This window comes from Hesperophylax consimilis, chromosome 28 (genome assembly GCF_061612785.1).
Source record: "Hesperophylax consimilis isolate HC1 chromosome 28, BYU_Hcon_1.0, whole genome shotgun sequence".
In the NCBI taxonomy this organism is placed as follows: Eukaryota; Metazoa; Arthropoda; class Insecta; order Trichoptera; family Limnephilidae; genus Hesperophylax; species Hesperophylax consimilis.
The window spans coordinates 25,318,661-25,390,749 of NC_142863.1; the positions used below are offsets into that span (position 1 = coordinate 25,318,661).

The following is a 72,089-nucleotide window of genomic DNA, read 5'->3' on the forward strand; positions in this document are numbered from 1 at the left end:
ACGGGCGGCGCATCCTGCTTATCGACTGGTTCTAGTAATGCAATGTCAACCACACACACAAAGACAATGAACGAACACACTACAAATAGTCCAGTGCAGCCGGGAATGAACTTTGCACATGCTTTAAAACAAAATAATAAACAGGTATCGCGTAACCACGGCCCGCGGCCTCGGCCTCCTGCGGAAGATGAGAGAGGATTTACATTAGTAACTAGAAAACCCAAGCGTAACTTGAGAGGAAAAGCAACCTCAACAACACTGAAATCGGCAGATTTAATTACGTCAATTTATATTTCAAGGTTTACCTTGGAAACTACCGAGGACGACGTAAAGACCTACCTTGTAGAGAATGGTCTCGAAAATACTATGATCGAAAAAATTAAGCCTTACCGTCCCACGCCATTTAACACCTTCAAACTTTCTGTAAAAGCAACTGAAGGGCCGAAATACCTGGTGGAAGAACTATGGCCGGAAGGAATTGTATTCCGTAAATATATAGAATCGCGTGCATCAACCAAATATCAAAATGACAATCGATAAATTAAAAATTATTTCGATTAATTGCAGATCGGTCCGTAGCTCCGAAAAATTTATTCACGATCTCTGCGAATTATATGACATTATACTAGTCCAAGAAACGTGGCTACTGCCAACCGAGATTGAATTTTTGTCCAATATTCACCCGCATTTCAATAGCTTGGGCACCTCTGCCGTCAATATAGCTAACGGTCCCCTACTAGGTAGGCCGTACGGCGGAGTTGGGATAATTTACAAGCAAAATTTAAGGGTTACCACAATCCCGATGGACAATTGTCGTATGGCCGGAATCGAGGTGAGTCTGAATACTGAAAACTTAACCATCTTCACTATCTATATGCCGACTTGCTTAACTGACAACTTTGAGGAGTTTACCAACTGCCTGGCCTCCTTACAAACGCTCATTGACGACAAAGATTATATCAATTCAATCATTATCGGAGACTTCAACGCTAATCCCGACTCACTCTTTGGAATAGAGCTAAAATCTTTTTGTCAAGAATTCGAATACATTTGTGCCGACACACAAATTTTACCTGAGAATTCTTACACATACGTCAGTGACGCGCATAGTACTACCAGGTGGTTAGACCACTGTCTAGTTACAAAAAATATTTATAAACAAATTATCGAGATGAAAATACATTACGATGTTGATTGGACTGACCACCGACCCCTCGAACTAACTTTAAATACGAATGGAATAGTAACATCGGAAGTATTTTCATCTATTTTAAGAGATCCAGCATTATGGAATCCGAAAAATATACGTGATATCGGAATTTATAACTCATGTTCGCAAACTTATCTAGCTAAAATCAAGCCAAAAAATACATTTCGTGAGGACGGTGGCAACCCTGAACGTGCCAAAATAAAACACCTCTACGGATGTATAGTACAAGCATTACGATACAGTGCCACTCGTATATTTAGAAATACTACTACACCAAAATATAAGCAAATTTGCGGATGGAATGAATTTGTTGCAGACAAATACGAAAAATCAAGACAAGCGATGCTCACCTGGATTGATAATGGGAGACCGCACAATGGTCCCATCGCGGAGGATAGAAGGACAAAGCGTGCCGCCTTCAAAACAGCTCTAAAACAATGCCAAAAGAATTCGACACAACTCCAGATGGATAAAATAGCAGCGGACTTAGATAATCGGGACTTCAAATCATTTTGGAATAAGTCTAATAAAATGTTGAACATGCGTTCCAAAGTCTCGTGTAACATAAACGGAGAAACAAATCCTGAAGTAATTGCCAATATTTTCAAAAAACATTTCGCGACTACCACGCCGACCATCTCCTCAAACGTAACGCATTTGAACGCCTATGATGACATTGACCCTATAGTTACTGCAAACATGGTGAAAATCGCCATCAAAAACATGAAATCCGGAACATCAGCAGGACATGACGGCTTAAGTACCGAACACGTCAAACATGCAGGGGTAGCGATTCTAAAACTACTGGCAACATTATTCACCGACATCATAAAGAGTGGTTATCTACCCAAAGACATGACAAAGACAATCATAATACCGATAGTAAAATCTAAACTGACAGACATAACTTTACAGGAAAATTACAGACCGATATCCATCGCCACCGTCACCGCCAGAATATTTGAACGAGTTCTCTTAGATCAAGTCGGACCCCAATTGAAAACGAAAGATAATCAGATGGGTTTCAAAACTGAATGCTCCACAGACTCAGCCATATTCTGCGTAAAACGGACGCTGGAATACTACAGGAAGAGAAAAACAACAACTAACGCATGCTTTCTGGACCTTAGTAAGGCCTTCGACAGAGTCTACCATCCATTATTATGGACCAAACTAAAAGAAAGAGGCCTACCATGGAAAGTAGTACGAATTCTCGACACATGGCACCGTCAACAAGAAAACCTAGTTAAATGGAAAGATGGTTTCTCAGAACCCTTTTTCTTAAAGAGTGGGGTCAGACAAGGAGGTTGTTTGTCCCCAGTACTGTTCAACATATATATGGATGAATTAACTCACAGATTAAATAACGCTGGGGTAGGCTGCCATATTGGAGGACAATTCATCAACAACGTGAGCTACGCAGACGATATGGTGCTGATGGCACCGTCAATAAGGGGACTCAGAATTCTCTTGCAGATCTGCGAAGAATATGCACTCGAAACAAACATGTTATATAACGCGAAAAAAACAGCACTGCTGGTCGTCAAATACAGAGAAGGGCCAAAAAATATTCCCCCAGCATTTTTGAATGGAGAACCTCTCATAATAGTAGAAACAACGAAATATTTAGGGCATATCATCACCAACAACTTAACGGATGACGACGACATCGACAGGCAGAGGCGAGCACTGAGCATAAAAAGTAACATGCTTAGTAGAAGATTTAGACTCTGCAGCCCGAAGGTGAAAAGGACGCTATTCTTAGCTTTCTGCACTACCTTGTATACGTGCGAGCTGTGGGCCAATTTCACAAAGCGTACCATGGAAAGGCTTCGGATTCAATATAATAATGCCTACCGCATAATGTTCGGACTTCCAAGGTACGGCAGTGCCTCCTCGATGTTCATGGAGGGGAGAGTTCCCGGCTTTGCAGCCCTAATGAGAACCAGGGTAGCAGAAACGAGAGGAAGGATCAACAACTCCAGAAACGTCCTCATCATCGAAACCCGCCAGACCTCAGGATCGAGCATCGAAAAACATTGGAGAAAAATATTGGCCCCCATAATTATCGCTCCGATATACCAATAAGCTTACAAGAAATGTAAATGTCTTATGTTATCACTCTCCACTCTATTTATTTCCTTTTACTTTTTCTTATGTTTTATTTGTTTTATCATACTTACATTTCATATTTTATTTTATTTGTACCTACTTATCTCTGTATATAACATTGTAGTTATATTTTATGGAATGTGTGGGATTGCACTCACCTCCCCACATTCTGGAATAAACAATTATTATTATTATTATTATTATTAGGCTGGTAATACACGAACTGCTTCAAGCAGTCGATACTGACAGCTTCAAGCACTGACTACATAGTTTTCAAATTAGTAAAAGTTCATCTATATTGAACATAGAATTCTAAAAACATTCCGCGAATTCCCAGCCATATTGAGCCCTGGATTAAATACATCGTCATGGCACGGCGCGGCGCTACTTCCTGGGATGGGATATGGCTTCCTCCATAAAAATATAGTCCACTGGCTGCGGTCCCTCACCATTCACCGGTAGTCCTCAACTCTTCAGTCGTTTCCTTTCTGCGCCTATCCTCTTCCACACAGTCTATCCACCTCTTCCTCGGTCTATCTATAAGTCGTTTTCACCGGGACATCCACTTGGTCATAATTTTCAGCGTCTAGTTATCTAGAAATTACTTATTTTCACATTAACTCCACACAGAAGGCCTTAAAAAATAATTTTCCAAAGGGCCTATGCCATCTTTTCGGATACTTTGTGAAAGGTCTTCTGGGGGTTAGTGTGTCCAGGCGTGACGGCCATACAGTTTAAGGTGCGTCTCCAGTGCAGTGCAAGGTGCATCTCCTGTGCAGTACAAGACGATGGGTCAAGAGATTCCGGCAGGAGAGGTCAAGGGTCTCCCTCAATAGGCCTCTCCTAATCCGGCGCTACGCAGTTGGTGGAGAGAATCCTCCGCGGCCCAGATCTGGACAAACCTCACCCAGTGAACCCGGGTACCCCGCGTAAGTCACCAGACTTAGCGAACCACTTAGACAGAAGCCTTCGCCGCCAAGACCTGGACAAACCTCATCTCATGAAACTTAGCCAACCACCTGGGGTGACCTTTTTATAGAGGTGTTGGTAATCGAATGAAGGATCCCGGGGCAGCGGTACCCATACCCGCCTCCCAATTCATTAGAATTTAATTACAACATTCATCTTGATGATGTGATTTGGGTCGCGTCAAATAGAAGCTAATGTTTGCACTGTCACATACTATCTTGTTATGTCTGTATCCACCAAAACGTCGGATCCGTGATTGCCCAAATGAAAGCACGAGCTAAGATAAGGTTTTTCTCAGTCTTGTCTTAGATATCTTTTTCTTCTTTAATAGGCAAACAAAATAAATTATTACATATCTTAAACAATATTTCTGTATTTGATTAAGATAGTGTTTTGGGTTTGTTAGATACCTAGCCAAATTCATTCCGGTTAATAGGTATGATCATCGTAGTTGATTATATCGTACATACGGCAGTGAGCCATGGAAATTGGCAGGGGAGGGATGAAAGTAGACTGATTGCTGTCGAAATAAGATCCCTGAGAAGTATTTGTGCTAATTCCACGTATTACCGTGTGAAAAATATGGAAATTCCCAAAGAAAGTAAGGCTGAGGTAAGCGTAATGAATGAGATTAAGTCAGACTTGATTAAGCTTTGATGGTTTGGGTGTGAAGCGAATGACCGAAAAAAGGAAGAAAAAAAGAAGAATATATTATGACGCGAATTTGAATGGTAGAAGTCAGAATAACAGAAAATTATACCTGAGACGTTTGCATGTGAATGAATCAAGGAGAGTGTGTCAAGACCGAGTTGTTCGGCCGTCCGTCCTACCCATTCCCCCGCAGGGAAACGGCGCGGCGTGATGGTTTACAAGAACCAATTACATTTCTTAAAATATGGATCGTGTAAGCTACACTTGGATGATCTGTGATCACAAGTTAATCTATAACACTAATGTATACAATAACATCGTCGCAAGAACACCGTCCTGCACTCTAGGACACCTCTACGGTCTCGGAGTGATTCTGCTCGCTGTTCAACCCTTTGTGTCGCTAGTGGTCACCGTGGACATCGCGCGCGCCGCTAGTCGCGGGTTACTAGCCGGCAATTATAAATAAGGCAAGTACCTACTTGAAAGACTACAGTTAATTATTATTAAAAGTGATGCACAGTTTTCATACATGCGCAGTTTTCCATGAAGTGATGAATCATTTAAATTTACTGAATTTAAAGATAAACGGCGTCATATGCGCCTCACAATTTTTACCTCATATGGGTGTTCTAAATTTTTACCTGGCTACAATAGTCTGAGAGGCCTTGCATTTTTTTCCAATACTTTTTTTTATTTTATTTTTTATTAACCAATATACATATAATACATAATTAACCAAAATATATAATATATAATATTAGTGGTAACAATACCTCCCTAATTGAGAAATTCTCGTGTTTAGGGAGGGAGCACTATACATACTTATCAGTTGTTACAATTTGGATGCATAAAGGACTACTTTTTTTATACATAATGAAAATATAAGTTGCAATATATATATATATTTTTTTGTACATAGGTAATGAAATTCTTTTTTTATACATAATGAAAAATATAAGATGGCATTTGTTTTGTACATAATGAAATATAGGTAGGCACATCGTAACACATACAAAAAAAAAATAATAGTAAAATGTTTTTTGAGTTTTTGTTTAAAAATTTCATAATTCCTCTCGGATTGTATTTCTATAGGGAGTTCGTTAAAGCATTTTATTGCTGAGTATGTGTAATGATGTTACAACATACACACATTAAAAAATATATACATTTAACAAAAAAAGGTAACTAATGGGAACCCACTAAGCCGCTGCCTGTGTTATGCGAGAAATACAAAAAAAAATGATAAAATAAAAATAAAAATACACTTGTCAAATAAAGTAAAATACAACATCCAGCAATAAATATTGCAAAATTTTGAAATTTTTTAATATCACAAATTCATTCATATATATGGTAATCAAATCAAATTTGAAAACATGTATAAATATATTTCTAGTAAATATAATCCCGCAAATAAATTTAATTTAATTAATTATTTCACAAATTTTAATTCATCTTTAATATATGGTATAAGTACGACTATATGTATTTTTTTGTTAATACCGCACAAGAATCACAACTGCTCATAGCTCCGTCTGGAGCCAGTGAGACTATGGCACCCTTGGTGTGTGTTGTGGGGCTGGAGGTAGTGGACAGTTGAAGGAGATGGCGAACAGGAAGGTAAGTACCTATTATTGTTAAAATCTCATCGGGAGTTCTCCTTCTTATTTCAAATTACTGGAATAGTAGTATTAAATTTAAATAGGATAAACAAAATTGTACGAGTACCATAATAAATTATTATTTAATAATGTTGCTAACAAAGCCGGATGAATTATTTTATATAACTTTGTTGTGAAGATTAAACCATTTAATGTCCTATCTAATACTCTAATATTAAAGATATATGATTATACATATTTTATTTTTAATATTAATTCAAATTACGTAAATGCTGAGTTTACATCACTGTAATGCAGCTCTTTCAACGTTTCCACGTTGTCACGCCGTATTTACTGTATTTTAAAAACGAGATAACGTATTCCAGTAGCAGTTAGACCAAGCACCGAACAGCAGCCGGCCTCACAAAGTTCTCGGAAAATAACATTCAGTGAATAACGATAACTATTTACGATAACTGTTGGAAAAATGATGAAGACTGAAAAAGTAAGAGAAAAAAAACAGTTTCCGATCAACCAGGTTATTGCTGCCGTAATATGTGAGTATGTATTCTATAATTAAGTCAATTTTAATATTTTGAATACAAAAACATTTCTTAATATCAATAATGGTTGAGATCCACTCTGGTTGCGATGCCTTAAATATATATATAGTATATATATACACACAGTTGCATTAAAATAAGCAAAAAGAAAAATGATAAATGAATACACAATTAAAATTAGAGGTAGCATCACTGATCCCTGTGGAATCCTCTCAGTAGTCCGCGCTGCACAGTTTTGAAGCCGGGAGTCACATGCATGCCCAAGAATGATGTATTTTAAAATGTTTCATTCTGGTATTAATCTCTGTTTCATCTCTTTAACCTTTTGTAGTAGAGGTTTTCAAGCCACGTGCACAAACACAAATATATCTGGACCTATTTCCACATTATAAATTTTTCTCCGTGTCAATACATGTTTTAGTGGCTTACAGGCTTCCGTGCCATACAGAAGAAGAGAAAAAACCCATCAACGAAACATTGCGATTGTTAATATTAGGTTTAGGTCTCGGTTACAAAAGAGTTTTGTTGTAAGACTATAAAGAAATCAAAAATTGACAATAATAATATAAATATAAACTTTTATCATCTTATATCAGAAAATACCAAAATACCATATATTTAGTAATATGCAGTCTATTGCGGTTTTACTAAAAAACGTGGCGAAAATTTTATTCAATTGATTAACAACCGTGTATGTGAAAACCTTATTAATTGAAACGTAAAATAGAAACGGGCATAAAATAGCTAATGGAAAGATACATAAGACATAATATACACTGTACTTATCCAGTCACATGGCGTAGTTTATCTGTTGTGCAAACTTCAAATAATAATAATTTCTCACCGAATTTCCATCGAGTTAAATGTTCTATAATTTGGAAGATGTCGTAAAAACGAATACCATTTTAGAAACAAGATAAAATTACCTTTTAGATTTTGTATTCTAAATATACATGAACACTTAAAAAGCGCATTTATTAATTTCAAACATGAAAATTTCAGTGAGATCGAAATTCAAAGTACACAGAAGTTTTATTTATCAAGTTTGCAAGAAAACTGTCACACCACTTTACAACTAGTTGGTACAAAAAAATTTAAAGTTTTTTTGGACTTGTTCTTTATTTCATGAAAACAACATTAAATATTAGAAATGTTTAACGCATTGCTTGCACATTTTAAAACGTGTATTTCTTCGATACATGGTTAGCAACACGTGCCTTAGGTATTAATGTTATAAAAAAAACATACCTGTAAAGAATTTATAGTAAAATATAGACCCTAAAATTCAATTTGAATAAAGGGATAACTTTTTAAACCTAACTTTATGGCATAACATGAGAGTTGGTTTTTGCAAATGCTAAAATTGACGAAAAATAACACAAATAAGTTGTAAATATGTTGAATACCACAAATGTAATAGTAAATTGAAAATTTTATGAACAAAACATAATCTGTGAAGATATTTCGATAGACTTATAAACAGCTGTCAACCGTTGTTTTGGCGCTTGAAGAATATTTTATATCCCTCAAAAAACAATTTTGAGTTAATGTTATTTATTGTTCTTACCAACCCAAATTCTAACTTTTAAATACTTTATATACTGTGTAACAAAATCACCGTTTAACGAATGTGGAGTGGTTTTTTTTGTTAAGGCTCTAAATTTTGTGATCTAAGTACTTAAATTTGTTTAATAAAAAATTCTCAGGTAACATTGGAGCCTTGAACTCCGGCATGGGCGTGGGATGGTTATCTCCCGCCCTGCCGCAAATGCGAGCCGAGGGTGGTCTGCTTGCCCCGTTGGATCCTGACCTAGCCACCAACCTGGCCTCTTGGATGGCGGGCATCTTCGCGCTGTCAGGCCTATTCTGCACGCCGCTAGTGGCCTTGTACACGGAGACCCTGGGCCGCAAGGTCTGCGCCATGACCGCTGGGATACCTTATGGGGTAAATATCTGTACTCGCTTTTTTAATTGAAGATGTGGCGAGGGAGTGACGGAGAATGCAATCCAATCCAAACCAATCGTGACCTTAAAGAGATTTACCCTAAATGTTTGTTTGTTCAAAATCTTAAATCTCCGAAAGTTCTGAACCGATTGCTGCGAATTTTTGTCACAATGTTGCATTCTAAAACGTGTGTGTTTTTTTATATGATTATATAGAAGACACCTATGACAGGTTAGAACATGTTTTTAAAAACAGCGCCATCTGTTGGACGTAAAAGCAACAAGCGCCATTGTTTCTCTATCTGCTCAAAATGGCTGAGCCACAGCAACATGGTCACTTCACAGGGTGAAGTGACTAATAATAAAATTATAATATTTTTTAAAATGCAAATGTAAAATGTAACTCATATTATTTTATCACAATAAAAATAATTACGACTCTGTTTCCCTTAGATCAAAAAAAAATCTGCATTAGTTCAATAACCTTTTGTCGACACGTTGACAAGCTTAATGTAGGGTGTAAACGGGTTTGAAAACCCTTCAATATTATTTTATGATAAATTTTTGGTTAATTATGTTGTAATGCGTTTCCTCCTTCTTTAGCCAACATGGTCCCGATGACACTAGCAGGACCTCATTTTCATGATTGTTGATTTCCTTATCAATAAAATATTTCTTATAATTTTAAATAGTTAATATATTAGAAAAACTTTTTTTCAGATTAATGCCATCATAATCCTCACATCCGACAACGTATACCATCTGTTGTTCGGCCGCTTCATGATGGGAATCGGCATTGCTCTAGCACTGGGAAACATCCCCTCCTACGTTGGAGAGATCTCGGAAGACCGCAACCGCGGGGTACTGGGCGCCATGCTCACCCTGGGCTATACCATCGGGATCACGGCCTCCTATGTCGTGGGCGGGTTCATCTCTTACAAAGCCGGCGCGGTGATGCTGTTAATCTTTGCGGTTCTGAGCTCCGTCTTATTCCTGTTTGTACCAGAGTCACCCTTTTGGCTTGTGCGGAAAGGAAAACTAGAAGTGAGTGAGAAAAAATAATTTTATAAACACGTGGTAGATAAGAAAAATAACTGGTGACCAGAAATCAAAACCAATACGTTGAGTTACTGCAAATGGCTATATAGTCGTGTTTTATGACTAGATATTAAGAGCCTGGCGTTCTCCCATCGTCATCTGGGTCAGATAGCCGTAAGACTCGTCAGCACCACGCGTGTCAAGTTTTAACTCGGCTGTATCCTCGCAGAATTGTGCACATAACTCTGTTTCGGCACATGCTTCTTGCTACATCATCCCGTCAGACTTCTTCTTTAGTATTTTCTTCATAGTCCCGTCAGACTTCTTCTTTAGTATTTTCTTCATTGCTGAGAATCGTGACCACCATTCCAATTTCCAATGTGACTAAGCCACCTCCACTCCCCGTGATCTGTTATTCTGACTCTTAACATTACCTAGCTCAATATTTGATTCACTTGGTAGTGCCATGTATTCCTTTGTGAAAATTGAAATTCCAAAGTGTCGAATAATTTGTCTGATCTGAACTGGAAAATTAGAAGTGAGACAGCCTTTTTACTAGATTAATCATTATATATGTCGTCATTTGGAGTGTAAACATTATTATCACTACCATTATTGATAAATGTTATTTGTATAGTTCATTTTTGCCTCTTTAACAAACATATGTTTTTATTTTTGAAGAATAAATTGACCTTGGACGGTGGACTTTAATAAAAATTATTTTATTGTCTTCTTGAGAATTGCGTATCTTTCTATTTATATACATTGTTACATTTTATTAGGTGTTTGAACTAGCATCGTTAAATTATTTTTATCCTCGGCTAAGTAATTAATATGATGTGTGAATAGATAGAGTCCTACAACAATAGAATTTTGATAGTTTTAACAACTACCAAATTTGAATAAATTATTTTTATTTACAGTGATATTTCTGTTTCTCGTGCTTACCACTTTGCCAATAACGATGAATTACACAATATATATATATATGTATTGTAGGCAGACAGTTGTTAGCCTATTTCAGATACCATGTAATTATTATGGATATTTTTGTAAATCAAACCGAATGGAGATACAAATATTATAGTAGATGAAGAAGAATATCCAAACGAAACATGAAACAGAACAAAACACAGAATATATAAAAAGGTGACGGTCGCAACTGGGAATCAAACCCAGGATCTCTGTCTTAGGACTGTTAACGTCTCCATAGCCGAGTGATTAAACATATTTTTATCTCCTTCTTCGATGATAAAATATAACATTGATGGGTATTATAACCATCAGAAGTTATTCCCATAAATAAAATATTATAATTACGAAAAATCTGTAAATTCCAGAAAGCTGCCGAATCTGTCGCCTGGCTATGGAGAGCAGATCCAAACGACCTGGCTGTAAGAAAAGAGCTGATGAGACTTCAGGAGGCCACCAAGGTGGAGAACCCTTCCAGGATACAAGCCGCCAAACAACTCGGTGAGATATCATTCACATTTTCTTTTTTTTTTATAATTGAAGACAATATTAGTGATTCTTAAACAAAAATTTGAAACGGAAAAATCAGAAAAAAGATACTGTCACATCTAGGACTTGAATCCAGATCCACTGCCTTTCCGGTAGCTTAGTAGAACGTGCCCCGGAAAGACAAGGGTCCTGGGTTCAAAAGGTAGGGCACGCTCTACAAATGCAAGGGTTCAAGTCCTAGATATGATCTATTTTTTCTGATTTTTCTGTTTGAATTTTTCTAAATAAAGAAATTATATATATACATATTATATATTAAATATACTAATTATTATATTGAAATTCCGGCCCTAAGAGAAATATAGCGTGCAATACGGCTATTACTTCAGCATACATAAACACAAACTTCACCACAATCTATATTTCTGCCCTGACGATAGACACCGTGATGCTGTCTGAAACGAGAAAGGGAAGGAGCAACACGTCATAATAACCCAAAAATATAGTATAATATGGATAATAATGATTCCACTTCTGATGAAATTTATGATCAATTCCAGTCCTTTCGAAGCCCCTTCGTCGTGGCTTCCTGCTCTGTGTCATGTCCATGGCAATCCAAGGTTGGATGGGTATGATCGCCGTGCACAGCTACTCCGTCTCCATCTTCCTGGAGAGCGGCGCGGGCAACCTGTCTGCGGAGGGGGCGGCTGCGATCTACGGCTGCATCCAGATCATGGGAGCGCTCAGCGTTACTTCACTGATCGAGCGATCGGGAAGAAAGGTACGTGACATTGTTTGTTTTATTTTTACCATACTGGCAGTTTTATCTGCGAACAAACTAATTATTGTCTTTTCTAAGACTCTAACGTTTCATGATATGACTCACGGACAACTGACGCGCTGGTGTGCTTATACGTAATGCCAAACCCTGCATGTCAGAAATAACATATGGAGTCACAAAACTTGTCTGCAAATCAATTTGTGTTTTTATTGTGGACCGTAATCAATATTTGACAACTGTTGGGTAGCTGTGATTAACAGTTAGAATTGGAAAGGGTTCTGACTTACACTTGGTCTTTGATACATACGTCTTGTTGAAAATCGATATTACGTCCTTGAAGGTTACTGCGATGATCCCTGTGTAGCTTCCGTAATAGACTCGAATTAAATGCACTGAGAGAAAACCTAACATCTAAACTGTACTGGTTTTCTTAATAGATAGTAAATTATTGCAATGTCACTAATGTAGGTTTGTAGGTACTCCGCACTGTCAGACAGGGACAGGTAAATGGGTAATTGGAAATTGGGTGGAGTAATGCATCAACATACGTTAAAGGGAGATGAATATATTTGCGTCAACAACCACACCCACAAAAAGAAACTTAAAAATCTGTCTCACTGGCAAAAGCACGAAAATGGCAGTTTTATCAGCTGTATTAATTGACTCCCATCGCAACAAATCATTTCCATGGATGTGACGTAATTTGCGAAAAATGGGACAATTATTCAAAATTTCTGTAACGACGAAATTCCCACGGGTTTCATACCGGCAGACACATTTTAAGGCATTCAAAAAGTCCATTCGGTTCGATTAGATGAAGTAATTTGGTATCCCAAGTGTTTTTTTAAAGCTCGTTCACTCCCAAACGAGGTACTGGAAGTGGAAGCTGGTGCTCATGATCATATTTCACTTTGCTGGTCATAACACTCGTACGTTTTCGTTACATGCAAACTTAATTGAAATATTTTCTTGATAATTGATTTCTTGAACTTTTCTTTTGCAGGTTTTAATGGCGAGTTCAAGTTTTCTCGTAGCATTCTTCATGTTTATCATGGGAACCTACTTTCTCTTGCAATCTCAAGGAGTGGACCTAATCTCATATCAGTGGGTACCAGTTGTTGCACTCTCCCTCTGCGTGTTTTCCTACACCGTCGGCGCTGGTTCTGTACCATTCATTCTGATATCTGATCTATTAACTAATGAGGTAAGTGGATGAACTGAGGCGCCATATTAAATAAATAAAACTTTTCTGTTTTATGGACCCCACGTCGATAAGAATAAATGAACATATTGAAACAATTAATAAATTTATTCTTTTTTAATAACTGTGGTTTCTGTACATGAGAATGCACAGCGAACACATGGTTTCATGCAGCATAAAGATTTGTTCTCATAAATTCTTCGGTAAAGGCGTACAGAATTATTTAAAGATAGTCCTCTTGGAATATGTACCATAATTTTTTTGGTCGTCACCGCGATCTAATGAGGCGAATTGGAATAGTTGAATGAATTTTTAATATTTCAGATTTTAAATATTTTCGGAGTTTCTTATAGTCGGTATATATAGCAATGTGTACATTCCGATTTTATAGGATATTGTTTGTTAATCTCCGTTAGATACGATCTTGTGAATATAGAAATATATTGGACTCTAATATACAGAACCGAGCTGGAGAATGTGTATAAGAATTTGAGTGATATTGGGTTGTTTAATGGTTTAGTGACTCGATACAGAATTCCAAAAAGATGATATTTATTTATTTAAATGCAGGTAACTCCATTAATGGAGGACTGAACGCAGTTGGCGCTAACAAAAAATTGTCCAAAGAAGCGAAGTTAGCAGTCCACAATGGAGTGCTGGTACCTACCCTGATGTATGGAAGTGAGGCATGGAACTGGCAAAGAAAGGATGAAAGTAGATTGAATGCTGTTGAAATGAGATCCCTGAGGCGTATGTGTGGTAAAACCATGTATGATCGTGTGAGGAATGTGGATATCCGCAAAGAGTGTAAGGCTGATGTAAGCGTAATGAGTAAGATCAAGAAAGGGACGCTTAGATGGTTTGGGCATGTAGAGCGAATGAGCGAAGAAAGGAGTGTAAGGAGAATATACGATGCAAATGTGAATGGTAGCAGAAGTCGGGGACGCCCGAGGAAGACATGGCACGACCAAGTGAATCAGATACCCCTGCGGGGAAACGGCGTGATGGTTAGTTAGTTAGTTACTCAGTGGTTTTACGTGAAATTATTATGATACAGTTGAGTTAACTATTTGTTGTTGTAACAATAGTAGAGCAAGTACCTACACGGTGTTGATTTAAAAATAAGTTATAAGCATAACACATGAGTTAAAAATGTATGAAATAACACAGAAATCACAATTCTTCTCAATATTTTAAAAAATAAGCAACCAGCGTAAAATGAAAGATAAATTGTAAAACGAAATACAAAAAATTAAATTAAAATAAAAAAACATCAATGACCAATCTAGGTCTGTGAAGTGGTAAACTCTTTCGTTTAATTAAAGTATTTCTGAAGGGTTCGTTTCATTAGTAATACGAAATCATTAAGCATGTCCAAATGTCTAAAACAAATTCCAAACCTATTACTAAAAGTAAGCTTTTGAAATATACGTGCGAGAGATTTGCGCTATTTTGTCCTGAGGAGAGATTCCGGTTCAACTTAACTCAACTCAATAGGAAAAGGAAAATTTTTCTTTTAACTTAAAATTAACGAATTTTTTGCTGTCATCCGAAAAACTGGAATTGCATCTAAAAAATCGTTAATTGTAAGGTTAAATACAATTCTGCTGTCATTCAAGAGGACCGGAATTTTAACGTCAAGGAATATCCCTTATCCTCAAGTAAACTGTAATCGCCCCTCGGGACCGTTAATTCTTAATAATACATACTTAATTATCTTAAATAATTAGTACCTAAGTACACTCATGTTTCTGTTTGATTTTTCACGTGCAGGTGCGCAGCGTGGTCGGTATGGTGGTGGTGCAGGTGATGTTTATCAACAGTTTCCTGTCCCTCCGTTTCTTCGCCCCGGCCGTGCTGGCCTTCGGAAACCACGTCATCTTCTACTTCTTCGGGGCAGCCGCGACCATCGGCGGTCTTTCCACCATCTTCCTCATACCCGAGACTAAGGGCAAATCCATGCAACAAATCCAAGAACTCTTGAGTCGATGAGCTTGAGTTGTCGAATAAATCATTGTGATCTTTGTCGGTGATGTAAATAAATTATAATGGAAAAGCTGGTGCGGCTATTAAATAAATAACTGAAAATCAGATTATATTTTTTAATAAAGTAATAATAATAAAACATTTATTTGCAATATATCATTAGTTTGTTACACATATCCACATCATATTTAGCAATATGAAGTTAGATTGAAGGAACTAAGATTAACTAAAAGAAATGGGCGACTTGATTCAGACTTTCAAAATTTTATCTGTTGCCCTGGCATCCAAGAAATCTTCTCCACCAACAAAAAAAATTACAAAAAAAAACTCTCATAAAAATTTACAAAACATCTTTTGCATCCAATCCTAGGAAACACAAATTGCAAATAAAGTAGTGGAAACATGGAACAAACTTTCACAACATGTCATTGATTTTACTGATATGGATTCTTATTTAGAGGGTGGAAAAGATTAACTTTTTTTAAATTTAAAACAACTCATTTTAAACTTATCCACAAAAATGACTTATTGAAAAAAAAGGTAACTGCTCAGCTGTACGTTTAGGACCCGGAATGGAGCTGCTTTTCCGCAGTAACCGGAAAATATATATATAAACAATATTTATATATTTTATAAATACACAAATAAAATAAAATAAAAATTCAGGGGAAATCAAAATAATTTACATTAAAATTAAATCAAATAAAATTGATTTTAAAACATACCCACTTGAACGATTATATTTACCATATTTTTTAATTGACACCATTCCTCAAAATATTAATATATATAAAACTACTTAATACGGTTGAAATTCAATGAATTCATCTAGATTTTACCGTTTTTCCTATATTTTTACGTAAAATTGGCATAGTATGCCAATACTATCTCGATTGTGTATGTTTTTGAAATTAATTTTATTTGATGTAATTTGAATGTAAATTATTTGTATAATTATTAAAACACAAAATCACTAATACTAATAGGTAGATGGTATTGTCTCAATTGTGCTGCTGACTGCAATTAACAACCATTCCCTTCAGAACTTCTTGAACTACTACTTGCTGTTTCAGTAAAGATGAGCGATGAAGTATTCTTATAGCACGATAAAGGCCAGCACCTTTTGTCGTTTCTATGATTGCTCATTTACTTAAACGTCATATTTTGGGTAGAAATTTAAATTCAGTTCAGCTGGTTTCTATTTCAATATTTTATAAAAGTGTTATTTAATTCAAGATTTAATAATATACAGATTCCAGAAGTCCTTATTTTTGGAAAAACCTTTGTCTTACAGCAAGTACTTACAACATTTCGACAATACGAGGACAAATTACAACAGGTAAAAGAATGGTTACGCGAAGAATATTATTAACACCTCGTTATATTATTAAGTTACCTCAAAGTTACGTATTCGGCAACTATAAAAAAAAAACTAACTAACTCACTTCCATACATCAGGGTAAGTACTAACACTGCTTTGTGGACTGTTAACTTCGCTTCTTTATAAAAATATCTGTTGGATTATATTAATATTATATTATATTTTATAAAATGAACATTTTGATTGAATATAAAATGCAACAATAAGTAGACAGTAAAAGAAACAATCTAAATACTTTATGTAAATCATAAATTAAAGACAGCATTTAATTGCCCGGCAACTCATCGGCAATCAGTTAGAACAGTAACATTTTTGTACCATTTAGTTACGTCAAATATACACATCTTTGTAACAGCTTATAACACGCCCAACATAATTACAATATAATACTTCGTTAAGTAATTCACTGCATTAAGTTTTTGTATTTTTTTGACTTCACCAGAATTTCATTACGTCTACCTCACTGGCAATGCAACTAAATATAAATAATGTAGACCAAAGACCAATAAATAATATCATAAAGACATATTATAAATAAACAAAAAAAAATCATGGAAATTTGACTTTATCACACGTTTTATCCAAACTGAGGTAGTGGTAATACCTAATAAATAAGTAAGATTATAGAAAGACTTCATATTATTATACACTGGTCAAGGAGACATCATCTATTTAAGATCTCCTGAATTTCCTCTGTGGATTTTCCTTTGGTCTCAGGCAAGAGAAGGATGGTGCCGAGACCGCCGAGGGTAGCAGACACGCTGAAGAAATAGAAGATGGAGTGACTGCCAAAGGCTGCTGCGGCTGGACCATAGAATCGGAGAAGGATGAAGGTATTGATGAACAGAACTTGCACAACGACCATGCCAGCAACACTACGAACCTGGTGGACGACAAAATAAAACATGTATTAATAGACAGGCTAAACTATTGTAGATAGCTGGCAGTGTCGGACGTCAATCGTGTAAAGTCTAGGTCAGAGGTTCCCAAACTTTTTTGCCCCGTAGACCACTTGCCAAATATTTTTTTTTTCCGCAGACCCCCTGCCTGCTGAATATTGAATTTTCCTAGAACTATTAACGTCCCATGTGATAATCATTTATTTTTTTCGTAAAAAGATTCCCTTCCCTTGCCTGCCCTACAACTGGGTGGCGATATAGTTCCTCTGTTTTTGCATTGTGCTGACAGGGGCTCCTTTGTGATGTATTACACCAAATGAAAACGAATTTCTTTCTGTAGCTGGCCCTACAGAATTGCCCCTTAAGTTCTTTGTTAGCGCTTAATCCGATCAGTTCTTCTTGCCATATGATATCCGATTCTTCAACATTCCATGTCTACAGTCAAAATGTCTTCAAACTTAGTTTTGAAGTCTATGTGAAGTACATCTAAATATTGAAAATCATCATTATCCTGGACGTTTTTCAAAAACAAGTTGGGGAACTAGGAAAATTCGCGGCTTCCAATGTGCAATGTTTTGGATCAATATATTAATTCTGACGACAAAAGGAACGTAGACATAAACAACTTTACGATATGTAAACATACAAATATCAAATAAGTAATTTCTCAGTCTATTATAAGTATTACGTAAACTGTGTTATTTGTGTTGTGGTGTATTGTGTCATTTACGGAACTCCTAAATATTGAGTTGAGGTAAATGGGGGTCCACTCGTATGTACCCCCATTTGAATCTCGTGGACCCCCAAATTTTTTTCTTTCTGACATAGACCCCCAGCAAGCCGATATCGACCCCTGGGGGTCCATATAGACCACTTTGGGAACCTCTGGTCTAGGTCAATGCATAAAACTTCTCCTTTTGTATTGAATTGTTTTATTCATTTTGCAACTTAAATTTATTGAATTCAGGAATGTGGTATGAAAAGTGGGACACATAATTTTATGTTTACATAAACGACCTCCTACAAATGCTCAACGATTCAAGAATTGGTTGCCATATCTACGGACAATGCTTCAATAATATTAAAGCGAATAGAAAACTTGTGCAAATATGCAAAGAGTACACAAACTAACATCACTTGCTGTACAATTTCAAAAAATCAGTCATCGTCGTGTTCACACATAACAAGGAACCACTAAATGTTCCACATCGTGTCATCATCGTGGCTGCTTCCGAGTGGCTCAGCTCTCCACTTAATGAGCGATGGATGGAGACCTTCCTAATGGGCGATCATTTAATTTAACTTTATTTTTTCTTATTCACTTTGAATGCTTTTTAATGTTATCCTTAGGTAACTACCTTTTAAATATATTTTTATTTGTCATTGTTCTTATTTCTGATCATGCAATATGTCAGACTGGGATCGCACTATCCTCCTAGTCCTAAAATAATAATAAAATTTAAAAAAATATATATATGGCTTTGAAATTATTATTTGCGCACCTCCTGTAAAAGCCATATCTATGCAAGTTTTTGGTTTGTCTTAAGAATTTATGAAGGTATCCACATACGTATTGGTTTTGGGCTCGGGCCCGACATTTTCGGTGTCATTATTTTTGAAATTTCGCGTTTTAAACTTTTGTCCCATTTTTGTAATAAATATAGTTGTATTTTTCCAACACGTATACGTCATTTAGGCAATTGCAGGAAAATTCAAAGCCTCATTACTTTTAGTTTTAAGATACACATTTAACGTAAAGTGAATAGTAAAGTATTATTTATACACTCTTCTTCAAAACGAAACTTGGTTTACGCGGTTCGGATAATTAGTCTCCGAGATAATATGATCCTGCATATGGATACGAGTCGAATCCGGAATGTCGAAAATCGTGAGCGTACTGGGTATCGATTCTATAATCCAGACCTACATACATTGCTCGACATTCTTATTCCTGAGCCTCGTCGAAGGTAAATACTTACATACACCAAATTTCAAAAGTCATTCCACTCGAACAAAAAGTGGGTCGAACCACTCGTTATTCGAGTGGAATAACTTCGTCGAGAATCGAGTCCCTTTACACTAGTATCACAGGTCATCGCTTACCTCATTAGTGAGGAGATCCGAGATGAGGATGAAAGGAACCGACCCAGCGCCGATGGTGTAAGTGAACACGCAGAGGGACAGCGCGAGCACCGGGAGCCACTGCACCGCGCTGAGGTCCACTCCCTGTGACTGCAGCTGGAGGTACAGACCCATGATAACCATGCAAACCGCTACTCCGAAACTCGAGCAGGCCATAAGAACCTGTACGTAGATAAAGATAAATAAAATTAATTTTTCAAATAAGCAAACACATTGTGACTTGACATTTTAAATAATAAAAACACTTTGTTTAAAGTCACTTTATTGAAATTTTTAAAGTCTGCCGGTTTCGGTACCTCCGTACCATCATCAGGACTGTTATAAAAATACTAACAAATACAGAATAATACACATATATATAAACAAATAGTTGAGAGAGAAAGAGATAGAGAGAGAGAGAAAAACAGAGAGAGACAGTATCAGTTGCGGGAGGGAAGTGGGGGTGGGGAGTTAGGGATAACAGGAAACATATTTATTATAGGGCTGAATGTTAAATTTAATTGATTATTGATGATTTCAGCCTTTGAATTGACTGATTTTTTTATTTCCAACGCTTCCAAATTGTTAAGTCGTAAACCTATCTCATTTTTGTGTGTACCCGTGTCACGGTTAAAAGTGTGATCTTTATTAATTAGATGTTCTGCAAATTCTGAAAATCCCGAACTGGTTAGAAATGTTAGGTGTTCTTTTATTCTAGTTTCTATATTGTGTGATGTTTGCCCTATGTAGAATGCTGGGCATTGGCTGGGCTGGGAAACCGGTAGACTTTAAAAATTTCAATAAAGTGACTTTAAACAAATTGTTTTCCTTTTTTATTATTTATAAATAAAATTATTCTCATTGTTTGTCCATTTATCATAAACCCTGGAAACAAAAGTGCAATGGTTGAATTCTCCAACTCTTCAAAACCAGATAAATCAGCAAAGTTCTAATTTCATTATTGTTTTAGAAAAATATGGTTTCAATTAAGAAAAGGACCAACTTTCAAATGTTAAGAGCGACTTAGTTCTATTTGCCATAGATAAAATTATGTTTAGAGTAACATGGTTCCATTTGCGTTGTACCTATTTCGAGCTCAAACGCTTAAGACAACAAAGTTTCATCTGCAAGTACGTGAAACTGAGAAAATAAAAGAAAGATGAGATTTACGAAAAAGTAGGCTTAGGTTTTAGAATATTCTATGAAAGAAACATGGCATTTATCCAAAAATAAACTAATAAATAATAAAATAAAATATTCAGGTAGAACCCCGTTGCCCAGAGTTAGGCCGATTTTCAAAATAAAAAGGTTCTATCTCTATTTTACATAGTAGTTAAGCTAAATTAAATTTTCTTTATGCATATGATTTTCAAACCTAAAGAAAATTCAAGAATAGGCCACTTTCATAACATTTTCTTATTTTTTTAATTTAGGCAAAAGTTCTAATACATTATGTATCATTTTAATTGTATTTTTGAAACCTCGAAAATTTCTCGCAAAGAAACGCTTACTCGTTAAACGCTTCCACCTTAAATGCATATCCGCCCATACGCAATACTCTGCCCATAAACCAATGTAACGAAACACTTTCTCACTAAATGGTTATCCGCCCGTCCTCTATTGACCGCCCGTAAACCATTCAAAGAAAAGCTTCCATCTGCCCCGATTGGCCGCTCGTAAATCGATGAAAAGAAACGCTTATTTCCTAAACGCTTTCTCATTAAACGGTTACCCATTACCCACCCGTACACGATTGGCCGCCGGTGAACCGTTCCGAAAAAGGTTTCCACCGTCACGCGATTGGCCGACCGTAAACCGATGCAAAGAAACGCTTATTTATTAAACGCCTTCTCGATCGCGTCTGCCATTGGCGCCCCAAAAACAGGGCATAAAGTCATCTTTGGGGATGCTGTGTGGGGGGGGGGGTATTTTTAGGGAAAGGAAGCAGAGGAAGTTCTGGAAGGAAAAAAGTATGAGGGGTAGGTGGGAATCTGGGGGTCAATGGGTCGAGTATTCATCCCCATTTTTTTCCCCACACAGGAGGTCCTTAGGAGAGGGGTGGGTAGGAATCTGGGGGTCAGTGTTTCCAGGAGTGACGGACGTATGAATCCATCCCTCCCACTGCGATGTAAGGCGTTGGATGGTTAAGTCCATTTATGCAGATTTTTTTGTAGTGCATAACGTTATGTTTAAACGGTTTCTAGGAACCGTTTATTTTGGGAAACTGGAACGCTTTCGGTTTTTTGAAAAAGAAACCGAATCGCCCACCTCTAATGCCATGAGCTAAAAAATACGATTTTTGGTTATTTTAATATTAAAAAACTATTATTTTTTAACTACCTATAACAACGGAGAATCAAATTTAACAATAAAATACATAAATTCAACACCCAAAATAGTTTATTCACTCCCAAAAAATTCGTCAAGCCGTCCTCGAGAAGATTTTACTACCAGAACGTCAGAAGTTTAAGGACTAAGCTGAACGAATTTAGGATAAACGCTCCAATTTTTCACACGATATAATCGCTCATATGGAAACCTGGCTATAACCGTCAATCCACTGAGCGGAGCTTGGTCTACCTATCATCAGGTCTACCGGCTTGACAGAAATATCAACACCAGTTCCAAATCCAGAGGTGGAGGAGTCCTTATAGCAGTCAGCAACAAAATGTCCTCAGAACTGTTAAAAACCAAATATTGTGATGTCGAAAAAATTTTCATTACGGTAAACGATAAAAATCAAAATTACATTATTGATTGCGTGTACATTCCTCTGTCAGCTAATTTATATATATACTCGTATATATATTTATACAAACATAAAAATCATTCCGAAGATATCGAACTTTTAAAATCAAAATATAAAAAAAAATAAATTCATAATTTTTGGAGATTACAACCTTCCAAATTGTAATTTCTACTGTACTGGTTCCCAATCAGTTACATTATGCGAAAGAGAAATCGTTGATATGTCAATATTTCTAAATCTCACCCAATTTAATAATGTACACAATTTGAATAATCACCTCATCTTGTTTTTTCAAATGAAGAGGACATAATAATTTTGTAAAACAATTTTGGAATTACGCAGTCTATGAAAAATGATGATTAGCAAACCCTCTAATAAGTGTTATGAAATTAAAAGAGCCAACGACTCCCAAAACGTAGCTCACCTATTTGCCGACTTATTTAAAAGTGTTCAGTTAAAAGTGTATGTCCGTCACTCAATAATAGTCAACGATTGCTCGCCTAGTTTTTCCTCGGATCATTACTTAAATTTAACTAATATAATAATTGAATATAACGATGTACTGACTCAGCTAAAACAACTGGATCAAAGCAAGAGCGGAGGTCCTGATAATATCCCACCTGTTTTCTTAAATAATTGCGCCACTACTCTTGCATATCCACTACATTTTCTTTTAAAGCAGCCATTAAAAACGGAACACTTTCCTGAAAAATGGAAATACCTTTTCCTCACCCCGGTATTTAAAAAAGGAGGAAAAAATGAGGTGAGCAATTATAGACCGATCTGCCTTTTAACTATTCCAAAATTGAATTCTTAATTATATAATTTATAATTGTTTCGCCATGAAACATAGCTGGTAGCCACGTCGCAGGGGCTACCTATAACCTACGTACCTTTCTTCCTGATCGTTCAATGAGCGAAGTGACAGACATCGCCCCCGTGATCTGTATGCACCCGTACACGGCGGCCGCCCCTTCCGCCGACAGTATGCCCGCTCCGCTCTCCAGGAAGATGGTGACGGAATAACTGTGCACGGCGATCATGCCCATCCAGCCCTGGATGCAGATCGCCATGAGGCACAACAGGAATCCACGTCGCAAGGGCTTCGAGAGTACTGGAATTGGTAAAAAGAAAGTCAGCAGTAGGATCGAGTAAGCAATATCCAAATTGCGCATGGCATGGTAGAAGGATACTGTCATAGGGCTAGTGCATCGCTACGAAGCATATTTCAGACTACGATTATATGTATTTTTGATTGCCCGTAGGCCTTTTACAATCGTATTATAGGTCGAACATAATAAGGTTAAAGGAGTAGGTTGAATACAAAACCAATATTACAAATGTAATAGTAAACACTTAAAATTACTGAAATATAAAAAATGAATATTTTTTTGAAATATCACTTCGATTCAACTTAATTCCTATAAAATACAAACATTTACGTCGGGGAGATGGAAAATACTGCATTACGTTTCCTTATTTTCCAAAATTCAAAATTTCACCTGTTTTGACAGCTTCGACCGCCATGTGTTTGATCTGACGAATGTCGTAGAGTAAGTTTTATGTTAGGAAATTTTTATTATCGAATAACCTAATTTTTGCCTATTTTTTCGTTTCGTAGGTAAGTTTTCGTAAGTCGTATCTTATAGTAATATGTATACCTAGTATGTACACATTACTGCCGCCATAGATGAAACCGCAGTATCCTTCTTGAGTATCTCAAGGACGATGAAGTGTTTTAACTTATGACGGCATAAGAACACTTTCCCAATACAAGCGAACACCTAAAATAAAAAAAATAATAAATAAATTTTGGACAATTTTTATAGCGCCGCTTTTGTGAGTTATCACCTCAGGGGCGCTTTACAGTTGATGCAGGTATTAAAAAAATATATAAATATTACCAAAATAAAGTGAAGTTAAGTAAAGTAAAATGAAGAACAGGAACCGCGTCCACCAACAGTGCCAGCACGAGGTTCGTCATCCGTTCAGGTATGTGTCTGCTGCTAATATAGCGCTGACATGTGTCTGCTGCTAATAAAGAGTGCTGACACAATATCCTCACATTGATAACAAATATTGGCAGCACCGCTGTGACGTTCGACGAAGATAGAAGATGGAGACTCTGCTGCAAGAATCCTAGGTGGTGAAGGAACTGTACCAGCTGCTGCAGCGAGAGAGACTACCGCGTCCACCAACAGTGCTAGCACGAGGTTCGTCATCCGTTCAGGTATGTGTCTGCTGCTAATATAGTGCTGATATGTGTCTGCTGCTAATAAAGAGCGCTGATACAATATCCTCACATAGATAACAAATATTGGCAGCACCGCTGTGACGTTCGATGAAGATAGAAGATGGAGACTATGCTGCAAGAATCCTAGGTGGTGAAGGAACTGTACCAGCTGCTGCAGCGAGAAAGACTACCGTGTCCACCAACAGTGCCAGCACGAGGTTCGTCATCTGTTCAGGTAGGTGTCTGCTGCTAATATAGCGCTGACATGTGTCTGCTGCTAATAAAGAGCGCTGACACAATATCCTCACATAGATAACAGACCTTCACAGCACCGCTTTGCAAAATCACCTCATTCTAGTCTATTTTAGTCTCTCTAGTCACTTCTTAGCTATTCATGCCACTTAGTGTATCCTCTCGACCCTTTTAGACTCTTTCCTGGCTCTAATACCTAAATAAAATCCAGCAAAAAAATTACAATTTTTTCTATTGTCGTGATCCGACGATTTCATATCTCTGTCTCAGACCTTTAGGGCTCGCTTATCGCAGGCTATCATAAGCAAAATCTTGAACCCAAGTCAAAGTGAAGTGTATGTGTGTCATCTGTAACAAAATACATAAACAAAAACAGAAACAAAAACATTAAATAAAATATCTTATCTGTTTTCTAGGTAGATATCCTCGGTTGAAGAGGTCCCGTAAATCCCGACACCACTTGACACTTGAGGGGTCAGGTATAAAATCTTCGACTGCATTGAGAATCTTTGTTCTGGCTTCACTTTCAAAATTTAATCGGTTTAATATGCTATAATAATTGCAAATTCCGGTAGAAGTTACGCGCATTTCGTGAAATAAAAAGGTAAGCACTATATAAAACACGGATGCTGAACATTTTTCAGCAATCTCTTGACAAGGGAAACCTTCTGAAAGGATTAAACAAACCGGAGCGGTTAAAACACGTCCGACAACACTGGAATATATAGCATATATTCTCTTAGTGAGGTGTTGACAAAGCTTAGTTAAACCAAGTGTTAGCCATTCAAAAAATGAGTGCCAAACGTGTCTAGAAATTTTGAAAAATTACCCATAGGTAGGTAGGTGAATACATCCAGAATATATTTATTTTGTTATCATGCAGGATGGAGAGATTTTAAATACAATACGTCTATATGTGTATATTTTGGCAGTTCGGTGAAATCGCGCCAGTGGGGAATGATACGAATAGTTCGTGCTATGGTTGTCACACTGAAGTCGAGTAGATTTAACATGGACACAGAGGGCAGTCGATGAAGTTATTCAGTATTTAAAAAAATATAAGAATGTCATTAATCGTTCTCCGGGTAGGAAGTAGCGGTAGTTTTAGATAAGACATTATTGCTTTGTAGCAGATATCATTTACAGGTTTTCTCAACAGGTTTCAGATTGTTGTAGATATAGTATTCCGTGAGCGGTAAAAATGCATGTGGCGTTTAGGAATAATTTTATTTCTAACTAGTTATTTTGTTAATAATAAGTGCAATACTAAAACATTTTATAATCTTGAAAAGCTAAATGAATATTTCTATTCTACCACGTACCTTTCATAATTTACATAGGTTTAGTGAGGTTACATAATATTTAAGATACTTTGGCGTTTATTATATAATTTATAGCCTAAAGTAGCTTATTCTTTTAAAAATTTAATTAAAATCAAATTTAAGAATGACATCAAATTTAATTGTTACAGCTGTTTCGGCTTTCAAGGCCATTTTCAAACTGTCCATTTTCAAAACTATCATTTTCAAACTGTCCATTTTTAAAAATACTTGCAGAACTTAATAATTATATTATTAAATTTGATTTTAATTAAATTTTTAAAAGAATTAAATGGAGTTCTACGAATTATACGAACAAAAAAACGATAAATAAAGTAGCTCACGTCCATAATAGGAATTGAAACTAAAAATATTCAGGTTCATTGGGTATTTTGACCTCACCCAATATCATATTGTGTATTTGTGAGTTTCAGACAACTCAATCCACATTCCTGGCGACATGCGATTTGAAATGTACATGTAGAATTTTTTTATACCCGATATGTAGACTGCCTATAGCAACTTATAGGGCTTGAAAACACTTTTTTGGTTACTTGGTTATTGGCAGCTTGAAGGCGAGATGTCGGTGAGGCCGCAGCCGCTCCAACTCCTGCTGCACTGAGGGGTCACGCGCGTCCACTCGCCACAGCCAGGTTATAGAATCAGCTGCTCTCTGACATGACCGACATTAGGTGTAAACACCGTCTGTGTTCAAACTTACCGAGCTGTTTGGCAGCTTAAAGGCGAGACGTCGGTGAGGTCTTAGTAGCAACCTGCAGCCGCTCCAACTCCTGCTGCACTGAGGGGTCACGCGCGTCCACTCGCCACAGCCAGGTTATAGAATCAGCTGCTCTCTGACATGACCGACATTAGGTGTAAACACCGTCTGTGTTCAAACTTACCGAGCTGTTTGGCAGCTTGAAGGCGAGACGTCGGTGAGGTCTTAGTAGCAACCTGCAGCCGCTCCAACTCCTGCTGCACTGAGGGGTCACGCGCGTCCACTCGCCACAGCCAGGTTATAGAATCAGCTGCTCTCTGACATGACCGACATTAGGTGTAAACACCGTCTGTGTTCAAACTTACCGAGCTGTTTGGCAGCTTGAAGGCGAGACGTCGGTGAGGTCTTAGTAGCAACCTGCAGCCGCTCCAACTCCTGCTGCACTGAGGGGTCACGCGCGTCCACTCGCCACAGCCAGGTTATAGAATCAGCTGCTCTCTGACATGACCGACATTAGGTGTAAACACCGTCTGTGTTCAAACTTACCGAGCTGTTTGGCAGCTTGAAGGCAAGACGTCGGTGAGGTCTTAGTAGCAACCTGCAGCCGCTCCAACTCCTGCTGCACTGAGGGGTCACGCGCGTCCACTCGCCACAGCCAGGTTATAGAATCAGCTGCTCTCTGACATGACCGACATTAGGTGTAAACACCGTCTGTGTTCAAACTTACCGAGCTGTTTGGCAGCTTGAAGGCGAGACGTCGGTGAGGTCTTAGTAGCAACCTGCAGCCGCTCCAACTCCTGCTGCACTGAGGGGTCACGCGCGTCCATTCGCCACAGCCAGGTTATAGAATCAGCTGCTCTCTGACATGACCGACATTAGGTGTAAACACCGTCTGTGTTCAAACTTACCGAGCTGTTTGGCAGCTTGAAGGCGAGACGTCGGTGAGGTCTTAGTAGCAACCTGCAGCCGCTCCAACTCCTGCTGCACTGAGGGGTCACGCGCGTCCACTCGCCACAGCCAGGTTATAGAATCAGCTGCTCTCTGACATGACCGACATTAGGTGTAAACACCGTCTGTGTTCAAACTTACCGAGCTGTTTGGCAGCTTGAAGGCAAGACGTCGGTGAGGTCTTAGTAGCAACCTGCAGCCGCTCCAACTCCTGCTGCACTGAGGGGTCACGCGCGTCCACTCGCCACAGCCAGGTTATAGAATCAGCTGCTCTCTGACATGACCGACATTAGGTGTAAACACCGTCTGTGTTCAAACTTACCGAGCTGTTTGGCAGCTTGAAGGCGAGACGTCGGTGAGGTCTTAGTAGCAACCTGCAGCCGCTCCAACTCCTGCTGCACTGAGGGGTCACGCGCGTCCATTCGCCACAGCCAGGTTATAGAATCAGCTGCTCTCTGACATGACCGACATTAGGTGTAAACACCGTCTGTGTTCAAACTTACCGAGCTGTTTGGCAGCTTGAAGGCGAGACGTCGGTGAGGTCTTAGTAGCAACCTGCAGCCGCTCCAACTCCTGCTGCACTGAGGGGTCACGCGCGTCCACTCGCCACAGCCAGGTTATAGAATCAGCTGCTCTCTGACATGAACGACATTAGGTGTAAACACCGTCTGTGTTCAAACTTACCGAGCTGTTTGGCAGCTTGAAGGCGAGACGTCGGTGAGGTCTTAGTAGCAACCTGCAGCCGCTCCAACTCCTGCTGCACTGAGGGGTCACGCGCGTCCACTCGCCACAGCCAGGTTATAGAATCAGCTGCTCTCTGACATGACCGACATTAGGTGTAAACACCGTCTGTGTTCAAACTTACCGAGCTGTTTGGCAGCTTGAAGGCGAGACGTCGGTGAGGTCTTAGTAGCAACCTGCAGCCGCTCCAACTCCTGCTGCACTGAGGGGTCACGCGCGTCCACTCGCCACAGCCAGGTTATAGAATCAGCTGCTCTCTGACATGACCGACATTAGGTGTAAACACCGTCTGTGTTCAAACTTACCGAGCTGTTTGGCAGCTTGAAGGCGAGACGTCGGTGAGGTCTTAGTAGCAACCTGCAGCCGCTCCAACTCCTGCTGCACTGAGGGGTCACGCGCGTCCACTCGCCACAGCCAGGTTATAGAATCAGCTGCTCTCTGACATGACCGTTAGGTGTAAACACCGTCTGTGTTCAAACTTACCGAGCTGTTTGGCAGCTTGAAGGCGAGACGTCGGTGAGGTCTTAGTAGCAACCTGCAGCCGCTCCAACTCCTGCTGCACTGAGGGGTCACGCGCGTCCACTCGCCACAGCCAGGTTATAGAATCAGCTGCTCTCTGACATGACCGACATTAGGTGTAAACGCCGTCTGTGTTCAAACTTACCGAGCTGTTTGGCAGCTTGAAGGCGAGACGTCGGTGAGGTCTTAGCAGCACCCTGCAGCCGCTCCAACTCCTGCTGCACTGAGGGGTCACGCGCGTCCACTCGCCACAGCCAGGTTATAGAATCAGCTGCTCTCTGACATGACCGACATTAGGTGTAAACACCGTCTGTATTCAAACTTACCGAGCTGTTTGGCAGCTTGAAGGCGAGACGTCGGTGAGGTCTTAGTAGCAACCTGCAGCCGCTCCAACTCCTGCTGCACTGAGGGGTCACGCGCGTCCACTCGCCACAGCCAGGCTATGGAATCAGCTGCTCTCTGACATGACCGACAAAGAAACAACGATAAATAATTATAAGTTCACAGTAAGTGTACGAAGGCATCATATAAATGCATTATTCGTGTATAAAATAGTCAACAATAATATTCAATTCCCGGAGTTGATGAATAAGATTCAATTTAATTTATCTGCGCGCTCTATACGAATTTTTTCCTATCCAAAGTTGATCAACGTAAACAACATTCTTGTTTGAACACGAGTATGTAATAATTACGATAACATGTTATCAAAATTGGAAAATTTCTAGTGCGAGCTGAATAAATAATATTAAAAGTCCATAAAAAAATATTTTTCTTGCATGTCACGAGTCATTTTTCTGCTGTCAAACAAAAATATTTGACTATCTTCTGATTATAAGATTAGGGTTTTTATTTTATACAATTCTATTCTGTTAATTTCTTAATGGACCCGATAGGTGATGCTATTGTCAAGATCATTTTTTTTAATTTTTAATGTTTTTTTTCTTCTTCTTTATCATTCGGAAATACATACAAATACAAATTTTAACTTCTCTACACGCCCCCCCTCAATATTTTTAACGTGATCTTAACGATTTTTAATAGGAAAAAACGGTCGTAATTGATTTTTAAGTAGTGTGGGTTTAATTTATTACTATTGACAAAAGACGGATTTGTAAAAAATATAAAAAAATACTTTCTTATTCATTACTTATTTAGTTGTAATTCATCTTTATTTAATAATTAACCCCCTAAAATAATCGCACAACTCAACAAGATTATTTTATCATATTTTTGTTAAATTAAAAAATATCTATATAAAAAGAACTTTTTTTCTTAACTCTTTGACGGTTATACCCATAAATGTAATACATCATTGAAGAAGAAGATAATACCAATAAATTTAAATAAACATGAAAGAGAACAAAACAGAAAAAATAAAATCATAACGGTCACAACTAGGAATCGAACCCTCTTGATGTTGATATTGTAAATTGTTGTAATATTATTGTATATATTTTATGGGATGTGTGGGATTGCGTAAATCTCATCAAATTCCGGAATAAACTCGATATTATTATTAAGAAAGGGAAGCTTAGATGGTTTGGGCAAATAGACCGAATGAGCGAAGAAGAGTGTAAGGAGAATATATGACGCAAATTTGAATGGTGGCAGAAGTCGGGGACGCCCGAGGAAGACATGGCACGATCAAGTGAATCAGATACTTGAGTCGGTTCATGTCAAAAGTCAGAATAATAGAAGAGTATGTATGATACAATGTATGAATGTGAATGAGGCAAGGAGTGTGCGCTAAGACCGAGTTGTTTGGCTGTCCATCATCTCTGCCTACCTCTGCGGATAAATGGCGTGATGGTTAGTTAGTTAGTTCCTTAGTAACTACTTTTCCCAAAATACCCGCTTGTTATCTCTAGACACACAAATGGATACCGTAGTAACCAAGAAAAGAAACGAGAATTTCTAACCTAAATAAACAGTTACATAAAGTGTTTCTATGTGAATGAAAGCACCTACCTAGATACGAGTGAATTAAAGTCTAATTACTTTGTTTACACCACTTTATTACACACATATCTACATATTTCTATTTATTTATTATTTATTATTTTATTATTATTTTATTTTACGCGACCGATTCTTTTCCCTAAACTATGAAAGTCATCTTTCAGCATTTTTTTGGAATACATATTATGAAAACCTCATATCTGTAATAATTATTATAATAACAATAATTCGAATCAAGTTAAATATAAAAAGATTACAAAACAAATGTTTACTTTTCGATTATTTTTAAGTCATAACATAGAACTTTGATTGAATCTTAGAATTCTTGATATTTTTTACAAAAGCAGTCCAAAATAACATTACTATTATAATCTTTTTATATTCCTAATTCATTGACCCAAATCAGATGAAAGGTTGTGTGAGTCAAATGTAACTCTTCCCCAATAAATCTCAGCCATTTGAGAGATCCCGGATTATTTGGAATTTTTTATCAGTTCTTGCAGATAAGGCGATAGACCCTCAACTGCAAGAACTGATTCCAGGTTCATCTACAACCGAGTCTCGGCCTTCGGAAAATTCCTTAAACTCCTAAAACTATTTCCATAAAGCATTTTAAAGGTTGCAAAAGTTTCAGTTCCACAGTGCGTTAGTCTGGATAGTGCACATTTGTTCGAAATTGATGTCACTCATTATCCAGAATGCACTAGAAAACATCACTTCACAGAAACAATTGCTACGGAGCACCTCATGACTCTAGCAAGTTAAAACTTGCAATAAAGCGCATCAGATGTTGGCCTGTTTTCCCTCTCTAACGGGAAGCTGCTAGAGTTATCAGATTAAACGATACGCTATCAGTCTCATCACCTTATTCACACATTGTATTCATCGCGGAAGAATGTCCCCTTCATCAGTTATTCGGAGGCACATCTATGCTGAATCAAGCCAAAACTATCACTAAATAGCAAAGTGCCTATTTTGGCAATCGCAACAGCCAGAATAACTACGGAATACAAAAAAGATCATGACTAAAGAAAATTTCAAAAAGTCATTTTAGTCTGCATACCTGAATCTTCCCCTTCTTCACCAGCCAGGCAGGCGTCTCTGGCGCGATCACAAACAGTACAGTGCTCAGGACGGCGGACGCTAGCATCATGACAGCGGCCGCCCTGTATCCCATAAACCCGCCCACGATGTAGCAGGCCGTGATGCCACACGTGTAGGTCAGGGTGAGCAGCGAGCCGAGGGTGCCCCTAACCCTGGATTCCGAGGTCTCTCCGATGTAGGTGGGGATGTTGCCCATAGCAAGAGCCACGCCGATGCCCATGATGAAGCGGCCAGCCAGCAGATAGTAGATGTTGTCCGTGGTGAGGATTATGATGGCGTTTATCTGTTGAATTAGGTTAAGATGGTTAGTATCACGTAAAAGGTAAACTTATCGAAAATAATTGTCATAGTGGGTAATTTTGATGCTTGTAGAATCATCCGCGGGCTTAACATAGATTTGGAATAAATTTACCGCAAACGGTATCCCAGCCGCCATAGCGCAGATCTTCCTGCCGGCCGCCTCCGCGACGAGCGCCGTGAGAGGCGTGCACAGCAGCGCCGTCATGGGGAATGCGCCCGCCAGCCACGAGGCCAAGCTGGCAGCCAGAGCGGGGTCCAGCCCCGAGAGACTCTGCCCCGAGCCCGACAGGGGGTCGGGCAGAGACAGCGGGGACAGCGGCCCGCCCACCGCGCGCAGTTGCGGCAGAGCGGGGGACAGCCACCCGATCCCCATGCCACAGTTCAAGGAGCCAAGGTTGCCTATAACGTAATGAAAAAATTGTTATTTCACTACTTTTTTTACATTCATGAAACTGACATCCTTCAGGGCCTATGTCGTATTTGGGGTTGCTGTGTGGAGGGCATTTTTGAGGAGAAGAAGGAGTGAATATGGGTGACCCATCACAGAGGCCGGAAAATTGCTCCATAGCGAGTAATAAACGACCCGTTCTCATGTGACAAATGTCATCCGTCTACGAATGTTAAGGGGGGGTTGGGCGTGTTTTTGGACTATGCACCGGTAAGGAAGGAATTAAAGACGCTAATTCCTCGGATCATCTTTCATTGAAACAATGGTAGAACATTGACATCATTCCCACCTGCCGCCCGTGCCCCAAAGATTTCAATCCGATTTATTTAAGATAGGGTAATTTATAAAACGGAGCGCCCGTTTCAGCAGTCGAAGAGTTTTTGTCTCCTGAACTCAAAACCACACCTAATTCATATCATTTTAATATCAATGCTCACTATAAACCTTCACTTTACCTGTATGCACATTCTCCTCTACAACCCTTCACACTATGATAAACCAATACTTGACATATTAAATCATGGTGATATTGATATACATATTTAATGTTAAATGTTACGTTGGTAGAGTGGTGCCCCGGCAAGCCAAGGGTCCTGGCTCCTTTTTCTGATTTTTCTGTTTCAGATTTTCGTTTAGGAATTGCTAATATTGTCTTCAATAATTAAATGTTAAATGTTACTCTTAAACCTTCTGTTATATGTATGTAAATCTATTGATTAATCATAAAACAAAAACTATTCTTACTAACATCATACGATAACTGACGCGGGACCCAGTCGAACATTGGTGATGATTTATAGTGAGCAATGAATCCGTTTTGCGTCACTTTATCATGTGTAATTTGCTACACATGACAAAGTGCATTTGTTACACATGACACGGATGAATTGCTCACTATAAATCATCAACCCACAAATCACCTTGTATGAATCGGTGACCGGATAAATCATCAAAATGATAATTCATCATATCTTTAAAAAGTTATATAAAGTCATGGAAAGTGATGAAACAAAAACTTTATTAACTGGGTTAGGTAGGCTAGTTTAGATTAGGTTAGGTTAGGTTTAATTAATTTTTTCATCGTTTCTAATGACTTTACATCACTTTTTAAAGGTGTGTTGAATTCTCGTTGTGTTGATTTATCATGGAACCGTATGAATCATGCAAATATGACATTTTATCAAATAAATGCTGCTGTGAAAAAATTGATTTTGCAAACGAATATACCTTGGCATAATCGTAGACAATAACTTTAAATGGGACAAAAGTGTGATCAAAATTTGTAACCAGCTCCGATGTTTGGCGAGTAATATTTATAAATTAAAATTTGTATTGCCTCGATGTACTCTCAAACTTATATATCATTCTATGGTCGAATCAATACTTAGATATGGAATTCGAACTTGGGGACACTCGAGTAATATTAATATTAAATTCATTCAAAATCTACAAACTGCTATAATTAAAAAAATTGTTAAACCTAGCATTTACAAACAAAGAAACAACTTAAAATTACTGTATGGCTCTGAGGGCCTACTCCCAATCAAAGGGCTTCTCTGGTTTATTATAATTATGGATAATGCGGGAGAAAATGCGTACAAAAAGCCATTGGTGCATAGTCACAAAACAAGATTTACTGAAAAAAAAGGCCTAAAAATTCCACTAATATCAAATAAGTATGGTAGCAGAACACTTGACTATTTGATACCTGTGATTTATAACAAATTTAACGAAAACTTTAACCTTAAAAATAATGAGGAACCCTGCCCTAAACTGACAAAAAAGTGGTTAATAAATGAAAAAAACGTTTATCTATCCTAAACATTATATTTGGTATAAATATTTAAACTTAAGCTAATGTGTATTATGTTATAACATTAAATGGTAGAACCTACAGACAAGCTGATTGTCACAGCTTTGTGGGACTACCCATATCTTATATTGTATTAAATGTAATTATATTAAATTTAATAAATAAAAAAAAACATGCATTCTGCCAACAATATTTTTACATTTATTTTAAAAAGGAACTTTTCAAAAAGAGCTCTTGCTTTACAATATATGCGAAAGAGAAAATAAAAAGAAGAAGAGAAAAATGAAGATAAATTCTAATATTGAGAAATTATTGAGAAATATTAAATTAATTTTACGAAGAACAATTATTGTGAAATAATAAATGAGTTTGGTTTTATTGCGCTTTTGAATGATTTATGATTTGTTTCCAATCTTATATTTATCGTTACTTAATTGGATAAACAATTTAATTGCAATATATTGTAAAATTGTTGGGCTGTGGTTGTGATAACTTAACAATATCGGAAGGATAGGCTCAACTTCCAACGACTGTATATCGATATCCCGAGCACGGTTGCGCTGTCGATAGCCGAACTGACATTGACAAGAAATAAATAAGAAATCATTTGTATATAAATGGTTCAACATTCCTAAACGTCACACTACGTAAAAATGCGAATATAATATAATACTACACTTATTGAATTTGAATCACTTTTACTTTCTCCAAGCTGGAACGGATTCAATTGATCGCAAATATGACTTATTTCTACTCTAAGAAAGTATCTACAACTAACGCACACAAAATAGGCAAATTTGCAGACGATACCGAAATCATATCGACCTCAGTAAGTGAAATAACAGATACCCTTCGCATTAAGCCCACGCCCATGCTTCAGAATTAGAAACTTTTTTCAAACAATGGCGAATTAGCATAATTCCCTCAAAAAGCGCCGCCTGAATTTTCAATAAAGCCTCCTATTTGAAGAAAAACGTAATAAATACCTTGAATAAGCTATGTAAAAAAAAAACAAAAAATTATCAACCAAAAACAAACTCTTACCATACAAATCAACAAGAATGCCAAAACTTACGCAAGTCCCATCTGGGCCCACGCTTTAGAGCCGCATTCGAAAAGACTCAACATTCCGAAATACGTATTGACCCTGGAGCACCCAAATGGATAAGGCTTTTCCAATTTATGATGTGAACATTGTTCATGAAACATTTAGACGTTATATATATTAAAGTGATGTAAACAAAGTATTTGTGTTTTATTCTAATAAATAATGTCATCACAAAGTGATAAGCTTTCAGAAGAAATTTTCTTCAAAAAAAAAAAATTACATCTTATGTCTCGCGGAATAATTTTATGCGGGTATCTCCACCCATGAAAACGCTTCTTTCAACTGCCTCGCCCGGTACGACGAAAACATAAAAAACCAAAACAAATCCTCCGTAAAGACTACTTCTGGATATTGAAGCCATGTATCAATGCAAATATTTTTTTACAAAACCTAAATTAGATCAATTTTTCTAAAACCGTTCTATGATGAAAGAGAAAGGGGTCTTTTTGGCCCGGAACTCTGTATGCCATTATTTAAAAAAGACAGTTCTCCCGGAGGTGCAGACTCCAGCTGTTACCAGCAATTAGCTGCCAGAACTACCACGGACTGTCCGACCGCGGAAGTTCCCCTCAGGACCGCGATCGTCCCTTTGGGTAGTAGATCTACTCGTACTACCCAAACTCTATTTCGAAGTGTAGAGTGCCGCTTGTAAAAGCAAATTCCAATAGACTAAATTCATTGATATAGACACTCATTAGTATTAAGTATTGTGAAATAGACACTCCCTGTCTTTGAGAATATTATACGTGAACCTTTTAAATGAAACTAACATTTATAAATAAAATTACCATCACAAAGACACTTGATTTTTTTTGAGCCCCATTGATACCTCCTACTATCAACATATGAAATAACAGAACAAAACTTATTTGATGTAATTTTCGGAGCTTACTATGCGATTTTTTCTATTGAGGGAATTTCATTCAATTAACATTCGGGCATTACAAATGTATTGATATTATCTTCAGAAATAACTTTTTTTATACATAAAAACTTAAAGAGTTAACGAGAAACTTTTTATAAATCGGTAGAAATCGGGTATGCGGGGCTTAAAGTATCACGTTTTGACAATTAACAATATTTGCGTAGTTTTACAAAGAGAAAGCTTAATATCGTCATAACCATTTATTTTAAAGATGCTAAGTAAATTAACAGAATTGTACGCAACATGTTTAATGTCCAAAATATTGGATAAAAGTTATTTCATTTGCAATAAACTATAGAGTTTGTGTATACATTTAAAGTATGAATGATGTACCTATAATTTACCATTGAGGTTTTCCAAAAAAATAATAATTGTAATAATGACTTGCAGATAAAACGGCTGCAGGATTTTTGCTCTAGAACTTAGATATTTAAAGGGTTATCACAGCATAGGAATAATCCCATTTCGAATTCTCTGAGAAGCCGAAAATTCCATGGAGTATATGATAGCACTCATATATCTATCATTGATCCTTCAGGACCGGAAGACATGGACTATAATCATGAGTGAATCAAATCGGGTTCTTCATTTGAATCATTATTTGAGTAATTCACTAAATAAATATTATAATAAAAAAAAGATCATTTCAGGTGTTGTGATCCGAACGTGGTGATTTTAGATGTGAATTCTTGAGAATTAATAATTACTAGCAGTTAAAAACCCGCTCCGCGGGTTTTCTGCTGCTAGGCCCTGCGGAGGACACTTGTTTGGGCTTTGCCCAGTTTATGTGATACTAACAACAGTTACATTTAATAGGTATATATTAGGTCATTCACAGAGAGAGGGTGAGTATATATTGTAAATAGATTATTACAATATAGCGCCCCTGAGGTGATATCTCACAAAAGTGGCGCTATACAAATTGTCCAATAAATAAATATAATGTTAACATTTTATTGCGTACATATGCATTGATATACAACGAAAATAGATTATATAATGTAATCTTATTAAACTTTATTTCAATCACAAATAACTTTGTTTACATCACTTAATTATATACAACCACTGTTCACCTCATCAGGAGTAAATACACACCGAAGTGAAAAATTAAATATAGATTACAATTGGAAAGAAGAAGTTGAAGGAGAGGGGAGATTTTAGAGTGGGCGGGGTTTATCAGAATTAGGAATTACGATATCGTTAGACGGAAAAGACCAGTTGAGTGGGAAAATATTTAAAAGAGAGTTTTTTTTTAAATCTTGTTTATTATACTGCTTTAATACATGTTTTCAAATTTCTAAAAATATAAATTATTTATTTGCGATGATTTATATCCTGTGTGAAGTATTTTAAGACCCGAAAAAACAAATAGCATATAACTATAAAACAATATATTCATAAAACAAAAAGCATTTTATAACGGTTATTCCAATAAATTGATAGTTGAAATACTAAATAAAAAATTAAACATGATCTCTACAAATGGTAAATTTACCCTATTTTTAAAGATAGATATAAACAATGGCGTAGAATTCTATTTGTGGATAACGATATTTCCAAAATTATAAATAAAAAACTTTCCTGGTACACTACTAACAAAATGAAGAAATATGTTTTTAATAATAAAGATATCGATAGTCAAACAAAAAATCGGGAGTTTATAAACTCAATTGAGATGATTGTAATTTCTTTTACAAATGTAGAACCAATAGAAACTTTGAAGTCAGAACTAAAGAATATCTTGAAGCTCTAAATGGAAATAGTGAATCTGAGTTTGATCATCTTTTGAATAATGATCAGACTTGATAAAAATTCAGGTCTTAAAATACTTCACACAGGATATAAAGCATTGCAAATAAATAATTTTGAAATTTTAGAAATAAGAAAACATGTCAATATAAAATCAGATATAATTAATAAGAAAAAAAAATATTAACCCTCTTTTAAATATTTTCCCACTCAACTGGTCTTTCCGGTCTAACGATATTGTAATTCTTAATTCTGCCCACTCTTACCGCCCACTCTTACCCCTCCCCCTTACTTCCACTTCTTCTTTCCAATTGTACTTTATATTTAATTTTTGACTTGTATCTTACTCCTGATGAGGTGAACTTCGTTCATGTAACATGTGGAGGTTGTATGTAATTAAGTGATGTAAACAAAGTTATTTATGTTTTAATAAAGTAAATAATGCCATCACAAAGTGATAAGCTTCCAGAAGAAATCTCAATATCAAACGCTTGTTAATGGTCCAGTAATTTTGCGTTGGTTAGATTCATATTTAAATATACGCGCCAGTCATTTCGTTCATTCTTATACCGCCAGAGGGGCAGAGTGGTCGAATTTTGCCTGCAGACCCCTTTCGGGATTTAAGCGAAACATATTATTTGAATTCGACCAATCAGAGGGCCTACATCATCCAGACGCAAGGGTATTAATACTATCAGATCAGATGGAGCTCTGGCATGAAAGATGAGAAAGGAAAACTTGGCTCAAAGGTAAAAATAATTCATACGGCATGTATTACATAATATACGTTTTATTGACAACATTCAAATTACAAAGCTCACAATTAAGAGATGTTAGATATGAAATAATTACTTTTTTACAGCATCTTATTTCTTTTAAATTTATTTTTATTAGGTTTCCCCATGTGTACTTGTGCCTTTCTAATGTTTCCATATAACATTGCTGCAGAGTCTCCATCTTTTTTTAAATATTTAAATTTTTTGTAATACCTGCATCAACTGTAAAGCGCCCCTGAGGTGATTTCACAAAAGCGGCGCTATACAAATTATCCAATAAATAAATAAACATTGTCCTTCCCGGAATAAGTTTTTTGTTCAACCCGTTGGAAAAATACAAAAAAACTTGACGATGTATAGCTCGCATCACCTAAATGGGCATTGTCATTATCTCTCATTGGAAAATGTTAACCATGTAACGTATTTAGGTGCAAAAATGTATCAAAATTAAAAATGGACTGAACACGTTAGGTATTTAAATAATAAAATTAAAAACTATTATTTTCAAAACCATCCCCAAAACGTCCCCATTAAAAAGATTTAAGCAAGATCTTTATGGTTTTCTGCCAATCACTGTTAAATTATGGTACCTACTATCGGATGGAGCAGTGCAATCGACTAAATATTCTAAAGTCACTAATCAAAACCAAAAAGTTATCATTAAAATTATATTGGAAGACCCCCTAAGAACTAACATTGGTGAAATCTTCATTAATATAAACATTATACCAATTACACAATTCTAAAACAATACTACATTACTTTAATAAATCCCACTTTCATTTAAAAATGACAGCAACATTATATCATTCAAATTGATATCTAAATTAAATCATTAGCACAGGAGATCCCAGCGAGGATATCGTCACACCATCGCTATGCAGGTCCAACAGCGACAACGACATACTGCCACTCTCATCAGTGGCAGAAGAGATATCTGTAAAATAAATAAACAAATAAAAATCTATATTGTGAAAATTTCATTACGTAACACATATTATGTAAACTAGATAAATAAATTCGGCCTAAGGTATGTTTGGGGATATAAGAATGAATGACAACGGGAACAGAATACTTGGAAGTAGGTATGTTTAGAGTGGAACCTGTTTGTGTCGAAAATTTTCTTTGATCATAAAGGTATCCGCCAATATACGTGGAAAAGAGGAAATTAAAGGTCAATTATTGATTTTGTGGTAATTGACTCTAGGTTGAGAGCCGTTACTGAGGACACTAGAGTTTTCAGAGGGGCTGAAGTTGAAACTGACCAATGTCTGGTAGTGTCGAGGGTAAACATCTTTCGCGGTTGGCGCTCTAAAGTGAAAACGGTACTAACTCCAGCAAGAGTAGAAAAACTGCAAAACGATAATATTTTTATGTATATTGGTTCATTCTCTATCTAACCATAAGTATATATTAAAATAAAAACACACACACACCTCAAAATGCAGGACATCAATTACTGATGATACTGAAGGCCACCTCTGTTTCATGTTGACAGACGGCCGTTTTCTCCTGAATACAGATTTATGCGATTTCTCATATCTCCACAGGCAATTGCGGAGGAATTTTTTTTAATAAGTCGCAGATAAATTTCCACACCCGATCCCAATATAACACAAATAGACACATATGTATTCTACATATGTGATATATTTGTTACCCTATATAAATGCAAATTTAATAGGGTAACAAATGTTTCTTCTACCGAGAAAATACAAGTCTATAATAGCCAGGTAACATTTAAAACATCCATTTGAGGTAAAAATTGTGAGGCGCAATGACGCCGTTCTATTTGTATAAAGAACATTAACTTTAAATTAAGTAAGTCAATTTAAATGATTTACTACTTCATGGAAAATAAGAATATGGAAAATGAAAAAGAAAAAAATGCAAAACGATAGTGTGAGAAGTAAGTATGTGAACAGTGCAGAGATGATATTGAATGAGAAGAAAATGGACGGTCTAAGCATATACGAAACATGGGACCACATAAAAGTAGGTCTTCGTTAATCTGCTAGGGAGGTTTGTGGAATAAGTACGCAAATTAGGAAGAAAGGTGATGTATAGGATGATGAGATTAAAACACTGGTCTCAGAGATAAAGAAAGCATGATTTTGTCTGATTGCGGCTGGCACTGCTTCCAGCAAAGAGAAGGATCGAGCGAAAGAAGTCTATAAGGGATGTAAGAAAAAAATAAGAGTTGGAGTGAAAGAACGAAAGAATGAAATACACGCCCAGAAGAGGAAGTAGGAATCAAAATGACAAATCACTTCCAAGAAAACATTAAGTTGTTTTGGAAGGAAGTCAAAAGGTCCCGGAGTGGTCCAGAAAACGGATGCATGAAAGTGATAAAATCGAAAAATGGAAAAAATGTTGACTAAAGAGGAAGAAATAAAAGAGAGATGGATGACGTATTTCGAGGAAGTCTTCGAAAGCAACCTGAGTGACCGTGATTCCAGCAGCGAATCAGATATGAATGATGATGGGGTGAATGGTAAGGCTGTCGGTTTCGACAATATTGCTGCTGAATATTTTAAAGGAGATATAATTAGCCGTATAATTCTCACATGGTTGTGCAATCTTTTTAACCAATGTATAAAGGAGAGTTACAAGCATAGGTTACAAGCCTTTAGATTGGAGAAAGGCTGTGATCATGCCGTTATACAAAGGTAAAAGGACAAGTATGGAATGTGGGAATCATAAGGCTATTAGTCTGCTAAGGTCAGTTGGCAAGCTATATGATAGAATTTTGATTGAAAAGGTAAGAAAGGAAACAAAGTATAAACTATGGGATGTGCAAGGTGTTTTTACGAGTGGAAGGGGGTGTATGGACCAGACCTTCTCACTGCGTATGCATACTGAAAAGTTTCTGAAAAAAAAACAGTAACTTTTCTGTGCCTTTGTAGATCTACAAAAAGCATATGACTGAGTCGACAGGAAAAAGCTATGGAAGGCGTTGTCCAAGTACGGAATGAATGCGAATCTCACTCAGGCAATTGCGTCTCTGTATGAGGGAAGCGTTGCATGCGTTAGGGTGAACGGTGGTTTTACGGGCTGGTTTGATATCACAAAAGGTGTTAAACAAGGCTGCGTAATATTACCATGGTTATTCAATCTGTACATGGATAATTTTTTTTTCCTTTATTCGTAAAATGTATTTGTATACAGTTTTTTACATGCTTTTCGACTACTACACTAGACACATGTCCGCATTACGGTAGTGTATTCAAGAATTGAAAGAGGTGGGATTGAGCGTGAATTTCAATAATCTTAAAGTGTAGCCTGTTGTATGCTGATGATGCGGTGCTGGTTGCTAACAATATGGAAGATCTACAGTTTCTCGTATCTAGGATAAACGAAGTATGTATGAAGAATGAGTTAATGATGAATGTAAGTAAGTCTAAAGTAATGTTGTTTGAAAGAGAGAGTAAGAAAACAGTGTGCAATATAGTTGTGAATGAGGAATACTTGAAGCAGGTGGATGAGTTTGTTTATTTAGGTAGTATGTTTACGAGAGATGGGAATGCTGACAGAGATTTTGGAAGAAGGTTAAATGCAAATAACTCCATTAATGGAGGACTAAACGCAGTAAGCGCTAAAAAAAATCCAAAGAAGCGAAGTTAGCAGTCCACAATGGAGTGCATGTACCCACCAAGATGTATGGAAGTGAGGCATGGAACTGGCAGAGAAAGAATTGAAATAAGACTGAATGCTGTTGAAATGACATTCCAGAGGCGTATGTGTGGTAAAACCATGTATGATCGTGTGAGAAATGTGGAGATCCGCAAAAAGTGCAAGGCTGATATAAGCGCAGTGAGTAAGATTAAGAAAGGGACGCTTAGATGGTTTGGGCGTGTAGAGCGAATGAGCGAAGAAAGGAGTCTAAGGAGAATAAATTATGCGAATGCGAATGGTAGAAGAAGTTGGGGACGTCCGAGGAAGACATGGCACGACCAAGTGAATCAGATACTCAAGTCAGGCCATGTCAAAAGTCAGAATAATAGAAGAGTATGTATGAGACGATGTATGAATGTGAATGAGGCAAGAAGTATGTGCCAAGACCGAGATGTTTGGCGGTCCATCCTCATTGCCTTTCCCTGCGGGGAAATGGTTAGTTAGTTAATAAATGTCTAAATTCTCATATCAAGTATTTTGACTCTGCATATATCTTCTCTGCCAAAGGGAACAGACGCTATATGTCGTGTTTGACCGAAATACAATTCAACACGTGTGATCAGTATCAGTTGTGTAATAATAATATTTGGATAACTTTTATAGCGCCGTTTATGTGAAAAATCATTTCATGTGAAACATAATATAGCACCTTACAAATACCTATTTATCATTGAGGACTTCGACTGCTATTCTGCCCATCAAGCCCACGACTTTCTCCGCAATGAGAAATTGGCAACCTTGCTCCGTATATTGGATATTATACACCTGAGAAGAATATTCCATTCTTGAATATGTCATATTTGCAGAAAAGTCAAGTAAGGTAACGTTGTAGCACGTAAGGTTGGTTTGTCTGCAGCGCAGTCCATGTTGGGACTTAAGCGGTGCGCCAAACACTCACTCCGGAGGGTACTTGTAAAGCCCGCTATTTAGCATGCATACTAAAAGAACACTAAAACATTGTTAAAACAAATACTATTCAGAGTTGACGCAAAAACTTACCTTCTGGATGACTGTTTTATGAGGACCAGCACTTTCTATTCAAAGTATTTGATATCCCCACAAAGCGATCCACATTTTATCCATAATATATTGGAATGCTGCTTACGGGCGGGCACTTTGTTGAACATAACACTGAAAGAGAACTTTTCGACAGTTAACGGCACAATACTTAATTACACACTTTTCTATGGTTTCTAACGTATATAGAAAAAAGATAATAATACATTAATATAAATATGATTTAAGATTTTCACGGCCAAAAGTATTTTTGTTATTTGTTTTTGGGGTGTTATGCCGTGTTGCGCTAACTCCTTCTTTAGCCAACGTTTCGGACAACATTGCAGTGTCCATCATCAGGGCAGATGTGTTATTTAGGTGATGATGGACACTGCAATGTTGTCCGAAACGTTGGCTAAAGAAGGAGTTAGCGCAACACGGCATAACACCCCAAAAACAAATAACAAAAATACATTAATATACACTACATTGTCGCTTTTTACTGGGATTTAGTTTAAAATAATATGATATTCGAAAACGAAATCCAAAAATACAATCGTTCAATTGTACAAAGACATTATTGTTGTTAATTCCGTTTCAGTCTGGGGTGAAAGGCATATAAAGCAGTGTCTTGTGTCGGTGGCGAATACTTGTGCCATGCTTGTCCGATACAACAGTGACAAAATAGAAAACTGAAGAAAGCGGAAGAAATAAAACTATTTATATGCTTTTACTTACATCATATATCATTTGCTTACCTCATTTTAAATCATTTCGGCAGCAAACAACTTCAAAATATCGACAAATAAACAAAGCAAAGTGACACGGGTGACCATCCGGTGACAGTTGGCGACAAACGTCACTTTTAGAAGTTGTGAACGTGTAACAAAGTCATTACCATCCCACGAGGTAAGTACCTTTTTACATAATATAACAACAACAATTATCACAAGTCTGAAGTTTGTCATTTCGCTCCCTAATAATCTTATATTTTCTTCTAAAAACATCGACCCTTATCCTACAATTTTTATACCAGCTGATAATATTCGTAGAAGTGCATTAAAATACGAAAGTGAGTGCTTGTCTGGAGTGTAAAAAGTGCTAAATCTAGAGTTTTAGTTATTCTTCAAAAATCTTCAAGATACCCACAGTATTGTAACCTATTGCAGCCACAAGCCAAACATAAGATGGATACAACCTGCAAATATTGCGTTAAGCAGCTGAAAGTGGCTGAGTGTATAAAGTGTTCAACTTGCAAATGCACCATCCATTTCGAATGCGCTGATATTCCGGCAAGTGTTTTTAAACGTATGTCGCAAGGTAAAAAGGATGCGTGGGAGTGCAATAATTGTATCCAAACCCTGGACAATTTAGATACACAATCCTGCTCCTCAGATCAAAGCAACATACTCCTAACTGTTGAGATTAGAAAAATGGCGCTACAAATCGAAAAAATGAGCAGTAAAATGGCGGAATTCGAAAAAGTCATCATTTATAATAATAATGTCATGGAAGATTTTTCAAGTAATATGAAATCTATAAACGAAAAATTAGCTAAAGTTGATAAGCTAGAAATGGAGGTCTCAGAATTAAAACAAACAGTTTACATGTTAGAGAGGGGAAACAACGAAAGGGACCAGGAACTACTATCTAACAATATAGAAATACATGGAATGCCTGAGACCACCAACGAGAATCTACCTACCATGATGTCGAATATCGCAACAGTTATTGGATGCCCTCTCCATCAAAGTGACATTGAATACGTTAGCAGAATCAGTAAGCGCCATCGTACACAAGCCACGACAGATGGACGTCCGGGTAACATAATCGCCAAATTCACCTCCCGCAAGAAGAAGGACGAATTTGTCGCAGCCATCAAAAAAAGAAAAGGAATCACTACCAAGGCCATCGGGATGGTTGGAGCTGACCAGAGGATCTTCGTCAACGACCATCTCACGCGGAAGAATAAATCAATATTGAGGTGCGCTAAAGCCTTCAAAAACGATAACAACTATCAGTTTTTATGGATAAGAAGTGCAAAAATCTACCTACGGAAAAACGAAACATCACCACCCATACACGTCTCATGCGAATTACAGCTAAAAAACCTTACCTAACTACCACTGCAATGTTAAACCACCCATCCTCTCGTAACTACTATTATTTTCGTATTTTTTTTCATAATTTTTTCAATATCACCCTTTTTACATTAACCCCACATGCTAATAATTACACTAACTGCTCACTACTACATTCTATAATATACTCACTCACTTTAATTGATATTAATAGTATGTTGTGCTTTGCTAAGCCCAGTGGACTCATGACTAATAACATAACTCTAGAATATAATATTCTTCAAATATATTCTACAGAAATCGAACATAATAATGTAATTACCGAAAATTCTCAATGTATGATTCATTAATAATTTTTTATCAAAATTCAAGAGGTTTGCGCTCGAAAACACAGGAATTTCATCAAAATATACTGCTCAATAATTATGATTTGATCTTCATTACCGAAAGTTGGTTAATTGATAGTATCCGAGATGAGGAATTATTTGATAATCGCTATTCTGTTTACAGAAATGATAGGGATATACACCGAACTAGTAAATCAACTGGCGGAGGCGTACTCATAGGAATTAAAAAAGAATTTTTTGTTACCCCTCGCTCTTGGAAATCAGACGCTGAGGATATCTGGATAACTGTCAATACATCAAAATCGAATCGTCATTGTTATAATATTCATATGTGCTGCGTGTATTTACCTAGCGTCGGTCCAAAATTAACATCATCAGAAAGATTAGCATTATTTACCAGTCATACCAATACTATTTCTGACTTAACAATCCGTTTTCCCAATGACAAGTTTTTAATCATTGGCGACTATAACATGCCCAATATCGAATGGAATAATCAACAAATGCCAAGTAATAGAGATCAATGCGCACTCGCGTTACTTAACTGCTTATCTTTTGCAAATTTAACCCAATTTAACCATTTACCTAACAAATACGGTCGAATTTTGGACCTCGTCTTCTGTAACACTTCAGTTAATGTGTCGCTTGCCGACCACCCATTAGTTAAAGAAGATGCTCATCATAAATCATTGATTGTAGAACTAGAATTTCCATCCACTATTGCAACCCTCTCAATTCCTCGAACAATAAAATTATTCCATAAAGCAGATTATGCAGAGATCAATGAGAGACTGAAAGAAACCGACTGGTCAACCGTTATAAATGCACCGGATGTAAATACAGCGTTAAATTCGTTTTATGTTATAATTGAACAGATTATCGAAGCGTTTATTCCTAAGAAAGTTGTGAAATCTGGAAAATACCCACTATGGTACACGGCAGCCTTAATAAAAATAACAAACGAAAAATTAAAATTCTTTAGAAAATGGAAGCGTTATCGGAACCCCCTTGATTATCTCTCATTTTCATTGCTTCGCAAAAGGCAAAAAACAGTCGCTTCAGCAGCTTACAAAACCTACATTTCTACAATAGAATCCGGTATACAGCATAATGTTAAAAAAATATGGTCCTACGTCAATTCTCAAAGAAAATCTCCTGCCATCCCTGATCATATGATTTACGGTGAAAAAACTGCTAATGACAGTAGAGGAGTAGCCAACTTATTTTCTGAGTATTTTGGATCTGTATTTTCGAATGCTCAACCTGCACATACAAGCAATGCCAGTCTTTGCTCTAATTCAAATAGCATAATCAACTCAATCGAGATCAATGAAGACATCACATTCAAATACCTTAAGTCCATTGATATCAAAAAGGGGCCAGGGGATGATCAACTTCCAGGGATCTTCATAAATTATTGTAGTAAACAATTGACACCCCCCATTTCTGTTATTTTCAAACTATCGCTATCTGAAGGAACATTTCCCGACAAGTGGAAAACAGCCTTGATTACCCCAATATATAAAAATGGCAGTAAAAATGATGTCTCGAACTATCGACCTATATCCAAATTACCGATACTAAGTAAAGTATTGGAAAAAATTGTTTACGATCAATTATATTCTACTATCTCACCCTCACTCTTAAATAATCAACACGGCTTTATGAAAAATCGCTCCACAACTTCAAATCTTGCATTTTTTACAAATTTTCTTCATGCTCAAATGGATATGCGATGCCAGGTAGATGCCATTTATACGGATTATTCTAAAGCATTTGACCGCGTTAATCATTATATTCTTTTACAAAAGTTATTAGGTCTAGGAATTCACGGTGACCTCTATAGATGGATCGCATCATACGTCAATAATCGGCATCAAATCACGGTTGTCAATGGTTTTGCATCTTGCTTAACGGAAATCGTCTCAGGTGTGCCCCAGGGATCGCATCTTGGACCACTCTTATTTAATATTTATATAAATGACATTTACGTATGCTTTAAAAATAGTTACTTTGTTTTATACGCGGATGACATGAAAATTTATAAAGCTATACAGAGTTTACCCGATTGTATGGAATTGCAAAGCGATCTTGATAATTTGTGCGTATATTGTGAATCAAATTTATTGTCCTTAAACATATCTAAGTGTCACTCGATTACATTTACTAGAAATAAAAACAAAATCATATATCCATACAACTTGAATAACAAACCTTTACAACCTATGTCTACGTGTAAAGATCTAGGTGTTTACTTAGATAGCAAATTAATTTTTGACAAGCACATTGAACACATTATTTCAAAATCCTACAGAATGCTAGGTTTCTTATTACGAATATGCAAAGTTTTCAAAAGTGCTAAGACTCTGAAAATTTTGTTTTGTTCATTGGTCAGAAGTCCACTGGAGTATGCTTCCACAATATGGAATCCTCAATATAAGGTATACATAGATTTAGTAGAAAGTATACAGAATAAATTTTCGAAACATTTGCTCAAGAAATACAACAAAACTACAAATAATATGTTAACTTTACAAAAAAGACGCACATTGTCAGACCTGTTGTTTCTACATAATCTGCTAAATAATAAAATAGATAGTCCCGAATTGCTATCCGTCATTGGTTTAAATGTTCCAACAAGGCGTACCAGGCACACTACACTTTTTCATATTGAAGCCAACAATACCAATGCAGCAAACAACTCAGTAATTACTCGCGCAATCACAACATACACCCATTACGAAAAATTACTACATTTAGACATCTTTCATGATTCCTTTCTAACATACAAAACTAACTTATTAAATTTCTTAGCATGACATATTTCAAAAATATTTTCACATCATTTTTCAAAACTCCTATGTACATATTAACAGTCAATTACAATTCGTGACCTTATTATAACTCTTGTTTTCAATTCATTTATTACTATTATTATTTATCATTTTTATTATTATCCACACACTTCCTTCCTTTTATAACAATCTCAGGCGAAATTACGTAATGATATTTTATGGACATACGTAATAGGTACTACAACTATGTAATAACTAAATTTATCTAACTGTATCTTATTGTACTGTGTATGTCTTAAAAAATAAATAAATAAAAAATAAATAAATAAATAAATAACGTAAATCTTCGATACATGGCTTATTTATGTAAATTAAAAATAAAATAAGCAGTAATTAAAATGCATTATTATATACAGTAATTTTTTTTTAGAGTTTTAATTAAAAACTTTGCCTCAGTTGATTATATTCCAACAATTTGTGTTTTCAAACAATCTCTTAACAATTTCGTCAATGCACTTAACCACGCCTGTTTAGGATTCTTTACTAGGTCTCTCCAAAATCGAAGCTCTAAGGATATGTTAAGATCGTAAATCGTTTATTAGTTGCGAAAAGCTGTTACAAGCGAGAGATTTGTTGCTTTCGCAAGCGATAGCATTCGTTAACGAATGATATCAATTAGATTAAGACTAATAGAACTGGAATAGCCCTATATTAGCCTTAACTCACGGTGTCGTTATGTGCCGGTTTCGTGTTGATGTCTGATGTTGCAGTATTTGTACGGATACTTCTGCCATGCTTGTCCAATACAATAGTGACAAAATGGAAAATGGAAGAAAGCTGAAGAAATAAAACTTATTTAGCTTAAATTAACCAAATTTAACGTATTATATTATCGTGTTTTGTTTTGTCACCAATTTAGATAATACGTAGTAGCGTATTTTGACACTATACTCGCACAGTGTGTATAGATATAAATAGCACATCGCGCTGGCAGAAATCGGGTATATTTTCTAAGAACCTTCGCCTATAAAGTCACTCCATCAGTAGGTACCATTGATGATTAACCGAGTAAACTTTCCTTATTCTATTATATTATTTTCGTTCACTTACAGGAATGTATTTGTGAATTGAATGGAGTGAAGAGTGAGTTACCTTTATTAATACATTATTTACTATGAAAATTACAAAATTACTACTTTAAACTGGCTGACTATTGTTTGTAATAATAATTATATGTAGGTTGATGGCAAGCCCAACTTTAATATGACAATGTGATTACAAATTATAAGGATTTTCCCTCACAAAACCGCATCCGGTGTTGCCTCAGTCCTCAATTGCTGTGCGTATATTAACTAATTAAATTAACTAATAATGTGACACAATAAACTACAAAACATACATCGTAGAAGAATGTCGCACTATCAGTTGTATAGTGCCGAATCTGCTATGAATAGGGAAATAAAGCAGAAATTTAATTAAATGTGTGTTTATACAGACTGGTGTACCTACCTTCGTTCTGTTTACAGCTTGATGACAAAGAAGCAGAACTAAGTATTAAGCCCCACCATTACCATTAGAACACAAAAAAATACTATGATAATTATACTAATCTCTGTAAGAAGAGCACTGACAAAATCTTCAACGATTTGAATATCATGTCAATTAAACCTCTATTCTAAATCAATGAGTCTATTTCGCACAAATGGTAACAAAAAAATACCTATGCTCTAGATCCCAAGGTCAAAACATATTCAACAAGCAACTAAGAATAGAAAATTTAAACGAAAAACTTCTTGTAGGTACTATAGTAAATCCCATTCTGGTAAGCAATTCATTCTATATCCTGCATTTGTAGTATTGACGAATCTTGGCAAACGCATGATGATACTAAGAACTGCAATTGCAGTACTGACCTTATGCGTTTATTTCGCATTCGGATATTACATCTCCTAGGTTAGTTGAAGACAAAATGTTAAAAATGTTGCTTTGTCAAATATGAACTACGTGTTGACTATTTGTTTTAATTGAAGGTTCTTGTCGGCTACGGCTAAAGCTAAAATTCAAATAAAACATAGGAATATCTGAAACGGAAAGAATTGACACCAAAAACAAATTGGAAGCAAAAACCAAACCACTACACTAAAACACTTCATAATTATAGTATATTTGTTCAGCAGCTTTATAATATTCAAATAATTAAATTTTAATATGTAAATGAAATCCTCAGCACGGGAGATCCCAGTGAGGATATCACTATCTGAAATTGTTACAAAGAGAAATATGATTTGTGAAACATTTATTTGTTTGTTTATTACTCGCTCAAGTACCCGGCGTTGCCCGAGCTTTACGTAGAGTTTTATCAAGAAGTATCCAATTCTGCTTTAAGGGGTTGGAAAAGGGGTAGGGGTGGTTTTTTCGATATATATTGTCTCGCCTCCTCCTCCTCTTCTCCTCTCCTCCTGAATTGGACAAGACAAAGAAGATGAGATGAGAAGAATACGTTTTACATATTTGGAGGCGTTAAAACCACTCGGGAGGCGTTGTGCTATTTCTGTCATCAAATAACATGTCCTTAGACTAACGTATATTGTTACTCTATGGGTCAGCCATATAATATGAACAGATTTTGAAAGAGAGTACTTTTATTTATGTTTAAAAGTTTGCCTTGGACCATTTTACCAGTATTTGAAATAGTTCACAGGTGTGCCAATTTTTTAAAGATATTAAAATTCGTTTTTCTAAATAGATGAATCTTTTTAGTTTAGTATAAAGTGACAAATAAAGTTTACATAAAAAAAAACATGACAGCTAGAAATTTATAATCTTTATCTGTCATTGCGTAGAAAAATAATGTTTTAATTGCATATTATGTCTGTAATATTATGATTTTTTTAAATATTTATCATTTTTTAAATGTAATCTGAGTATTTCATCTGGTTTTAAAAATAGTATTACAACTGGATTCAGTTCAAAAAAGGGAATCTATTTAAAATTGAATGTCAAGCGGAAATATTGAAAGAAATTTTATGTTTTTATAGACCCGATCGATCAATAAATAAAAACAAGTGGCGTACGCGAGTAAATACTTATTTACTCATAGAGTTACAATAAGTACGTATTGATATTGACATTGCACTTGGAGTTGGAGCTGAACAGATGGCACGAAGTAGTTCGGTTTGTTTATACTCGTAGATGGCCGGAAGCCAGCACAAGAGACGTGGAAACTTGGCACGTGTACTCGAACATATAATATGTTCTACGTTCGTCAGAGAAAATATTCAATGTAAAGGGTGTGTACCCACTCACACTGATGCATTGTTTGCATAAAGCATTCAAATTCAGGAATGAAAATAGCTTAAACGCCCGGCCCGAGCCTTTCATAAATATTAATGGTATTATTTGAGAGTTTCAACTGCCCGTTTGATAAATTCTCGTATCTTGACAAACTGATTGCAATCAGATGCTGTCCTTATTCTGCCGGTATTTCATCGGCACCGGTGTACAGTCGGGAAATACGCCAAACGCGCGCCCAACATTTGTACACACTTGACATTTATGACACGAGAACGGGACGTTTTTCCCTTCTACACGGTTTATTCACGACCCTGGTTCACTCTTTTCTTTCCACAAAACACCCTCCACACAGCTTCCCCAAAGATGACGTCGGCCTTTAGAGAAAATATTTTTCACAAGGCTTTCTGAAAAGATTTTGTAATTTTTTATTGTGAATACCGCACTAGAAACCCGTCTTGAGCCAGGGAGACCATGGCATCCCCAATTGGGGTATTTTGTGAGGGGAAGGTACGGGGAGGGGAAGGAGATGGGGAAGAGGAAGGTGGGGTACTGCCTGGTTCACCAAACAAGGTTAAATCAATTTCAAGCAATATTTAAATTTATAATGGTGGTCTTTCACCAGGACGATACTGAGAGTATCTTTCTCTTACACAAACTTCTAATATTCCTCGATGTAAATCTGTCACTAGGGTAGCAAAACAACCTCCGTGGCCGAGCAGTTAGGATCCGCAGGTCACGGGTTCACATCCCGGCTTACGTAAATATATTTTTTTTATAATTTGTACTTGTTATGTATTTCACATAAAACGATTTTTTTTCATAAATATGTGAGTATTTTCTGCACATTCTAGAATGGTAAATGAATGATAAGTTTTCTGATCTACATTAAATTGGTATAATGGAGCTCAGGTAATCTATATCCCGGTAAGAACACTAAGGACAGGTTGTTTCGGAGAATTTGAACAATTCATCGAATTTCAACGCTAATTTTCCAGTTATGCGAAAGACTTTTTCAAGTTCTGTTTTTATTTCAGTTCTGTCAAGCAACTAGCCTATAATAATATAATAACAGAACTTGAATAGGACTTTCACAGAACCCGGAAATGAACGTTGAAATTTGATGAATTGTTCAAATTCTCCGAAACAACCCGTCCTAAAACGTCAAATAATGCGGTGGGTTTAATAATTTTTACGTGTTTATTATGATGCCAAGAATGTAATAATATTTGTCGTATTTTATTAAATTCATGAAACCTCTCCGTCACAATGTATTTGTGTGATAATACTAAAGCCAAAAATAACGACTCAACACGCGTACGTCATCACAAACGAAACATTTCAATTAAACATTATCTTATAATAGTTAAAACATGCATTTAGAACGAAGTTATTATACATTTTATGATTTCTGGTGAACAAGTTTGACCACGACAACAAAAAAGTTGCAAAGCAGACTTTTGAAAGTGATGAAAAAAAAATTGTTCAAAAACCTAACCTAACTTAAATTAGCCAAACCTGACATAACTTAACCTAAACTAACCTAGTTTATTTTTAACCCCTCTAGCGTTTGATGGGTCATATTTATTTCATCAAAAAAATGGGTCAAAAGTATTTTTATCTTTTTTTCTATTTTCATCATGTGGAAATACTTTATTTTATTTAATTTAATTAACAAAATCCTAAAAATAACCAAAATAAATGATTCATATTATTTATTGTAACAATCGTCTATCGTAACAATCGGTTTAACTTTAAAAATTATTTTTTATTATATGAACGAGTTAAAGGTGAAGGAAAAGTTTTCTTACAAATTCCCCTAAAAATACGAATGTGTTTTTGAAATTTCGAGTTCTCTCATATTTTCTAAGATTGGAGAAAAAATTAAAGTAAAAATGCGGTTAGAGTTTTTGACAACATTTTTCCCGTTGGAATTTTATAATTTAGAAATAGTCATGTTTATTTTAAATGCATACACCAGAAAGATAATTTAATCTTGTTTCTAAAACAGTACATATCTTATCGGAAAATTAAAAAAATAAGATGACAGTGATAAAAGTACTGAAGGGTTAATGACTTTATATCATTATATGCTGTTAGTATTTCCTATATAATACAGATTCCTATACATCATGTATTACTTTTATGTAAAAGCCTTTTTAGGCATATAAATAAGTAAATATCACTTTTCGTTTTTATTTGTCACTTGGTCCAAATCCATAAGCTCGCCGTGTTTTTAATACTCGTAAGCACAATTATTTAATAAAAAACACTTGGTATTTCAGTTAAATTCCAAAAACTTGCCTTAAACCTTCTTAAGAGAAACCTACAAGCCAAAAATGTGTATATTCTTGGTATACCTTATATTGTAGGTAATAGGCATTAAAATCGCTTGACAAACGGAGTCTTGAAACGTTCGATTTCAAGCACAAAACTGTTTTTTATTTATTTTGTAAATAATTTTATAAGAAAGCAAAAAAGTTAATCAAGTGAAACTGTCACAGATAATCTTAGATATAATACTATATTTTTTGAAAATTGTTCCTTTACGCATTCTAGTTTACATTTATATTTTTTATTGAGTAGTTTAATTATTTATTTGTATTATACTCAAGCGAAGCGATAGGAAAACCTTCAATTTATCTAAAGCATCTATTTGGTATTAATAATGTACACCAATTCGTTAAGATTAATCAAAATAGTAATTTAACATTAAGCTTCCGCTTAAGATTTTTTTTAAAATATGTACCTAAAATCACTTTTAACATATCATAACTATAACTAATACATCGCGTAACTATTACTTCCCGCCAAATGATGTTCACGTATTTATTGGATATGTCAAAACAAAGTAAAAAATTCTGTCGTAAAAGTTATAATAAAGTTATTCAGAAGAAAAACACTCACAAATGATAGCGGCCAACACTTGATGAATCGGGAACTTTATTTTATCTTTGGTTTCCATTTCGTTCTTTTCGATCATGATTATTATTTGTTTGGCTTCTGTTTGGCTCCGGCGCGCCAACAACTGCCAACGCTTCTGGCCGCGATTCTGAAAAACAACTGACAACTGACAACAGTACGGTAGAGGTAACTCGCTCAACTTGTAAATAAGGTGGCGATTGGCTCCTTCGTATCACGTACTAAGTTCAGTGTCCGTACGTCGTTGATTATTTCATTCAACTTAATTCCGCCATGCCAAAATGTTCCTGTTTAGAAATTTTCGTTTCATTGATAGCAACCCGGCCAATTATTATAGGCAAAAAGTCAAGTACATTACCCGCCACACGAGACGACGTCAGTTCTGAGATTATAAAGTAATTTTTTTATACTAACTATAAAAAAACCTTAAAAATTACAAACAGTGAGAAGAGAAGTTTCATAAAAATACATTAAATAATTATCAAAATAAAAACATCAAAATACAACAATTTCATTTTAATTTATCGATAGGAAGCCATCATTGCCGTTAGTATCTTTTTAAATGCTGCACAACAAACTCTGTTTTCTACCTGCCCATTACTGGAAAACTAATATCTTTTTGAATAGGAACATTATAAATAGGCCTTGTAAAGAATTAGTTCGATGACAGTCTGATTTATTTTATCTACCCTCGTGTAGAACAAATATTCGAAAAAAATCCCCAATTCCTCGTATATGTGCACAATATACATAATACAAAATTTTACAGCATTGACATTTTTGGTAATAATCTAAAGAAATATCGATATGAAGTAATGCGTACGATCGATTATTAATATGAGAGTATGGAATGTATTGGGAGCATCTACTATCCTCTTACTATTTTCCTCTCCCTCTCGCCTTCCTTTAACACCAAATTAATGTTAAGATATTAAAACTTTATTTCCAATGAACTTTAGCATAAGAAACTTCTGTGGCTTGACTTCAGTTAGCTTGTATATTTATATTTATCATTGTATATTATATAAAAGCTGTTTGTTTCTTAAAAATAAATAAATAATCTCCTTACCATCAATGCTGTAAAACCTAAATATTTTACCGTCTGTCCGCTGTAACCTACTAACAATTATAACATAATAATTGACTCTTCCTGTACTTGCCCAAACTTTGAACAAGTCACCCATATAAATTAACTGGCGGTCTTGATTGATCATCATCTATGTTGGAATCAGCACTTAGCCAGCCTGACTCTCCTCATTCGCAAGCGCTCTTATAATAATAAAAATGATTGGATTATTTGTATAGCAACGTTTTCCTGAGAGAGTCACCTCCAGGACGCAAGTTCTATTAGAAATATCCTTACTCCAATGACACCTAAAACAGTATACTAAGCTCTCTGCCAATCCCCAATAGCATACGGCCATACCAATGCTATCATTTGGGGAGGCTGTGCACACACTATTATTGATCCTCTACAAAGAGCCAATATAAATGGTAAAACGTGTTGTCAACGAGCGACCGACAAGATATTCCTCCATTCGACTCTTCGTTGAGTATAATACGTCATATAATAAATTATAAATATTCGTCAACGCTTCAACTTTTACCAATCGACACTAAAAAGTACCTAAACCATATACTGTGTCAGCACAAAGACAGTTCATCTACCTAGCTCCTAAAATCTCAAACCTTCTCTGATAATTTAAAAACCGAAAACCAGCTTCACACTTTCAAAACACAAATAATGCTGGATCCTAACATTTGCAATACATCTCAATTTTTTTTGCATGAAATAAACAAAAAAAGAGCAATGATGGAAAATACCTAGTTATTCAAATCTAGTTACTAAAAACATGGCTAAAGACAATTTAAAAAAAAAAATCGATTCTCTATGATGGTCTTTCACTAGGGTGATACTGCTATATATCTAGATACTAATATCTTAATATCGCCTTGGTTACAGAATAAAGAAGATCATACGAAATGCGATGTGGGCGTGTTTCGTGATCCATAAGTCTGGGATATAGAATAAAGAAGAACACTAGAAACGCCTTCCACGTAGATTTAAATGGAAACCAATAATAACTAACTAGAATACTAGCAACACTAAATATTATTAATGACTGTAATAAACAATGGACTTAATAAAAAAATAAAAGAATATAACGTGCCCAAAATGTTCAACGTGTTGCCAAATAACATAAAAAATGCTGAAAACATTGCTCGTAAGTAGAAATACTTTATAGTAGTCATCACTATCAATCAATTGTTTTTATTTATTACCATGTAGATTTAGTGTTATTTTAGATTATGTGTGCCAATAATAAAAATCTGATTATCTCAGAAGTAGTAATAATATTATGTATATTTATTATTATTAATAATATGATGAATACATATTTACACTGTAATTGAACATGTACATTCTGTCGACAAACTGCATTGTAACTTAACGGGATAAAACTTTAAAGAACAATAAATGATAAAAAAGTCGCCACTGACTAAGCCACCTTTGGTTAGAACCACTTCATGTGATTTAGTTTGCTACAGGATTTTAATGCAGATCCTAAAAGTCTAAATAAAGATTCCTCTTGAGAATTGAAAACTAATATGAAAACTCCTTTCTGTGTGAATGAAGTAAGAAGAAGGCAACATATCGCCAATTAATTTCGTAACTTCCTTTCCATGGCGGGTGAAGAAGTAGCGGAAAATCTCTGAATGTAATTTTTTGTTTGAAAACCGAAAGTAATATTACCACTAACAGCATTACTCCACATATGGTAGAAAGAGCTGTAAACGAAATGGCTTCAGGAAAAGCCACAGGACATGACTCAGTAGCTCTTGAGCACATTAAGTACGCTGGGCCAGACAGCCATCAGAGGAATCTGTCTTCGGGACTGACGAGCTTTCATTCTGTCAACGGACTGGACCAGATAGCTGAAGGCAAGATGCATCTTGAACTTTTCTGTGAAATTTTCAGGGATGCCTGATAACAACTTTAAGAGGTTTTTCGTCTATGATTGATGCTCAATGCTACGGCCTTGTAAGGCTGCTATGCTCGCGTTAGGTATTTGTAAGAATATGGAAAAATTTACCCATATTTTTTGCCGTAAAATCGATTTTTTTGTCTTTTAACCCCTTCAGTAATCATTTAAAAATTAAAAAAAAACACTTTTTTTATCAATGAATTTTATTTACTCAAAATTTACAAAGCCATTTCGGGCCCAAAATGGGACTGATTATTGATGTTGTGGTGCATAGTGTGAAAAATAATTAAAAAATTTATTTAGTATGAATTTTTTGTGTAAAACAATAGGGGGTATACGGGAGTATTAACGAAGTGGTTGAGCAAATGGAGTTTGTTCCTCTGCCGCTGCAGAAGGAACGGGAGAGGGTGTTCTGAGAGTTGAGAATTTATTGTTGGCGTGCTCATGTTTAAGAGGGTAGCAGAGATAACGATTTTGTCGAAATTTACTAAAATAGTTAAAAAATTGGTCAACTGTGTCGCCTTCGTCGTATTTTGTAGACAATTCCGCCAAAACGTTACTGAACAAGTGGTTTGTTTATACTATCCGGGCATAAACACCCGAGGTCTCCCGATCGACAACAACGAACATTCCCGATGACAAATTAAAAATATCGTGTTTTATCTTAGCCGTTTATGTGGTAGCTGGCTTTCAGTTTTTCCCTACAATGTGGGAATTTTCCCTTGAGATTCCCTAATGTATTGATAAACATTATATGAACGGCTTTTTAAAAACTGGCAGATATCCACGATTAAAATAATTTGATTTTATAAGTAAACTGTGAGCTTTTTACTGAGTTTAACCACTACTATTTATGCTTATTTTAGTTTCAAAATACATAAATGTCGAAAGAGATCTCCAAGTTTTATGTAAATCTGCATCTTCTCCATGTGATATAATTATTAGAGAGGTATCGATTTAATTAACATGTAAACTAAAATTCCCTATAAAATTGTAAGAATTTAGGAAAAAATATTTTTTCCCCAAATATTGGATATATTTCAATTCGATGAAAACACTCGCCAACGGCCGGATCTCTTGTGACCGAGTAATAATCTTATGACTGCTGCTATGGCTGTTAGGGCTGTCACAACATTGAAATATAAAACACCGTTGAGAATACATTTATTTAATTAAAAGTTTAGGTTTTTACAGTGAGTAGGCTGTCACAACATTGAAATATAAAACACCGTTGAGAATACATTTATTTAATTAAAAGTTTAGGTTTTTACAGTGAGTAGGCTGTCACAACATTGAAATATAAAACACCGTTGAGAATACATTTATTTAATTAAAAGTTTAGGTTTTTACAGTGAGTAGGCTGTCACAACATTGAAATATAAAACACAGTTGAGAATACATTTATTTAATTAAATGTTTAGGTGTTTACAGTGAGTAGGCTGTCACAACATTGAAATATAAAACACAGTTGAGAATACATTTATTTAATTAAAAGTTTAGGTTTTTACAGTGAGTAGGCTGTCACAACATTGAAATATAAAACACAGTTGAGAATACATTTATTTAATTAAAAGTTTTGGTTTTAACAGTGAGTAGGCATATAAAAAACAGTGTTGTTTGCTTTATCTGGTGTTTCTGATGTGGGAAAATTAATTTAAAGGATATGTATATGATATTGGAATATTCCAAATAATAGAACTTTTGTGCTATTCTTTTTTTGCCTAGATCGTAATAGTGAAAAAGTTTGGCGGTAAAATGATTTACGATTTTTTTACAATATTTATATATGTATTTTTATAACGTCCCGATAAACCAATTTTTGGCAGATTGTATAACGGGTCTTTTTAAAAAAAAATCTGATATTAATATTCCATATATTGTACTACAGTACTAGTAAACTTTGTACTACATAAACATATAAAATAAAACATAAAAACAACAATAAAACATTGCATAAAGTAGTATTTCAGAACTTAAACCAATAAAAACAATTTCTTTCAGCTAGCATGTCTCCAACAATTATGTTGATTCCGTTTATAACTTCAGTAGCTAAAATATTTAAAGAACTAGAAATCTTGTAATTGAATGTTCTTTATTCACATTTATGTGTATGCTGAATTGCTAAGGTACAAGTGATTTCTCTTGCATATTCTGCCTCTCTCTGTGCTGCTTCTCTCATTTTTATGATAGCTGTGGATTCATACCACGAAGAAACTTTATTTTGAATTTTACAAAATGTTGTTCCAGTCATGGACGGAATTTCCATGGTTTCAGCAAGTTGCTGCAGGTTCGCGAAACCTATTCCAACGGTTACAGCTCCAGACACAGCAGCATGGTTTACATCTAGAGGTATGTTTTTGTCATACGATGAAATATTCATTTTGAGGTGGCACATATTACATTGGAAAAAAAAAGTTGATTGGAATCCTTTTTTATTTTCCTTATAAATATAAATATTGGACAGAGTACATCCTAAAAGTGGGCAATGATTATTAATTTTCTGCAATTCCGCAAACATGTATTGGAAATCGACAATCCTCCTTCCATCAATGGCAAATGGTTTTTCTGGTGGCTCCATTGCAGGAATGTCGTGATCTGCACTATCCATGAGCTGATACTAAATTAGATTGAAAATATAAAGTAGTTAGTAATTATATATAAATTTATAATTCATAATGCGTGCTAAGAAAAAAAAGCTTCATCGTATCTCTTACTTCACCATTGCCGGATTCCATTGATTGTGCGGCTGTAGTAGATTCGTGAATGTCATCCACACTTTGTTCCTAAAAAAAACAATCTTATGTGAACAACTTATACATTCAATTAGATAAAAAAAAACCCATATAATCACTAGTTGATGTTGCTTACCGCTAAAACAGATATACCAGCCGCAGCCGTGGCAACTATATTCGTGGTTAGTTCAGTACTGAAACTTTCAAAGTTGTTATCCACCAAAACCTCCATTTCCAGAGTTCTCAGAAAAATTGGTCTGTACAAAAAACAGTCAAATTTAAACTAAGAATATATAAACAGTGTGTTAACAGACATAACCAACAAGACAATTACTGAGATTATTTGGAGTGAAAAATTTTGATGTCACTTTGGATCGGTGACATTTTTTTTTCAATGAAAACACATGTTACCACTGGTTATAAACTGATGCAAGTGGTACGCACTATATACTAAATAGACTAAGCGCATACCACGTGATGCATACGGTTGAAACTGGTGGCTTCAAGTTGAAGAATTTTGTTTTTTATTTGAAAACATTTCAGCGGGTAGCAAAATGAAAACTACATTTTTAACGTAAAATAATCTCAAGAATTTCTGGGTAAAGTCTTATAGTCCAGTCAGTGGGGGATAAAAAAGGGCTCCACCTTGCAAAAGGTTAGGTAGTAGCGATTTTCACATATGTTGTTAAGATTGGGACTCTAAAGAAAAAAAAAAGTTTTCGACCTTGGGAGGGTCGAGCTCGACCCGCCATCTTGGATTGAAGGTGCCAAAATTTGGTTTTTTCAAAATAATTATGAAGTGGTTGATTTTACAACCAAATTGTTGAAGGCAAACTTAAAGACAACTAAATTACCTACATTTTTTGTAGAAAGTTTTTTTTTGTAAGTCTAATAGGTAACGAGTTACAGCAGTTGAAAAAAGAAAATTTTGACAAAAAATTGTAAAACTCCAGTTTTCTTGATAAATTTTGTACGAACATATTACACAATATCATTTTAACGTATTTCTGCGTTACAATATACTTATATAGCATCATCCGTGTGCTCGATGACGTTGATTTGTTATAGTGGGATCCTAGTCTACAGCTGACTTGGCAACACTGATTGAGTCCTGGTTACAGGACGTTGCCTGGATGCTCATGTCTGCAGATGTTCTTTTCGATGAAACAATGCCAGTTCAAGTTTCACAAGAACGATTTTTAGCCAATGAAAATAACAAAGTCCGTCTGATTTCGATGCTTACAAAGCAATTTATACAGGATGATTTTACAGTTAAGCAGGCTGAAGAAGATGCTGATGAGTTGATTGTCAATACTGCGATTTCCTTGTGTTCATCATATGACGCTGTTTTCATTATTGGTGAAGACGTTGATCTCTTAGTTCTGCTGACAGCATTAGCACCACCCAAAAGTTGTATATATCTTCGCAAACCCGGGAGAGGCAAAACTTTTGAAAGACTGTATTCCGCGAATAGTGTGAAATACAAAGAGGCGGCTGAGAATATTCTGTTTCTTCATGCCTTTAGCGGCTGCGATACAACATCGTCCTTCTTCAACCAAGGAAAAACAAAATTTTGTTCGCTTGTGCAAAACGACACAAGACTCAATGCCATGATAGGAATCTTCAAACAACATGATGCAACACCAGAAGACATAGCAGTTGCAGGAACACGCTTTCTTGTTGCTTTGTACGGGGGTGCCATGGATAGGGATACCTTGGAAGAAGTCCGCTACAAACGTTTCGCAAAGTCGACAACAAAAAGCAAATTCAATCTTGCCTCTTTGCCACCAACGAACGACGCTGCACGGTACCATGCATTTAGAACGTACCATTAAGTCCAAAAATGGTATGGAATCCAAAAAAATCCAGAAAACTGGGGCTGGAAACGTGACACCAACGGGCTTGTTTCAGTAAGAATGACAAAGAAACCAGCACCCGAGACTTTATTAAAATTTATTTCATGCAATTGTAAAAAAGGATGCAGCGTTGCATGTAGCTGCAGGAAAGCTGGATTGAAGTGTTCTATTTTATGTGGGTGCTGTAATGGTCAAACATGCCGAAATTGGCCAGAGGATCACATCCATGTCGAGGACGAAGAAGAAGAGATTTTGTCAATGGAAGCCCAGAATCTCAGTATCACAGGCAATGAGTTAGATGATGACATTGATGACGAAGACTGTTATTAAGTAAGATAATTTATTGTAACATAATTCATAGTAATGTAACATAATTTCGAAATCTACCATCGCTGGTATATCTGTGGAGTAGACCTACTGGGGATACCACAATAAAATGCGCCATGTTCTCTACCTCATGGTGGTGTGGAAATGAGCAAAATTATTATAACTATGTAATGAATAACCCGAAAAAATTACAAAGTTTTCATAATTTTTCAAATTTCATAATTTTTTAGAAAAATATTCACATTTCCGCCACTGTAACTCGTTACATATTAGACTTACAAAAAAAAACTTTCCAAAAAAAATGTAGGTAATTTAGTTGACTTTAAGTTTGCCTTCAACAATTTGGTTGTAAAAACGACCACTTCACAATTATTTTGAAAAAAAAAAATTTGGCACCTTCAATCCAAGATGGCGGGTCGAGCTCGACCCTCCCAAGGTCGAAAACTTTTTTTTTTCTTTAGAGTCCCAATCTTAACAACATATATCAAAATCGCAACTACCTAACCTTTTGCAAGGTAAAACTCCCCACTGACAGGACTATTAGGTCTTGATATGGTATTTATTAAGAACAGTAGTCTTAATATATTTAAAGTATTTATGTTATAAAGATATTAAAAAAATCATACTTTTTCTTCTTTCTGTTGAGCTGACGGAAAGTTTTGGAATGCCCATATTTAATAAATAAATAAATTTGTTTCCCATATTTATACACTGAAAAAAAATTAATAAGCTAATTTTCATTTCTTCAAAAATGGCAAATTCTAAATTAAATTAACAAATATATTCAAAGAATAACTAGGGTTAGATATAATTTAACAATATTTTTCACCTCTAATTAATTTTTCAAGAAAACTTAATTTAACTAAGCAAATCATAAATAATAATAATGGTTATAGACAAAAAATTATTGTCAACACTTAAAACAGTCATATATATTTACCTGTTACAAAAAAATAAATATATATATATATATATATATACATATATTATATTATATAATTATATTATATTTTCATTTGTTCAATTCATGAAGAGCTATAATAGCCAAATTAAATAATCAAATTATTATTATAATTAAAAATTTGCACAGCCCTATAACACGAGTCACATGAAATACGATACGTGTGTTCGTCTATACTGCTGGAAGCAATTATAATACTGCTGTCTCGTTCGTACATATCCACAGCGGGCGCTTGCAAATGAGATGATTTACAATAATTAAGACCTGCTACATATTGTTCAGCTGGATGGTAATATATGAGAAAGTACAATCATCTCAACAACGTTTGCCTCCACGCGATTCACATCCTTGTTCACCTTTGACCCGCTCCCTTCAAATTACATGAACAAATTCTACGTTTTGATTTTATGTCTACAATATTATACGTATATCGAAAATAAACTAATACACTTACGTTTTTTAATACTACTTCACAGAAAACAGCGTCGCGAGACAACCTCTTGTGGCGAACGATATTCGCGTTATGATTGAATATGTAAAATGCCAACATTTATATGTGTTTGCGTTTAAATGAATATAGAATATTACCAATTAAATCTTTAAATTAATTTAATTTATTTATCAATTAAGATAGTATAAATACTGTTTAATTATACAGTTTTTTTTTTTGTTCAAATTGCTGTTTTTTAATACATAAAATTGACTTCAAAGTAAGTTGATTTACATAGTTTTTCCAAATAATATCACACAGTTATTTAGCTATTATATAAAAATATAAAAATTGGGTCCTATAGGTTGAGATATGTTCTATTACAAAATATTTTTTATATATTTTTGTCATGTTGTATGTAGTAGCAGATGAAAGTAATCTTGAGGTCGATTGGCGATTTATTGAAAACTACTATTTTATAAACAGCCGTAAAGTAAGAAAAATATTTTTTTAGATTATTTATTTTTAACAGGTTGTATAAAACATACATGTATCTAAAAAACATATACGATAAATATTTTTTTTAATATGCTGTTACGGACACAAGTGACTTCGAAAATACGAAAAAAACCGCAAAAATAGAAAAAGCCCTCTTGGACTGTTAAGTGGTTCCAGAGAGAGAGTTTCTTGAGGAGTTAACCAGTGTCAAGGAGCCGCAGAGCTTGCGCGAGTTCGTTTACGCCTTAACCTGGTACGCATTATCATCTAAGGATGAGTACGATTCTTCCATAGCTGACTCAGCATTATGTGAGCAACCCGGTGGGGGAGAAGTTGGTCGCTGGTATTGGGAAGAATTTTCCATTCTTACAATTGAGGAAAGGTCTTTGTTTATTTTAGCACGCAAGAAAGCCGCTAAGTTGTTTTCAAAAAGATTCTTAGGGGAGTTCATTTTAAATTGTTATTATTATGAAGGGTGATTAGCTATTTGGGTACAAATCGGCTGGACAGGTGAATAGTAAGTATTGTGATATGGGCGAGCAATTTGGTTGAGGTTTGTCTAAACTTTGTATAGTGTTCCTGCCTTTAAAGAAGCACATAGGCGATCAGTGCGAAAACACCGACGATAGTGCTGCAGTGGTTAGCAAATAAGGCGGAATTTTTTTATTACATAGAAGGATATATATTATATATAAACGACACAAAACGTGTTATTAGTCATTTTTCTTTGACATGAAATTATATAAACTTATTGACTCCACAGATGACTGCAACCTGTTACAAGAAGACGTAAGCAAAATCAAACAATATTGCGATATCAATCTACTTTATCTAAATACAGAAAAGTGTCAAGTTATTACATTTACAAGTAAAAAACAGACGATTAATTATACTTACAAATTAAACCATGTACCTCTACAATGAGTAGAATCAATCAGAGATCTCGGAGTACTGCTAGATTCTAAAATGTTATTTAAGGACCATATTGAATATATTTTAGAAAAAGCTTATAAACAATTAGGATTTATTATACGCATTGAAAAGACTTTCACTATAGCACACACACTAATTCTAATATATATGTCATATGTAAAGTCACAACTCGAGTTTGCCTCAGTCATTCGGAATCCTCAATATGAAACATACATTGATCGTATTGAAAATATCCTATCCAAATTTATTAAACACCTTTCGTATCGCTTTAGCGATCATCGGTTTGACCCTACCGCTTTATATAAACGCAGAAAAATTTCTAATGCCCTATTCTTATACAAAATCGTGAACAATCTTGTTGATTCATATCTGCTAGAAAAGATTGCATTTCGTTGCCCTGAACACAACACCAGATCAAACGACTTATTTAGAACACCACACTGTAAAGCCAAATATGCGCAAAACTCTTTAATGGGACGTATCTGTAAAACTCACAATGCCTCCAGAGATGTAGACATTTTCAAGTGTAACTTGAAAACATATAATCATCTTAGTTTATTTTATTGTTTTTATTATAATCATGCGCAAACTGTATTACTACTAACAGTCTTTAATTGTTTTTATAACATTTTGTAATTCCTTATAATGTTTATTCTTTATATTTCTTTGTAATTTATAAATATATTGTATAGGTACAAATATTGAATCAATGAGTAGAATTAATGGAACATTATTGGTCTAATATTGTAAATAATTGCTGTTTATGCTAAATATATAAATGACTGTTGGTTGGAAAAAAAACCTTTATGGATACAGAAGGTAGTCGTACGATACGGTAAGTTCTTTAATACAGGTGTAAATTATGTTGAAAAGTAGATTAAGGTCCAGACGGTAATGCAAAAATAAAATTGTTTTAAAAAATTACATTGTACTGTCCATCCAAACTGCACTAAACGAAAAAAACCTCGTACGTAAACAAGTAGTAGAAGTAATTTTTATGAAATGGATGATAATAATAAAATATACCAAATAATGAAGTACAGTCGGATCACGGGGATAGCTTTACTCCTTACAATTAAATTACGCCAAATGATTTACAGTAAAGTACTAACATTATTATTTAGGTTCATTATCATGCTTCAGCTTTTTAAGTTGTTTTATTATACTTCAAATAATATAATTTCTTTTCTAACCTTATTGACTATAACGGCCATAATACCTTCTTCAAACATGAAAAATGATCTGTCTATTGAGTTGAGCAGTTGTCATTTCCTGCACGGCATTATATTTTTGTAAATCTGTTTTATGTACCTATTTATTAAATAATAATACAAAATAAGAAAACATATTAACAATAACATATTTTATGCACAATAGCACAGAAAAACATATAAAAATGATTCAATTTATGTTCAGCAAAAAATGTGAATTTACTTTGTACATAAGAAGTTTCTACATTAAGGGCCATCTCAAAACATTTTTCGAAACTTTACGCCGATAGATGGTGTTATTTTCAATATCGTCTAATAAAACACTTTTAACACGTTATGCTTTATAATATTGAGATGAATTATTGGTTTGCGAACGTATATAAGTAATATTAATCTGTATAAATTTTTATGGTACCTATAATTACATAATCGTAGAAAACGGCTGAAAAATACACAATTTCATTGCAAAAAATACGTCCAAAAGACATTTCACGCAGCTCCGCGCGCGTTGGTACAGGAAATTTTTATTTACCCAACCAAAACCATTTGCGAAAAAGACTCCATTTCAAAAAATTTACGATGTTTCGCATGAGTATGAAAGAGACACGAGATAGAGGTTTGTTCAATTCACTAAACTAAATCAATGCCTGGGAAGATTAAATAATTTATAAAAGGAGCCGGCTAGGAACAACGGTATGTGTGCCGGGAGCTGGCGTTAACTGGACCTTTTTTTTAAAGGCCGCTTTTGCTAAATGGACATAATCATACCAAGCGATGTAGGTATATACCTACATAGTAACCATGTATTCGCGCGGATGCTTGCTCACAAATATTTCGCGAATAAGTCAAAAGGTTACACATTTTCTTACATTTCTATGGGGCGCATTCATCAAACCAACGAAGTGGTTAGAATTGCCAGACGGAGAAACAAATTTGTCATATGCATAAGTCAGAAAGGGCTCTCGACGTAACATCAAGCATCTAAATAATATAGGCATTGTTTTGAAATCAGCTCGCCACGTGCGTCGTAATATATATTATGAGTGTCCACAAAGACGATGCCTACAGTGTGCATATGAAGTCGCCTTTTCACATTAAAAAACTTTTTGTATTTTGTAAATGGGTATATTTTATTTTCACAAATGACAAACATGTCATGTTAATAATAGTAAATCCTCTATAGGGCAGAAAGGTGATTGAAAAAAAAAACTTTTTGTACAAATATCTTATACACGGTGTCCATAAACTAGTTGTAAAACTGCCATCACAGTAAGCGGAAAGCGTTGCCTGGGTCGTGATGGAGGAATTAGCCAGCTGTGGAATTGAACTCACGATGCCTGGCGGGAACGACGATAGTAAAAGATTTTTTATTTACTTATTTATTTATTTTTTATTCTTTTCACATATTCTGTCCATATTTCTTTTTTTTGTAAGATCCTTTTTCTTTCAATGTTTGTTTTAATATTTTGTCCGATAGCTTGAATTGGTCTACTTTGTCCAATTAATTCATCATCTTTCTCACAGAGAAGCAGTCCTGGATTTCTCCACAAAAATTAATTTTAGGGGTCTCGTCATTCGAACACTTGTTTTCTTTATTTCCGCGCCAGTGTTTGTGGGAACTAAAAGATATAATATAAAGGCATTAAAGGAGTATAATTTTTGAGCAACATTAAATATGAATCACCCTATACCAAACGAGCGACATGGGTCATAAAATAACAAGCGTGATGGTTAGTTAGTTAGGTAGGTACCGAGAAAATATTTAAAAAATAATAAAATATTTTGAAATAATTTCATAATACTTACCTGTATTCCGATTCGCCGTGCTGACGTTTCATCCCTCACTCTTTTCCCGGAATACTGATGATTCTTATAAAGGGCACGCCTCATTTTTATGGAATAACAATGCTGTACAAAATCGAAAAAAGTCACTTCAAACCGCGGCAGACAATGACTGTTGTAGCCCAGCTACACTACTCGCGAAGTTGATCGAAGTTGACCGAATACGATAGTGTGGGCACGAACTTCGCTTCGCTTCGGTCATCTTCGCTTCGCTTCGCCCGACTTCCGATTGTTGTCGGTAAATGCGCCCGAGTCAAAGGACTCGAAGTTCGAACACGAAGTGTCTGCCCACACTACTCGGTTCACTTCAGTTCGCTTCGAGACGTCGTGTTTGGTGGTTGTGCGTGCGCAGAGTCATAGTGACTATACGTAATAAAATATGGCTTCTACACTGTGGTCACAGGACCTAATTTTTTTGTTCCTAGAAACACTCCAATCCGAGGCGGTTATTTGGGACCCAATTGAAAGGGACCATAAAGATAACTAACTAACTAACTAACCTTGAATAAACTTGACGGCCGGCATAGTCCAGTGGTAACGCATTGGACTGCCATTCCGAAGGTCGCGGGTTCGAACCCAGCGTGCGCAAATAAATTTTATTTGATTGATTTGTGTTATTTCACAATTAATTAATTAAAATAATATATAGTATATTTGCGGCACGTTCCAGAGTGGAAGATACTACCAGTATCGCCCTGGTGTAAGACCACCATTCAGAATTGAAACGTTGCTCCAAATGGCTTAAGCCGTGTTTAGTGACTAGATCTGAATAGCCAGGTACTTCCCCACCTTCCTCTTTCCCTTCCCCACTTACCTTCAGCCTCACAACATCCCCCAATTGGGGATGCCATAGTCTCACTGGCTCCAGACGGGAGCAGTTGGGACTCTTGTGAGGTATTCACTATAAAAAAAAAAAAAAAATAAAAATAACCATCACGCCGTTTCCCCGCAGGGGTAGGCAGAGAGGACGGACCGCCAAACAGCTCGGTCTTGGCACACACTCCTTGCCTCATTCACATTCATACATCGTCTCATACATACTCTTCTATTATTCTGACTCTTGACATGGCCCGACTCGAGTATCTGATTCACTTGATCGTGCCATGTCTTCCTCGGGCGTCCCTGACTTCTGCTACCATTCACATTTGCATCATATATCCTCCTTACACTCCTATCTTCGCTCATTCGCTCTACATGCCCAAACCATCTAAGCGTCCCTTTCTTAATCTTACTCATTACGCTTACATCAGCCTTGCCCTCTTTGCGGATCTCCACATTCCTCACACGATCAAACATGGTTTTACCACACATACGCCCTTGAGGTGATTTTTCACAAAAACGGCGCTTTACAAATTATCCAATTATTATTATTATTATTATTATACGCCTCAGGGATCTCATTTCAACAGCATTTAATCTACTTTCATCCTTTATTTGCCACTTGAACGTCCATATTGCCTAGTGCACGGACTCCGAGAGACTGAGCTACTCGCGAAGTTGCACGAGTGTGTGGGCACGCACTTCGGACTTCGGCTAACTTCGTCGAGGACTTCGTCGAAGCGCCAAAGCGAGTAGTGTAGCGGCCGCTTTGAATGAATGAATGAGAGAATGTGAATTGGCGGGCGTCTAGCTAGTGATAGTTACAGATTTAAGAAAGTTCTAAATAATTACAACCGCTCTCACTATAATTATTATACAGTTAATTTTGCCTTTTTTACTGCGTGCCAAAACCGCAAATGTTCCTTGCGACGAGTAATACTGGAACATTCGTAAAAAAGCAAAACGAACATTCTATCAGAATAACAAATCAAGCCGCGCAAATTGACATTTTTACTACAAATTTACTGATCACTTTAACACCGTAGGAATGGGCTAATAGCGTGCACGTGAAACATATGGCTCGCACATATGTTTGTCTCCTTCTAACACGGATTCGGACATTTCGGCTGGCGGTGCCCGCATAAAATAATTACTTTTGTTAATTTAATTACTTGGTTATTATAAGTGATAGAACAGTGAAATTTTCGTTCGCGATAAACTCATTACGAGTATTATTTTTCGGTACTAAAATAAATAAAATATTATCTGTAGTTTTCAAATGTGGCTGAAAAATAGATTGTATGGGAATTGTCACATCTGTTTCACCTTAAGGGGGAAACCAAGAATTTTTTTGAATGTTTTTATTTAATTATAAAATATAACATTTTTACATCTTGTATAAACTTTTAGAGTTATTATCAACTAATTTCTATGACATTTAGGCACACTTTACACTTCATCTGAAGCTTATTCTCTATAGCATTTAGGCACACTTTACACTTCATCTGAAACTTATTCTCTACAGAATTTAGGCACACTTTACACTTCATCTGAAACTTATTCACTCTAGCATTTAGGCACACTTTACACTTCATCTGAAACCTATTCTCTATAGCATTTAGGCACACTTTACACTTCATCTGAAACTTATTCTCTATAGCATTTAGGCACACTTTACACTTCATCTGAAACTTATTCTCTATAGCATTTAGGCACAACCCACAAAAAACTGCATGGCCTTTTTTAGCTTCTTTATCATCCGTCGGTAGTTCATTGAATATCTTCATTCCTTTAAAATAGA

At 35.8% G+C, this 72,089-nt stretch overlaps 2 protein-coding genes across 2 annotated transcripts; one reads left to right on the plus strand and one right to left on the minus strand.

Moving 5' to 3' along the window:
- The first annotated feature begins 8,818 nt into the window (after nt 1–8,818).
- On the plus strand, nt 8,819–15,582 carry LOC149410423 (facilitated trehalose transporter Tret1-like). The gene is made up of 6 exons (XM_089648637.1): nt 8,819–9,051; nt 9,771–10,094; nt 11,429–11,561; nt 12,110–12,330; nt 13,334–13,534; nt 15,305–15,582. Exons 1-6 carry the CDS (start codon nt 8,839–8,841, stop codon nt 15,521–15,523), a joined length of 1,311 nt encoding a protein of 436 aa, XP_089504763.1. The 5' UTR covers nt 8,819–8,838; the 3' UTR covers nt 15,524–15,582.
- A 1,679-nt stretch (nt 15,583–17,261) lies between these two features.
- LOC149410424 (uncharacterized) lies at nt 17,262–58,646 on the minus strand. The gene is made up of 21 exons (XM_089648638.1): nt 58,551–58,646; nt 55,678–55,822; nt 32,876–33,162; nt 32,423–32,746; nt 29,724–29,856; nt 29,543–29,641; nt 29,362–29,460; nt 29,184–29,309; nt 29,003–29,101; nt 28,822–28,920; nt 28,641–28,739; nt 28,460–28,537; nt 28,279–28,377; nt 28,098–28,196; nt 27,917–27,994; nt 27,736–27,834; nt 27,555–27,653; nt 27,374–27,472; nt 23,561–23,781; nt 19,901–20,101; nt 17,262–17,781 (listed from the first exon to the last, which is right to left on the minus strand). The coding sequence occupies exons 1-21, from the start codon at nt 58,644–58,646 to the stop codon at nt 17,563–17,565; spliced, it is 2,898 nt and encodes a 965-aa protein (XP_089504764.1). The 3' UTR covers nt 17,262–17,562.
- Nucleotides 58,647–72,089: the final 13,443 nt, after the last annotated feature.

Coding starts and splice junctions, on each gene's coding strand:
- LOC149410423 (XM_089648637.1), top strand. CDS start 8,839: ATGGGCGTGGGATGGTTATCTCCCGCCCTGCCGCAAATGCGAGCCGAG. Junction 11,562..12,109: donor ACAAGCCGCCAAACAACTCG/GTGAGATATCAT, acceptor GATCAATTCCAG/TCCTTTCGAAGCCCCTTCGT. Junction 13,535..15,304: donor CTGATCTATTAACTAATGAG/GTAAGTGGATGA, acceptor TTTCACGTGCAG/GTGCGCAGCGTGGTCGGTAT.
- LOC149410424 (XM_089648638.1), bottom strand. CDS start 58,646: ATGCATCTTGCCTTCAGCTATCTGGTCCAGTCCGTTGACAGAATGAAA. Junction 55,823..58,550: donor TGATGGCTGTCTGGCCCAGC/GTACTTAATGTG, acceptor GTTGTTTTTCAG/AATCGCGGCCAGAAGCGTTG. Junction 29,310..29,361: donor TCAAGCTGCCAAACAGCTCG/GTAAGTTTGAAC, acceptor GTCAGAGAGCAG/CTGATTCTATAACCTGGCTG.